The 63,172-nt window shown below is 35.9% G+C and overlaps 2 protein-coding genes across 3 annotated transcripts in view; one reads left to right on the top strand and one right to left on the bottom strand.

The window, feature by feature from the left end:
• Positions 1 to 2,626: 2,626 nt before the first annotated feature.
• Positions 2,627 to 39,249, top strand: SMARCA5 (SNF2 related chromatin remodeling ATPase 5). The gene is made up of 24 exons (XM_019730770.2): positions 2,627 to 3,236; positions 6,759 to 6,833; positions 11,880 to 12,046; positions 14,295 to 14,395; positions 15,506 to 15,606; positions 16,378 to 16,557; positions 17,661 to 17,816; positions 17,911 to 18,042; positions 19,440 to 19,508; positions 21,031 to 21,140; positions 22,977 to 23,203; positions 24,818 to 24,939; positions 25,025 to 25,177; positions 26,601 to 26,733; positions 30,470 to 30,618; positions 30,822 to 30,941; positions 31,761 to 31,871; positions 32,200 to 32,313; positions 32,504 to 32,626; positions 33,389 to 33,521; positions 34,122 to 34,240; positions 34,657 to 34,869; positions 37,099 to 37,206; positions 37,982 to 39,249. The coding sequence occupies exons 1-24, from the start codon at positions 3,066 to 3,068 to the stop codon at positions 38,045 to 38,047; spliced, it is 3,153 nt and encodes a 1,050-aa protein (XP_019586329.1). The 5' UTR covers positions 2,627 to 3,065; the 3' UTR covers positions 38,048 to 39,249.
• A 6,401-nt stretch (positions 39,250 to 45,650) lies between these two features.
• The window catches only part of GYPA (glycophorin A (MNS blood group)), a 19,866-nt gene continuing 2,344 nt past the window's right edge, over positions 45,651 to 63,172 (bottom strand). The window contains exons 2-7 of one of the 2 annotated variants that reach the window (XM_019730725.2): positions 61,760 to 61,828; positions 55,184 to 55,240; positions 53,223 to 53,261; positions 51,616 to 51,701; positions 50,189 to 50,267; positions 45,651 to 46,942 (exon numbers count right to left, since the gene is read on the bottom strand). In XM_019730725.2, the coding sequence (XP_019586284.2) occupies positions 50,214 to 50,267; positions 51,616 to 51,701; positions 53,223 to 53,261; positions 55,184 to 55,240; positions 61,760 to 61,828 (305 nt within the window). In that variant the 3' untranslated portion in view covers positions 45,651 to 46,942; positions 50,189 to 50,213. The remainder of the gene's footprint in view (positions 46,943 to 50,188; positions 50,268 to 51,615; positions 51,702 to 53,222; positions 53,262 to 55,183; positions 55,241 to 61,759; positions 61,829 to 63,172) is intronic. The other variant, XM_019730727.2, reaches the window with a different exon arrangement.

Here is a 63,172-nt window from a genome sequence, read left to right as displayed (position 1 = left end):
TTCTATAGCTCTTCTTTCCACTTCCTGCTTTTAGATCATGCTCAAAATTTATTTCTCTGTTCTTGATGTTAGTTAGATTAGTGGATTCCAACATACTGTCTCCGCTTCCTCCTTTGTTCTAAGTATGTCTCCTGTATAATTTTCCCCATTAAGATTCCTATACAGCTTTCATATGAGAAACCTATGGTGTAAATATACACGTTAAAAGACAATTGCCATTTTGCAAGCAATTTTATTTATTGCTTTTCTTGCTATTTATTGCTTCCCTTAAATACCTGTCATATTTAAGAAGCTTCCATTTATATACTTCAGTATAATTTTAGGGATTCTAAACCAGGACCTACCACTGTAAAGAGTGAAGAAATATTCTGAATACGAAATAAGTGTTATAGTCTTTCTACTTAACAATGTGAATATTAAATATTTATTCAACAACTATTTATTAAATGTCTATACATCAGATACCACCCTAGACACTACCTTTTTACCCTTCCACACAATGTTTTTTTGGTGAAAGTACATTTTTTAAATATTAAAAATAATTTTTCTCAACATGATACACAAATTTATCTTTGAAAAAATATATATAGACAAGCAAAAATCACACATCAGTAACAATCACTTCCAATACTTTTATGAATATCCTCCCAAACTTTTATCTATATTTTTGAACTATTAAACTTCTTTCAGTAAACATTATATAATGAACATTCTTCTACATTAATAATTATTCATTTTGTGGGTGTACAATAGTTTTTGGGTTTTTTTTATTTTTTTTAATTGGGGAATATTGAGGAACAGTGTGTTTTTTCAGGGCCTATCAGCTCCAAGTCAAGTCGTTGTCCTTCAGTATAGTTGAGGAGGGTGCAGCTCAGTTCCAAGTCCAGTTGCTGTTTTCAGTCTTTAGTTGTAGGGGATGCAGCCCACCACCCATGCAGGAATTGAACCAGCAACCTTGTTGTTGAGAGCTCACACTCTAACCAACTGAACCATCTGGCCACTCCGTTGTGCAATAGTTTTAAAATCATACTTTCAATGTTGGATTCATACTGTTATTAGATTTTTGCAATTACAGTGTGAAAACTATTATGAACATGATTGCAGGTACAGTAGTTCCTCGGTTTTCGAACGTCTCCGTTGACGAACATTTTGGTTTATGAACGCCATAAACCCGGAAGAAAATGCTTTGGTTTACAAAGATGACTTGGAAGTCGAACATGTCATGTGGCTTCCACTGAATGCAAGATCCTGAGGCCTACCTGTCAGCTGATTCCCAAAGTTTCAGAACTCGAACGGTCTTCTGGAATGGATTACGTTAAAAAACCGAGGTACCACTGTATTTAACTTTTCATATTCCTTATAATCTCAGAAATAGCATTGCTAGTGGGCTGGAAGACATTTATCCAGACTTCAATTAAAGAATTGTCATTCAATTATTTTAAAAATTTGTAAGCTATATATTCAAAGGAGATCCCTTCTGTTTGAAATTCTACTTAAACAACCAGTTAGCTTAAACCTTAAGTCTCAAAAATGTGTCCTGTTTTTCAATAAACACTGATAAAATACTGGACAAGGGGATACAAAGATGAATAAATACCTGTGCAGGGCAGATGATTTACTGTAATATGCAGCTCTGTAACCAAATTGCATACAACGGACTTAAATTCTATAGCAGTTGGATACAGAAAGCTGGGTTTCAGAGAGCCTCAGACTGTGCAAATAATTAGTACTGATTATCTCTTCACACTTAAGGAGACTGTACTTTTTTTTTCTTTTTTATTGGGGAATATTGGGGAACAGTGTGTTTTTCCAAGACCCATCAGCTCCAAGTTAAACCTTTGTTTTCCATCTTATTGTGGAGTCATTGTTTTCCATCTCATTGTGGAGGGCACTGCTCAGTGGCCCATGTGGGTTTCCAACTGGCAACCTGGGTGTTATGAGCACTGCGCTGTAACCACTGAGCAAACCAGCCGCCTGGAGAATGTACGTTTTCATTTAATACTTGGTGGTTAAGGAAATGACACAACCCAGGGCCTCGCTTCCTTATTTATTAATTACTCATGTTTCTCACTTTACATGGTAGAATACACACAATTTGTTTACTTTTCGCATATAAATTCAGAGGTAATATCTACTTTGTATCGAAGTAGAAGGTATTCAGAAATTGTTATAGCTAAAATGTGAAAATTAAGAGGAAAATAAATCACACTAATGGGCACTTCTCCTTAGACAAAAAACTGAGACGTCACTTGGGATAACGATAACGTCATCAACGCTGTGGCGTCACGTCTGTAACAAAACATGGTACTAAAAATGTTAAAGCCAGCACAGTCCTCCAAGTTTCAGTAGGTAGTGCAAAACCTGGGCAAGTTTTCAGCGAGCGACACAACCCAGGCCAGGCCAAGAAGACACCGCGGCCGCAGGCACTGAGCCGTTACGGACGCGCGCTAAGACTGCGCTCGCGTCAAGCCACTGAGCCGACGCACAAACCTGTCTCTGAGCTCTCGGTCGAGGCCCCGCCCACTCCTCGTTGTACAGGCCGCGATAGGGGCTGGAGGGGGCGTGGCAAGGGGAGGAGAGGAGAATGCGCATGCACACTCGGAACCCAGTCTATTAGCCAACTATCAATCTCGCGAGGGTTGAAAGTCGGTGGCGTAGGCAGTTGTCCTGGATGCTGGAGAAGTAGATGATATTGACCGGGGGAAGGCGGAACCGCGAAGCTATTTCTTCGCCTCGGTCTTTTTTTCGCTTTCTTTTCCCCTTCCCGCAACCCTCCGCCCTCCTGTTAATCAGCCCGCCTTTCCTGACCTCAGTGACCCGGGTGGCTCCGCCCACTCTCGTCAACGTGATTCCCGCCGTGAGGTAAGCGCCGGTCGAACCCGATCCCCGCGGAAGAGGACGACGAAGAGACCGGGAGATTGCTGGTCCCGGTTCAGGCTCGTCCCGGAGCCGCTGTGCAGAAGGCATTGGTTCGGTCCTCCATCAGTTCATTGAGACGTAGCCACCCCGGCCTAGGCCTCCTGATCCCGGCCTCCGGCAGCAGCGGGTGACGCAGACGGAACATCATGTCCGCGGCCGAACCTCCGCCACCCCCGCCTCCCGAGAGCGCGCCTTCCAAGCCCGCAGTCTCGGCCGCCAGCAGCGGGAGCAGCAACAACAAAGGCGGCCCCGAGGGCATCGCGGCCCAGGCAGCTCCCTCAAAGGTCGGCGCTGGTCCCGCTGACTCGGAGATGGAGGTAAGGGTGGCTTTGGGCACAGGGAGAGCGTGCAGTGGGGAGAAGGAGCTAGTTCACTTGCCTGCATTTTAGTGAGCAGACGCAGGGCCGTACTTCAGTCCTCTCTACCCCAGATCCGCCTCAGGCCCTTTGGACCTGCAGTGATGCTGCTCCCTTGCGTCCTGTGCTTAACCTGCCCAAACTGACTATGGGTTTCTGGCACTTAACATTTTTTAGCGAATCTTGCCAAATCTTCGAATGCTCTTATTAAACAGATGTTCTCGATTACTGAGGCCGAGAGCGACCTACCCGTTGTGGTTTTTTTCCCCTTCTAGACTCCCATAATTCCCTCTTCCATCTCTGAAGCAAGGTTTTAGTTTCTACTCAACTTCGGGGACGGGCGAGGGAGATGCCCCTTAGGAGTGAGAGAGAGACGGGCGGGGTGGGAAAGGGATTTAAAAGCAGCGCATCCTAGGACTCGGGCCTCCTTTTCCTCATCCTGGTCCTTGCGGGGGCGGTGTCTGTTCTTGGCAGAAAACAATGGCGAGAGCTGGATGGCCGAGTGCGCAGTGGGGATAAGCTGGGCGCAGCTGCTCCAGTGAAGGGAGTGGAGGCCCCTCCCAGGCACTGTTCCGTGGGGAGGGAGGCGACCAAGGCTGCAGCAGCTGTCTTGGACCCCCATCTGATTTTGAGGGAGGGGGATGGATGAGTGGGTGAATGAATTAGTAAGTCAGGGACAGTTGGTTGGTTGGCATTCAGTCCAACGCAGTTCCTCTTTGGGGGCCTTGGCCTTTCTTTGAAAATCGGTACTGCTCGCCGCCCAGCCTGCCTTCTGGACGGGTTGGCCAGAGGATGGTGACAGTACTGGGGAGGTGGAAAGATTGGGGAGCTGCCCGGTGGGTCTCTTGGGTGTGTTCCAAGGTTTTGTGATGTCGGAATAAAGTGATTGCTTGCTTCTTCCAAATTTTATTCTTGGCCTTCGATCTGTTTTGAGATATTTTATAGTCGCAGCTCAAAGATTTCTGGGATTTTTCCATCCTTGGATAGACAGAATGAAGGTAATACTGCTTTACAAATGAGCCTTGATGCAGAATTAACCCAGTAAGGAATTGTTAGTGTAGTTTACCATTGAAATATTTGGCGCAATAGTTTTGTTTGGTCACCAAAGGTCTAATTGAGGGCGAAGTAACATGTAATATTTTTGAAAGAACTTTTAGTGGTGAGGTAGGTTTTAGTGGAATAGAACATGTGATATTCCGTAGTTTTCAGTGGTTTGAGATTTGTTTAAAATTCCTATCTACCGTTGCCTATTTTTTTCCTCTAAGGCTTTATATGGTTCTTTTAGATTACCAGGGAGGTTTAACTTGGATTCCTGCTCTATGCATGGCTTAAGGGGATTTGCAAACCTGTGACACTGAAATTGTGTCTAAATGCACACAGTTCTTTTACAAAATGATGTTCATAGTTTTCACTTTTAGTTTTCGCATAGTTTCACCCTTTTCGAAAGGGTCTGTCATTAAAATTTTGGAATAACCAATGTCTCCCTAGAGATCTTATTTAAATATCAAAAGCAGAGTAATTTAAAACCTAAACTAAATATTTTGCTATTTTTAAATTAAAGTTGAATGAAAGTTTAAGTATGAGTATTGACGTGATAACAAGTACCGTATGAAGTCAGTGGTATGTTTATTTGCTAGATGAGGAAATTGAGGCTGCTGCTAAGTAGAACCTATGGTAGAACCTGTATCAGGCTCTAAGACTGACACTTTTCCAACATATCTTGTCCTGTCATATTCTTAGAAAAAAGGTGGTTAGCAATTTCATTTATTGAAGAATGACTTAATAAGTTTTTTTTACCTTAATATAGGAATATTAGTAATTTTGTCTTTTATCAATCTCTTTACTAATTTTAGTTTTGATTTTTTGTTTTTTTTAAATAGTGTGATTTGGGGGGGTGATCTTTAAAATAAATGTACCTTCAGTCTGTTATTTTTGTTTGTCTCTTAACTGAATTCAGAAATCGTTGAGGTTTACTGGTAAAAACTAGGTTTGAGCATACATGCGTAATATATCTGGCAATCTGTTTCGCAGTTGGAAAAAAAATATTTTAATGCCATTTTCTTATTTGAAAGTAGAATTTAAGGTAGGTTTTTTCCAAAATCAGAAAATAAGTGAAATCATGCATTCATGATTTTTTCTGACAAAGCTGACCTTCCCAGAAATATTAGCTAGCTTTCCTATATAGTCAGTTAATTTTTCCTTTTTGCTTGGTACTGATAGGTCAGCGAGCAATCTTCTTTTTTTGTTGATTATTATGATCTTTTTGGTAATGTGATGAAGTCTGTCTTCCATCATCCTCATCCCTCACTACCGACTAGACTGGTAGAGAAGTACACTATATGCCAATAGACTAGGCTGACTATATGCCAATAATTGTATGAACTCAAGTCCTGGTCCAAATCTTTCTCTTTTTTTATCAACTATGAAAGAAAGAATGACTACTTTTGGAAAGCACATTTTGTGTTTTTCTAAGTTGTACTTGACCTCTCATGATATTCTACTAACATTTTGTGAAGTAGGCTAGGTAGGTAGCTTTGTCTGTTTTACTTGTGGAGACCAGAGATTTGTGATGAGTTTTAAGGTTACACGGGTGCCTAAAGCTCTTAGCAATGAACTTAGACTTGAATTTAGATAATTTGACCCTTTAATTCTAGTACTGTACCAGCCTCTCCCCCCAACATTTTAATCATGGGTAGCTTTATTATATAGTATGTATTACCATTCACAGATTTGTATGTCATTAATTAAAATTATACTTTTACCAACTTTTTTTTTTAATGGGTGATTGAAACTTTGCAGAGTAGAAGTTATTGATGGTGTGTGTGTGTGTGTGTGTGGTTTGTGGCATTTTTAATGTACAGGTGAATAAGTTTGCAAGAATAGCACATTTATTAACAATTTAGGTATCAGACTGTGTTCAACTTAGGCTACGTGATAAATTTTTTGTAACATCCCAGAAGATGGAACTCAGGGTGATTAATAATACTACTTTCCAGGTATACATTTGTGTTGTAGCACAGTAGATACTGCAATTTTATGATTAAAAGGGAACATGTTTTCTTCACATTTTATATTACTTAATTTGATTCCATAATTTTTATTGATTAGAAAAAGGAACAGATTTACTGAAAGTAATTTTGTTTTAGGATGACATAGATAATAATCTTTGTTTTAACCTTGGCAATAGCCATGCAGTTCACTTATTTGGATTAAATTGGTTCTGTCATTTTGTTATTTCATTTCACAAGGTTTTCTATCAGATTAGGTGATGGCCGTTTAAGTAGGTAGGAAGTTTGGGATAGGAATATATTATTAGGTTGGTGCAAAAGTAATTGCGGTTTTTACAATTATTTTTAACCTTTGAAATAGCAGTTACTTTTGCACCAACCTAATACTTAAAAAAGTGTTTTGGGCAGAAATCAGTCTAATAATGGTGTGTTGACTGTTTTTGAAGAACAATCCACAATTTTTCCCTCCTACCAGGAAGTATTTGATGATGCATCTCCTGGAAAACAAAAAGAAATCCAAGAACCAGATCCCACCTATGAAGAAAAAATGGTATGTTCTAAGTGAATGAATAGAGTCTATAGTGGTAACTATTTATTAGGTGATTAAATGTACCAAATTTCTATGTTTAATTTTTATAGTTGAGGCACAGCTATCTAATTAAAATATGTGTAACATGGGCTACTATAACTTTTATATGTTATATGTGTATATAAAACAAATATGGAAATACTGAAGTCACATAAATCACCTAATATTATGTAATTATGTGGATTATATTAACGTTCTCTTTATTTTAAGATTTAGCATCAGTGAGATGAGTGAAAGACCAGAGAAGAGTTCATTCTTCATGGTGTGTTTATTCTGCATCTGTCCAACATGTACTCCATTAGTTACAAAGAGAATAATATATTCCCCTTGCCTATAGCATTCTTACAGTACGCATGGCATCTTTACAAAAGAGAACATGGTATTATACTTGAATCCTTAAACACAACAGCTCACATTTCATATCTACTTACAAAGAGTTTTTAAGTTAAATTCAGAGTCAGTAATAATAGTGGCTAACAATGAATGCTTACTATGTACCAGGTCCTCTTGTAAGTTCTTTATGTGGAGTAAACTCATTTAATTGTTTAAAAATCTTAAAAAGTTGAAATAATATGTGTTAAATAATAACACCACTATACACCACAACACAGTATGTTCCTTAAGGGTAGGAACACTGTCTTAATCTTCCTGTGTTCAGCACCCAGAACAATATTTGGCACCTAGTAGATTTTAACAAATATTTTTTTTTGAAGCTTACTTTTTCCTTGTCCTTCAACATTCTCTTCAAAATCATTAAATATTTTGACTCTCTTATTAAATAGCTTCAAAATCCTAAAAGTACATAATATGTATTTTATGTACACATACAGAGGGTAGTCAAAAAATGTATACGCTTTAAGAAAAGAAAAAACGGTATTAAAATTGTGATACTCAGTATACACTAATAACAAAAGATGAATATAAGTCACAGTTGACTTCTGCAATTACAAGAGGTGCTCAAAGTGGTTGCCATCGCCGCCCAGACCCTTCTGGTTACGGCGAACATCGTTTGGTAGACTTCTGTGGGGAGCGTGTAAATTGTCCCAACACCACAGCAGAAGCAGCAGGACATGTTGCTGCGCAAGGCCTCCTGGACCTTCCCTGGTGCACATCACACACAGCACCGTGTGTCTCAGACTTACCACGTAGGCGTGAATTGTTAGGCGTGTTGGAGGTTCTGCTGCAGACTCATGCTTCCGTTGTCGTCGTACTGCCACAACATTGTCTGATTTCAGATAACACTTCCAAATGGTCTTGCGCGCCTCAAGACACCCATGCTTCCACTGTTTTCTTTGACTGTTCTGCCTGTTACATGGTGATGCTACCATTCATTTAACGCCATCTTTTGAGTGAAGGTCATACTACATATTGCTACCATAATTCAGTCCAACTTCGAAAAGTAGTATGTAGATAACGTCTCTTAAAATGTGTATACATTTTTTTGGCACTCCTGTATATACTATGCATAATATATAATAACGATATGTAAATTAAATGATTTATTATACATGATTTCTAGTATATTTTATATATGTGTATCTGTAACTGCCCCATCTCCTTTATTTGCTGTCAGACTTAAAGAAAAAGATATATTTGCCAGCTCTACTTTTTCCGTTGATCCCTTTAACCCTTCACTATTTAGATTCTATTAACACTGTGCTAGTGAATCTAATTGCCAATTGTGTGGCTTAATATTAGTTTCATTCTCCTTGATCTCACTTGAGTTTGACATCGTTGACCACTCAAAAATTTTTGCTTGCCTTGAGGGACCCTTTTTTTCCTTGATTATGTCCTATTTACTTGACTATTCCTTTGTCCTCGCCATTCTTTTCTGAACATTTCTTCTTAGACATTTGTAGCTCAGATGCCTCCAACTATTGTGTTTGCTTATTGGACAAGTACCTCCTTTTGTACCTCTTAGTAATACTGAAAACTGAATTTATTATCTCCTACACATCTACTTAGTGTTAGCTCAAGTTCCTCTTATAAATACTCAAGCTGTCCATGACAATACCTCATAACTTCAGTAGTCTTGCAAGTTTAACCTCATAAATATTTCTCTTATCTTTTCCCCGTCACCCTACTTTAGTATTCTTCTATTGCATGGATTATTTTGTTGGTGCCTTTATTTACCTTCTTTCTTATGATCTGGCCTTCTCCAAATCTCTCCATATTTTTGCGAAGTGTTATTTATGACACAAATCTGATTATACATTGGGGATTTTCGGGGTTGTTGTTCTTTTTTTACAGTGCTTTTCTTCTTCATGGTGGCCTTATTGCAGATCTTTTCTCATTTCTTCCAAGTTTTTCAATCTAGTTTTATTTCCTTTTTCAACAGCATGATCTTCCCTTAACGGTTTTCTTCTAAACAAGCTCCCATATCATCTGCTATTAGTTCCTAACTGTAGGATAGGATATCTATCTCTCCTCATTCTTCAACCCAGATGCTAAGTACTATTTGAGAAAACAAAATATTAGTGTGGATTGCACCAGAATAAATTTGTGGTTTTTTACTCTCTTGGGCTTTCAGTGTTTATTACTCAACAATCCCACTTAGCCATTCTAAAACTTTACAACTCTAAGCTTTCTACTCCATTTTTGCCAACCCTCTGTTTCAGTCTTCTTCCTCCACAAAGAATTGCAAGTCTAGCTTCACTTTATTTCCTCTCTATTTCCAAACATATATGGCCTCTGCTTCCTGTTGCTTCCTTTTGTCTCAGAGAAAGAAGCCTGTCCAAGGCTATTTATTTTAATCTTTCATTTGGTTTTATAATCTATTTTTTCCAGATTCCTGAAAGAAATGTACTATTCTGTTTTTCTGCTTTTAGGATCTCTTAGTTTTTCTCCCTTCACCTCTTTTCCTTTAATACCCCAAGTCATTTTTATTTTAACCATCTCATTCTTTCAAGCAACAAGGTCTTTGGCTGTTTTTCCCCTTAACCTTTGCCACAGTTTTACTGAAAGCTTCTTCTGTACATGTTTTGAATTCCTTTGTTCTTCGCAACTAGTTTGGAACCCCACCAGTACTTGAAAGAATGAGCAGTAGGAGATATTTTTGAAATCATACACTATTTTTTTTATTATTAGTTTCAGATGTATAAAACAATGTAATAGTTAAACATTTATGCCCCTCACAAAGTGATAACCCCCTCCCCCAATCTACTGCCCCTCTTGTGTAGAATCCCTTATACTTAATTATATTTAATTCCTTACGGCAGTAATTCCATACTTGACCATGAAGAAGATAGTAAGGATCCTTGCATATTTTTTATCTGGTGGATCACCAATCACTCTTTTAAAAAATATCATCTTAAGACATCTAGAGTCATTAAAGATTTTTGAGCATTAAAGACATGTGCTAAGATCTAAGAGGGGGCGACCCCACCCCTTTCTCTACTGAAACATCACCTCTGTTAGAATTTTCTTGGTTATTCTGGTTAAAATTTCAGTGCCACTCTCACTTCCCATCCCCCCTTACTTTTCCTTATTCTACCTCTGAGCATTTATTACCTTCGAACATCTTACATAACTTACCTATTATGTTTATTTTTAATATTGGACTATAATGAAAACTTCATAATGAGACAAAATGCTTTTCTGATAGACACACAAAAGCATTACATTGAACAGCTATTTAAGAAGATAATATTGTGAAAGAAGTGAAGAATACTTATTCACTGATTTGAATAATGTAGACTAGCTTTTACCTTAAAATGTCTAGGCTCTGAGCTATCTGAATTTATTTCCAGAGGGTATTTATCTTGATTCCGAATAATTAACAATAATCAAGTAGTCTTTTTTTCAGCCTATGCAATATCTTCTAGTTGCGTATTCTTGGCTTTTCTTCCGTATATGAATTAAGAAGCAGAACTGCAAAATATACGCATACGTACACATTTATGTATTTTAGTTCAGTTTGTTAAAACAGTTTATAATATACAAAAACAAACAACTGAAGCTGTCATCTATATAGCACATTACTGGGGAGAACTATGTTAACAGCCTGTTAATGGTGCTTGTTGAGCTGCTTTGATGACTCATTTTTGACCTAACGAAACAGTGTCACCATGTGCCTTCCTGATAGCAAATTGGTCTTCAGTTTTTATATTGGTGTAACATTTAAAAATTATGTTTTCCTTTAAAAAAAATACATAGCTTTTATAGCATGATGATGTTTGGATACCTCTCGTGTTTGCTTCGCTAGGTAAAATGTTTACAATTCATTCTAAAATTGACATTTTATATATTTATAGGCAGAGATGTTGAATAATGGTTTCTCTGTTTAGGGAGCTCTTGAATTGTTTCTCCTTTTTTAAACCAAACTACCAGTGTATCTGAAAAGTCTGGCCTAAAGGCTCTAGATATCATTGTTCATTTTTGTGACAACTTGATTTCAAGGAACTTGCATTTTTTTGTTCAAATTCTTCAGTTCTCTTGGTGGCATAATAGGGAACATTGAACTTGGCAGGTGTTAGATATGAAAGTAAGAAATAATATTAAGAACGGCATTGGCTTAATGAAGAATCCGTAAACTTAAAGATGTTTTCCTAGTATGTTACTTTTTAAAAATTTGCACAGCCTAGCTGATGAATAGCCAATGGATTTTTCCCCACTTCTGGATAAATTTACTTGTATTATATACAATGTCTTTTAATTTTTTATTTGATATTTTTTAGTCAACTCTGTTGAAGTACAATTTATGCACACCAATTTTAAGTTTGTAATTCAGTGAGTCTTGGCACATATGAGTTAGTCATTTAACCATCACCATGGTTATGTTCTGCTTTCTGTCACAGTTAGAATTTCATAAAGTGGAATCATACAGTATGTAGTCTTTTGTGGTTGGCTAACATTATGTAGCAGAATACTTCTGAAGCTCATCTAAGATGTTGCATGTGTCAGTAGTTCCTTTACATTGCTGTGTTCCTTGTGTGCAGGCATGTGGAAACTTTGATTTCTGAAGTAATGTTAATATTCTGATCAAATGGGTCTTAAAATTTTTTGCAGCAAACTGATCGAGCAAATAGATTTGAGTATTTATTAAAGCAGACAGAGCTGTTTGCACATTTCATTCAGCCTGCTGCTCAGAAGACTCCAACCTCGCCTTTGAAGATGAAACCAGGGCGCCCACGAATAAAAAAGGATGAGAAACAGAACTTGCTATCAGTTGGCGAGTGAGTAATAGTTTATACTTTATGGTTGAACCAAATTTATGTTTGATAATCTTTATTAGAAGCATAAAATTATTTCATTATAAATTGTTCTAGAGCTGTTAATTATTTGGCCCCAGTTGGTTTGGGCAGGATGTAGCCATACATATATAAATAAATAAAAATATGTGTAATACCTTATTTTTTTCATAGCACTTACAATTTGTGGATTGCAACCACCATATTGAATAGGAAATTCAGATGTCATGCCATTCCTTGGAGAGGAAACAAATGCAGAGGTTAAGTCGCCTGTTTAACATCACATAGAATTAATTAGAATAATCCAAGTTTGAATTGGGATTTGCTCTATGCTCTAGTCTCCCAAATGACATACTTTCATTGAGGGTATCACTTTTATCTTAAGTCCGTGCTTGTGTGTGGAATGTTGGGATGATTTATGATGCAGAAATTTGTTTAAAATGTTTGTTACACATACTTAGTTGTGTTTATACAGAGGGTACCAAAAAGTTGTATACACATTCTAAGAAAGGAAAAAAACTATTAAAATTGTACTACTCAATGTATACCAATAACAAAAGATGAATACAAGTCACGTTTGACTTCTGCAATTGTAAGAGGTGCTCAAAGTGATTCCCATCAGCGTCCAGACACTTCTGATTATAGCAAACTGTTGCTTGAGCAACGCTGACCAACATGTCCACTTGTACACATTTTTTGGCATCCCCGGTATAAATTAAAGTGTCAAGTTGTGTGCCACTCTTAGGTCGTTGTTCAAGGGGATGAGAAACAGAATTTGCTATCAGTTGGCGAGTGAGTAATAGTTTATACTTCATAGTTTAACCAAATTTATTTTTGATAACCTTTATTAGAAGCATAAAGTTATTTCATTAAAAGTAAAATAACTCTTGCATGTTAAATTTATAAATTCTTTTTTAGAATTTTTGTGCTAGTTGGGTTTAATTAGCAATAGTTAATAGATTTCGGACAATCAGCTCCCTGGAACGGCCATGTGACAAATGAAATGTGATCAGTAATGAAAGTACTCAAAAGTTATCTAAAAAGGAAATTGTTATAAACAATGTTAAATTTACTACGCTGTTTAAAGGTAATTGCGAAGTATGAGCTCTGTTGCAAAGGGATTATCATCAAAAACATAAACAATAATACCTAATTTTATTTGAGTATTCCACTCATCCAGTATATCTTACTCTTTATCCATTGCATATAACCAGAATGCTGTTGTTTTAATAATTAAGAAGCATCCTAAGAGAGAACTTTGCACTTCAGATGTATTTATATTATTTCAGACTTAAATTTGCAGCTATTTAAATGGCATCAGTCCCATGCTCTGGAAAAGTGAATTAACTATAGTGGATATTGTAATGCAGTAATCAATGTGATGTCATGCAAAACATTTCTAGTAAGAGTCTGTGCAATAAAGTAAATAATGAATTGTCTAACTTGATCTACTTTTTAGTGTTATTGGGGAAAAAGAGTCTCAGTTAATAGATTTCTTCTCTACTGTTGCTAGAAATTAAGCTATAAATTAGTTTTAGAGGTCACGAGAGTGACATAATCTGCTGTGATTTAATTTAAATGAAAACGTTTGTTGAAAGTATAAAGATATAAAATCGGATGCTTCCGAATTGGGGAGTAAGTAGTTTTACTAACTGGAGCCAGATTACAAAATCTGGCAATATTATAACTTCAGAAAATTAGTTTTTAAGAGGATGTATCTGACTCTCTTGGGATACAAAATCTGGTCTTGCGTATTTAAAAAGTTTTGAGTAATTCTAATGACTCTGGCTAAGTAAGAATCATTGCTTAAGCTCCTAAGTATCTATTATGCATATTCTGCAGCTTTTGGTGAAAGTTGTCATTTTAGAAATGTGACTTTTGAAACTATGTTTTTTCTGGCCAAAAAACTTAAAAAGGTGACTTTGAAAGATTTTTCTGGCTTCGTATTTCCCTGAAGATAAATTACCATATTTAAGTCTGTCAGGTTCTGGTTAACTTAAGGTACTACTACTCTAACAATTACATATTTTAGAAAACCATGTAAAATATTTCAGATTTAAATATACTAATAATATCTGCTTTTCACTTGTTTCAGTCTTAATTTAGATGCGTGTTAAAAAATTACTATTGTCGGGTGTTGGTCAGCCAACGTGACTATTATGTTGAAATAGTAGCACATAGTTAAAATTAAATCCAAAACTCATACCACTTGATTTTATTTTAAACTTGACAGCTACAGACACCGTAGAACAGAGCAAGAAGAGGATGAAGAACTATTAACAGAAAGCTCCAAAGCAACCAATGTTTGCACTCGATTTGAAGACTCTCCTTCATGTATGTGGTACATACTTACTTGATTTTTAGAAAAATCCCCTTTTGAGACACCCTTTGGTTAATGTATTGGATTTATCTTGGCTGTAATTTATAAAGGGAGTTTTTAGTAATCTGTTGTATTGATTGTAAAATAAACTGCAGCTTTTTTGATAGTATATTAGTGGTAGTGGTGCTGTATTTCAAAGGGGTATAAAATGCCATTGTTTGTGTTTATTGTTGCCTGGATGTATATGTAAAACCAGGAGTAGTTTTTGCCTTATATTTATTCGATAAGAAAATAATGTATAAAAAAAGGCACTTCACGAAGACTTGCTTATTCATTTCCAGATTTTGTATTGATTTGTTTTAAATTTTTTTCTGTATTTGTTATGAATGATTTTCCAAAAGATGAAAATTAACCAGGTTTAAGTTTTATTATATATAATCTTCATTGTCTGGTGGCACAGAAACTTCCATTGATCTTGACTGAAGCCTCGCAGTGGTTTTCAAAAGGGGATAGGGTATAGAAGTACATATTTAAAAAAAAAAAAAAAATCAGATGATTGTGATGTATATTCTTGGTAATTCGGGGGTGGGGGTGGGGAATACATCATAAACCCTGAAAGAGATATTATCTCTCTCTATAGGAGCTATTGGAAAAGTAACTTCTGAAGGGTAAAGGAGAAACAATCTCTATTTCCTATTTCCCCTTAGGAAAATAAAATCCCCAGAGAACCTCTATTTGGGTCATCATGGAAGTTGATAACACTGGTTAGAAACATTTGTGATAATGTTAAAAAAAAGAAATAAAGTACAAAGAGTCTCTAGGACCGGTACATGGGTAACATAGGAACTGAGGGACTGAGGTGGGTATTCTGACGTCTAGAGCCATGTTTCCTGGACTTGGTTATTTCCATACCCATCCAGTCCTCCTCCACCGGAGACCATATCAACTATCTCTGGTGACTTGCAAACTAACACTTGCAAAATTCCCATTCTTAAACCTAGTAAAGAAAGTCAAGTCAGAGTAAACACATGTAGGCCCAAGTTAAACTTTTGAGTATCAGATAAAGGGTACTAGCTGCCTGTATTATTATCTTTAAAATATCTATTGTGTTTTTTTCTTCTTAGATGTAAAATGGGGTAAACTGAGAGACTATCAGGTTCGAGGATTAAATTGGCTCATTTCTTTGTATGAGAATGGCATCAATGGTATCCTTGCAGATGAAATGGTATGTGTTTGGTAGTTGCTTAGAACGCCATATTTTGTTTTTTAAAATATTTTATACCATTACATTTATAAAAGTTAAGACAATATAACATCGTTTTGTTGATTGCAATCTAGAACTGTTAGCAAACAGTCTCTGTCAAACTAATATAAGGAGCTGTGCTTTAGTTGTATAAGTGGGATCCATATTTCAATTGTGAGGAATTATCATCTGTGAAAGTAATACATTTAAAAAATACATTTTGAGAAACATGCTTTTGGTTGACTCTTATAATGATTTGACCATTTCCCCCCACTTCTGTAAAAAACAGATGGGGTCATTGAATCTTGAATTTATCATCAATATTTTTTCCAGGGTGGCAGTTCATATAGTTCTGTCTCATAAAGCATTTTCTCTTGTATTCTGCTTGCTAGTTAGGTAGTGAATGTTTAAAATGTTTCCATATACCTATAGGGCTAAAACATTTACTTACTTAGAGTATGAAGTCAAGAGAAAGGGATTTCAATTCTAGCTCTGCTACTTACTTTGGAAAAGTCTCTTAAACTTCTGAGCCTTATGGGGAGATGGTAAGATAGTACGTCCTTCATAGACTTAAGAAGATTAAATGACATAGTACTCATAAACTTGACACATAATAAGTTGTTGCCATTTGTTAGCTATTAAAAGCACCTAGCTTTTCTTTTAAATGTTCCTATATATGTTGGGAAGTATAAATATGGAAGTCTGCTTTGTTTTTGTTTTTCATTGCTTTGTGGTTTTTCTGAAATCTTTCAGGGCCTGGGAAAGACTCTTCAAACAATTTCTCTTCTTGGGTACATGAAACACTATAGAAACATTCCTGGTCCTCATATGGTTTTGGTTCCTAAGTCTACATTACACAACTGGATGAGTGAATTCAAGAGATGGGTACCAACACTTAGATCTGTTTGTTTGATAGGCGATAAAGAACAAAGAGTAAGTTTCTTATTATTTTTGGTATAAAAGAATTTGAATTTAAGTTTGGTGGGAGGAGATAGCCAGAGGATGGATAAAAGAGTGGAGGTCCAATAATAAAGTTGGTCTTTACAAGTAGTAGTTTAGAAATATATTATCTTGGTGGTTAAGAATCATACTGAGAAAAGGAGTCGTAGACTACAGAGAACTATAAGAATATAGTTTCTCCTGCTTTGGGAAGTGGTTGTATAAAATCAAAGGCTGTGTTCTCACTTTAGAAGCATTTTCTTGGTTTTAAAAGAAATCAAGTGTGTGAGGTGGTTGGAAATTTAAGGAGCCCGATTTTTTAGCTTAGTGTATATACTGGTAATAGTCACGAACAGTTTTTAAAGATGGACTGAGTCGGTTATAGTAATTTGGTAACTTGGTATGATAGGTATCTAAATAAGTTAAAATCTGATCAATTAACATACCCTTTTAGAAGAAGAAATGGAAATACTATTAAGAATATAAAACTCAGATTTAAAAATTAACTCAAACTATATTGAAGATTATGTACTTAATTTTGTTTTTCTTCATTCAGCTATCAGTGAGTCTAGATTCTTTTTTCTCCCTTTATTGATACTTTAAGTTACCAAATTGCCTTTTATGTTTTGAGCCCAATTGTTTAACCACTGTTTGCTTCACTTTCCTCACCTGAAAAATGAAAATAATAATAGCGATATCTCAGTATATCCATAAACATGAAAGGAATGAAAATGCTTACTGCAAACCTATCCTTCAGTTCTCTTCTTTATGTCAGAAGCCCCCTCTCCTTTGCCTAAACCTGTCTCCAAAGAATTTCAGGACCTAGTGTAGTCAAAGAAAAACATTTTAAGAGTTAGTTTGTTGAATTTTGCAGTGATTAATTTTGTCAATTATTTTTTACTGAATGGCTCTGACAAGTGATTAATGAAGTTACTTTAGTGGTAGGAAAGCTGGTTCTAGATGTTTGCAAATAATACTGATAACTAGCCCTTTTTAACATTCTCACCCTTTTTATGTATTAGATTACTTGTCACCAACAAGTTTAATGTACAGTTTATTTCTGCATGATTTTTTTTTTTTTTCCTCTTGCTACACAGGCTGCTTTTGTCAGAGATGTTTTATTACCAGGAGAATGGGATGTATGTGTAACATCTTACGAAATGCTTATTAAAGAGAAGTCTGTTTTCAAAAAATTTAATTGGAGGTACTTAGTTATAGATGAAGCTCACAGGATCAAAAATGAAAAATCTAAGGTAATTTGACATTTAGATGTGCACATTATTTGTACCTTTATTTAGAATTTGGTGAACACGCAGACTATACTAATGATGAATTTGGTTCTTTCAGTTGTCAGAAATAGTAAGGGAATTCAAGACTACAAATCGACTCTTATTAACTGGAACACCCCTTCAGAACAACTTGCATGAGCTCTGGTCACTTCTTAATTTTTTGTTGCCAGATGTCTTTAATTCAGCTGATGTAAGTATTTCTAATTATTCTCTTGGTGGATTAATAATAATGTTTTTTGTTGAATGCTATACATTTTTGTAATAGAATTGGCCTGCTTTTAGCACTGCTTGAGGTAGCTACTAAATTTTCATGCTTTTACATGGTTAGCCTGGTGTAACCTACTAAGTTTTTTATGCATCCTGAGAGTTTGCTTTTGTGCCGTATAATTTAAGTCTCATTTTGTCAATCATTGATTATTGATTCCTCTCTTTGTAATGTCATAGGTTGACATTCCTGTTTGGTAATCATGTTGGCCTGACTTCATTTCAGTGGCTCTAGGTGGACTGCTTATGTTCTTAGGGTGCTGCTCAGGGGATTATTCCCAAAGTGAATTTGCGTACCTCTGATTGTCTGTTTTAGGCCCCAGAGATGGCCTTCAAATTTGATTAAATCTATCTAGCCACTTTTTTTTTTTTTTTTGGTATAGTCTAACAATCTTTATAGATTATTTGCAGTGACAGAAATGGTTAGTTAGCTCTTTGAACTATTGATTGTATCTAGGAACATAACGTGTATGTCAAGAGTCTATGTTATTAATAATTTGTAGATTTTTGCTGAACCAGAGTTCATTTTGAACCTTTGTTCCCATGCCTGCAGGGAGAGAGAGAGGGAGAGTCTGTGTGTGTCTTTGAAGAGCTCTACATTAGTACGTTTATTTAAATAAGTTCTTAGGTGTTCATTTTAATTTGGTATAAGAAGGATCATTTTATAAGAAGAGAGAAATGTGTGTTCTCAAGACATTTAATCAGCCTCAGAAAGTTATAGTACTGCATTTATGTATTTTCATGTTTTTGTTTTTCACATTTTTTCTTCCTCTATTAACACTTTGATTTGTTTAATAATCTTTGTTTTAGGTAACAGAGTGAAATCTAAAATTGTATACTAACAAAGTAAATAGTATATAATAAATATACTCAAGGCGCAAGGAAAACTGTCCTTGTTTAAATTCTACCCAAATGCTAGTAATCTCAATTTCACTTTTAGTAGGTTTAAGTGAAATTGACACTGCTTTGGAAACCCTTGTATTTGAGTACTTGGAATGGTCTTAGAGAATAAACTGTAAAGTGATTTTAATTTATTAATTTTCTAGTTCTTTAAAACTTGCTTTTCAACTATTATCACTGAAAATTACCTTGACATTTTTGAGAAAAATGTTAGGAAGTAATAGGATTCTGAATCTAATTACAAAATTAATTGCTAACAGTGATGCCCGTGTGCAAAATAGGGGATTAACTAAATGACTTTTGTGATTCACGTCCCAAATTTTAAAGAATTCTAGAGATCATCATTCTATCTACCTAACATAATAAAGCATTTGTAGTTAATACTATCTCTGATCTTAATATATTTTTTGTTTGTTAATCTAGGACTTTGATTCCTGGTTTGATACAAACAATTGCCTTGGGGATCAAAAGCTAGTTGAGAGACTTCATATGGTAAGTATTTTGGAGTAGGATTAAAGCATATTTCTAATGGAAATAATGATAGAGAGTAAATTTGTAGATTACTTTTCTTTCAAAGAAAAGCATAGGGGCTTTAGAGTCAGATGTTTTTGAATCCTGCCACAGAACTGTTTGATCTTATAATGCAGGGAGGGAGTGATGATGTATGGCGGTTTTAGTGTTAGAACCCAGGATGCAATCCTGAATTAATGATGGGAACAAGTAATCCCTTAGGGTTAAAAAGAAGTACAGTTGGGGAAAGAAGAGTTGCCTAAGGATTAACATAGACAAGTTTTCAAAGCTTAGTTCCATTTACATTGCGTAGAAGAATCTAACCAGTTCCATTCTGAAAGGCTAACATGCCATCCATTCCTAAATCCATGTGTAATCAATCAGCTGTTAATAGTGCATTGTGAGCAGAGTTGGTACATTTTTGGTGTGATATACATAGATTTGTTCCTTCCTATGAAGATTAATAACTCCAGAATTTATGGGTTGGCTGAGTGGTTTTTGCTAGTTTTTTCTGGGTTCATCCAGCTGCGTTTTACCTGGACAATCCTGGAAGAGGGCCAGTGGGGCTGAAGTCACTCACATGTTTGGCAGTTGGTGCTGGCTGTCAGCTAGGGTTATACTAGCTTCCTTACATGATACTAGAGAAGTCTTGCTGATTATTTTTCTCACCAATTTTTAATTTGTTGTGATAATAGTGTTTCTGTAAGCTTATGAAAATAGAACGAAGGAAGATAAAATAGGGTGTCTTTAGTTTTATATTTTACAGTTTATTTTATGAAAATGAATTACTACATACAACATGGCTATGTCTATAAACATAACATTGAATAAAACAAACCAGATATAAAATGTGTCTTTGTATATAAAGTTAAAAGTAACAGGCAAAACTGATCTACAGTGCTGAAAATTAAGAATATTGCTTACCCTTTGGGACAGAAGCAGAGAGGAGAGTGACTGGGAAGCAAGAAGGATTTCAGGGGTGCTCTCTTTAGGTAATGCTTACATGGGTATGTTTCCCAGATTAAAACTTACTGAACTGCATACTCATGATTTGTATACTTTACAAAAGGTCTACTTCTATAAAAAAAGGATGGTAAATTTAATACCAGTAACTGTAAAGACAACTTAATGTGGACCTTGCCATTTCCTCTGTTAGACAATCTGCATGCAAGTAATTAATGTTAAACCTGAAAGGCAGCGAATGTTGAAAATATCTTTAAAATTTACCATTGTTTTATGGTAAAATTTACCATTGTTTTATGACAGTATAGCAAGATGCACTCATTATATTGAATAAGTAAAGATCTAGTATTACCTTTCAGGAACTCACTAACAAATTATTATGTATTTGGAAGGGAGAAGTCCTAAAAATCACTTGATACTCAAGCAGATAAATTTATTTTCCGTGTATTTAATAGATAGTTATGAGAGTATGAGAGCCTGAAATTAAATACTGTGTTACAGATAAGGTCGTCTTTTTTTGTTTGTTTATTTCTCTGTTAAGGTTTTGCGTCCATTCCTTCTTCGTCGAATTAAGGCTGATGTTGAAAAGAGTTTGCCTCCAAAAAAGGAAGTGAAAATCTATGTGGGTCTCAGCAAAATGCAAAGGGAATGGTATGTGATACCACTATTGATTGATTCTTCACTAACTTTTATTTGTATTTTGTTTTGCTAATTCGTGTCCTCCAGGGTTTCCTGTTTGCTGTATTGAACTCAGCATGAAGAGTTTTCTGGTCGTATAATACAGGGCTTGCTAATCAAATTTATGACACAGTTTTGCAACTGTTAGATGATAGAATTGGGTGGGAGATTTGTGAATCCAAAAATTAAATTTGGGGTTTAATTAAACAAATAAAATATAAAGCCTACTTGAGTCTTTTTAAAAGGAAACTTTGGTTGCACAGACAAGAGACAGGGTTATTTGGTAGGTCATAAAGACTGGGTCATGGATTGCAGCTAGTCTGTGATGAAGGGAGAGACTGTTTGTACAGATAAGAGAAAAATTCCATACTTTCTTTTACCCCACAAATTGAAATTTAATTAAAATTTCTTGTTCCATTCCTTGTTGATTTTTATTTTATTTTAGGCAGATAAAATGTCCTTTAGGGAAATGACGGTGGTGATGCATTGTAGCTATTTTTAAACACTATATAATAGGATAAAAAAAACTTGAAAGCGTTGTAAGTTTTTTCTGTCTTTTTATTTATTTTTTTAATGGAGCTATGAAATCCAAATGGCTAGAAACCTCTGACTTAGTTTTTTGTTTGTTTGTTTGTTTGTTTGGTGGCCATAGAAAGCTCAGCACGAATCAACAATGTGAAGTAGCTGCAGAAAAAGATACTGTAACTAGCACATATTATTAATTTGAATGTAGTGTTTACAAGTAGGAAATAAACAGCCATGCTATTCTTTACTGGTTATAACACATCTCAAGTTTATTCAGTTACGTACTTAATATTGATAAGTATTTGCAAGGGGCTGGAGTTGTTGGGAAACATACTGAAAGAATGTCAGATAAGGAAATGGGTGTGTTTTCTGGGAAAGAGAATCACCATAGAAGGTAGACCATCCTAAATGTCCTCAAAACTTTTGAAAGGCTTTATAGGGTACCAGTGATACTAGGCTTGTCTTGTATAGCTCTAAAATATGGAACTAAGACATGAGTCAGTGCTAAGGGAAGACAAATCTTTTTTAGTTAAACATATTGGTGAACTTCATATCAGAATTATGATGGAAAGGTCTGCCTTGAATAATATTTTGTGCCCCATAATTGGACTCGTTAAGCTAGAGTGCTTAGGTTATTTAAGTTATTTTGTTCAGAGGAGTCAAGGTCCTGAGACTTCGGTATTTAGATAGATTGCTCTTTCTTGGAGGGCAATGTCTAAATTCTTAGTGTGCATTCAAGGATTTTTACAATCTAGCCTGTGGCTGGAGCTTCATTACTCTCATTTCTCCCTCTTTCCGCCATGTATTTTTACTTAAGTCACATTGTATTCATCTTATTCCCATCATCATGCCTTACCTCTCATAATTCCTCCTCAGATTAGTGTTCCTACCCAAATGCTATACTACTAGCTACATTGAATAGTAATTAAATAGTGATAAGTGTTCTATTAGAAAAGACTACAAATTAAAATTATGTTTAAAACTTAAGTTTTAAGTTGTGCTTAATTTATTAAAAATGTGATATACTATTTTGTTTTAATTCATCCCTAGGAGATGAACTTTGAGCATAAGTGTGAACATTAGATCACTGTTGTATATCTGGGGGCAATAAAGAAAAACAGAAGGAGAAAGAGGTTACTGTGGTAGATTCCTGACCACACCTTATGAGTTGATGGGTTGACAGGTGTTTTTGGGTTGAGATGGCGAAGGGGATTGAGTGCATAAAGTGGCAGGGACTAGACAGGAAACATTTGAACCCTCTTGAAATATTTTTCTTCTCAACAGGTATACTAGGATATTAATGAAGGATATAGATATACTAAACTCTGCAGGGAAGATGGACAAAATGAGGTTATTGAACATCCTGATGCAGTTGAGGAAATGCTGTAATCATCCATATCTCTTTGATGGAGCTGAACCTGGTCCACCTTATACAACAGATATGCATCTAGTTACCAACAGTGGCAAAATGGTGGTGTTAGATAAGCTACTTCCTAAATTAAAGGAACAAGGTATCTGTGTTACTGTTATCAAATTGAGAAGTAATAAAAACTTGTTAAAAATTCTAATGTTAAAATAAGGAGCACTGCACTTTGAAAAGATGACTCTGGCATTACTAAAGTTATAAAGTGTGGGATATTTAACTTTTGTCTGAGTTCCACCTCCTCTCCCAATTTTAGGCCTTAAGTCTTTATTAGAAAGTAACCAGTAGTTAGGGCAACCATACTCCCTGGATTTGGGAGGAGAGTTCTCATTTTATATATGCTTTCCCAGAAATACCAACTTTTTCTTAGAAAATGCCAAGAATGCTCCTCCCAGCCACACACAGTTCCCAGCTCCTTTGATGAACAGTGATGTGTTTGTGGTGGCGTTTTTCAGTTATTTAATTAAATTATGTGCATGGATCCAAAGCAGTTTTACTTACAACATGCTAACTTTTTATATGAAAATGAGTATGTCTGGCGTATGTGTACAGGTGTACTTAAGTTGCATGAATGAACTTACTTAGAACAAACTTAGCATGAAGCCAGCTTCAATCATTATAAGCCCATGGTAAAACTTGTTAGCTATGTTGTACCTGCTTGCCTCCTCCCAGATTATTTTGAAGCAAATCCCAGACATCAAGGCATAAATTATTCGTTCTGTAATATGAAGTATACAGTCAGATTCCAAATGTCTCCATTTGTGTTTTTCTATATTTTAATGATGATAATTGTACCAGTAGATGAATCTTCTATAATGACTATCAAAAACATTGTAAAAGTTGTTAGTGAATTGTTTTTCCTTTTTCTTTTTATACCTTTTAGTAGAAATACATTTTCTAGCATGCTTTCTTTGAAAACTAAGTAATTAAAGCAGTTGAATTGGTATTGAGGAGTGAGTGAAGAACTTGGTAGAAATACTCAGATAATAATGAAAACTATGATAAATTCTGCAAGGAAAATGGAAACTATTGAACATCTTTATGCGTTTGGGGTTACGGAAGGTGGGACAGCAGCAAATTATCAGCCTAGCTTCCAAGACATGATAATTTCATAATTACTATTTTTTTAAATGATGCCTTTGTTTTCATTTTGCTGAAGGCATTGTGCAGCTGGCTAAAGAAATGGAAGGCAGTTGAATGATTTGAATCATGTCAGATAAGTTCAGGGATAACCAGTGGAGATGTGAGGCACACATTTACAGTCCTTCAATGTGGATTGGGTCTTCAGAACTAGATTAAGTCTGGGGTATTGGGTATGTGTTGGGAGCTCTGTAGGGCCATGTACATGAAAGAGTTGTGGTAATAGAAGGTTATTTTTAAATGTATGTGCAATTAAAAAAAATAATGATTCTCTTAGCCTTTGGGATGGCAAGACCTCCCAGGCTAGATACAAATCACCCTTTTCTATTTGTTTTAGTGTGTTCTATAGATATTACCCTCCTATACTTGTGCCATCATGGGGAAACTGTCAGGAGTGACTGAGTTGGGTAATAAATAATGTATAGTTTTTTCTTGTTTCCAACTAGGTAATTTGGAATTAAGGAATAATTGGTTAGTGTTAGTTTTGGTTAGCCTCAAATTTTTAAAGAAATTGTTTTGCTTTTGATCCTTCTGATAACATGCTGTTAATATTCACCAACAGGTTCACGAGTACTAATCTTCAGTCAGATGACAAGGGTATTGGACATTTTGGAAGATTATTGCATGTGGAGAAATTATGAGTACTGTAGATTGGATGGGCAGACACCCCATGATGAGAGACAAGTGAGTAAAATCCAAGGAGGGTAGATTAAAAAAAAAATCAGATAAAATGATTGTCTAACGTTTATGTTTTGTTTTGTGTCTATAGGAGTCCATCAATGCATATAATGAACCAAACAGCACGAAGTTTGTGTTCATGTTAAGCACACGGGCTGGTGGTCTTGGCATCAATCTTGCTACTGCCGATGTCGTAATTTTATATGATTCAGATTGGAATCCTCAAGTAGATCTCCAGGCTATGGTAAGAGAAAACAAATAAATATATTCTGTGCTTGTGGGTTTTTTTTAGTTAGAGCAAGCTAATAAGAGTCTACAAATGTCAGTGACTTAACCGAGTAAAATTTTCTTTTTCTCTGACCTAACAGTTCAGTGGTGGTATTTTGTAGGTGATCTTTCATGTAAATCAGTATATGGATGGGTGCTCTTGGACTTACAGTGTGGTTACGTTCGTGAAATGTAACCCCATCATAAGTTTAAAATATCGTAAGTCAAAAATGCGTTTACCAATATTATAGTTTAGCCCATTTCTACTGAATGAATATTGCTTTTGCAATATCATAAAGTAAAAAAAAAAATCTTAAGTCAAACCATCATGAAGTCTGGGGCCATGTGTATTTCCATCTTACAGCTTTTCCTTATCTTAGGATCTTGGAGTCCTGCTATAGCCTCTGCATTCTGGTGACAGCAGGGGGATGAGAGAGAGCTGAGGATTGCCCAGGAAATTTTTTATGGGTTAGACCTGAAAGTGCCTCTCCATTCATTGGCCAGAACTGCTCATATAGCATAACTGACTGTGAGGGAACTGGTAAAGGATAGTAGAGTTGTGTCCTAGGAGGAAAGGTAAATGGTTTGGTGAGCTACTAACCTACCTGCCACATTAGATGATTCAGATTTATGCCCATGTGTGGGAGTACCTTGACCAGATCAGGAAGGTCATTCTTTTTTGAGAAAATTTATGATGTGTAGATGAATACGAGAACTTACAATTGAGTCTCTGGCGTTGGTCACTTTCATTCTGTGCTCTTTATAAGGGTGACGGGGGAAAATGGATCAATTAGAAATAGGGATGCTTTGCAGGAGCGTGCTTTGTGAACTTACCAGAAGTTAAACAGAAAATGGAATTCAAGTTAATTTGACTACTTGTATTTAGTTACTTGGGTAATATTTCAAGGCTGAGATTTTTATATTGTTTGTGAAGTTCATTTATTTATGTTACTTCTTTCCCTAATAGCAGTGGAAATTTAGATTTGATTTACGTAGAAAAACATTTTGAATTTAAACCTAAGAAAAAAGATTGTTTTAAAAAAAACTTTTATCAGATTTAAGAACTATAATTTTTTCATGTCTGGAGATGTTATGTATATTTTATCTCTGTATAATCTAGTAAAATTCATGTGATAGTTTCTCGCAGATTCAGCAGCTATGATGTATTCCACGCCTCCTAAAAGTTTTCCTTGTGACATAACCAATTAATTGAAACTGAGAAACTTTGAGAATTTAAGAAATATTAACATACTATGAATCTGTTTTAAAACAGATAATGTTTTTGTTTTGTTACATATTTTTAAAAAGTTTTGTACTTGAGAATATTTAGGCTTTGTTTCTCAGTGTGCACATTCAAATGTTATTTATGTAACTTTTTAACTTTATGGTAATTTGCCTAGGACCGAGCACATAGAATTGGACAAACCAAGACAGTCAGAGTGTTCCGCTTTATAACTGATAACACTGTAGAAGAAAGAATAGTGGAACGTGCTGAAATGAAACTCAGACTGGATTCAATCGTCATTCAACAAGGTGAGCCTTAGAACCTTAAAAATGTATCAAGTTGGATTGATGCATGTTTTTTTCCTGAATTTTTAAGGAGATTCTTACTATTAAGCATCTATTTAATCAAGGTAGCAGCCAACAATATTTGTATTCCAGAGATTAGTAAGCGTTGGTTTGGTTAAGAGGATGGATTTGGGCTCAGAAAGGTTGACAGTTGAATATTGACTGCCATTTAGCAATTCTATTACACTTACCTGAGCCTGTTTTTTTAACCTATTAAATACCTAGCATTTAATGTGGTACATATTAATTAGAGCTGTGGTGATTATGATTTACTTGTACTAAGCACTGTTGATTACTCTGAGGGATACTAAACAAATAAAAAGGCAACTCAAAGTAACAGATTATAATCTTTTTCTAGTCTGTAACTGTTTATTGAGCACTGAGCACATGCCAGGCATTGTTCTTAGTTCTGAGATAACAGTGGTGAAGGGAACTAAGAAGTGTTCTTACTTTCAATGAGTTTATAAGTTAGTGAGAAGGAGAGATAGAATAAACATTTATGTGACTAGGACTATAAGGTGGAAGTGGAATTTTGTTTTGGATTAGTTGAAGGGAACTTCAGGGTCTCACTCCAGATCAGTTTCTAAGGAAGACATATATGTTTTCATGAAGCTACCAGTAAAGTTGGTGGTAGGATATGTAAAATACCAAAATGGAAAAAATAATCCTCAGTAACTTCAGGACCATATTGGTTTCTTTCCTTCTCATATTGCATCATGAGCATATACTTTCTGTCTACAGAGCTGAGCGGTATACTGTTAACATTGTTCCCTAATTATTTCATGTATGTGTCTCGGTTTTGCCATCTCTAGTTTCCATGTAAGTAAGGGCATGTTACATGTCTTTGGTATCCTGTAATGCCAACCATAGTGTTAGCCACATGCCTGAATACCTGAAGGCAATAAATGATGCTTAGTGTTAGTTGGTTTTTGTTAATAATAGCTTGACATTGAGTGCTTGCTCCGTGCTAAGTAGCATGCTAAATGCTTTACCGCCTTTATCTCCTTTATTCCTCATACCAGTTTGAGGTTGACATCAGCGGTAGAAGCAAGTCACTTGTGCACCATTCATACAGCTGGGAGGTAACTCAGACGGGATCAGGAGCTGTATAAACTATTAGGGTGACGTGTTCTGTTAGGAAAGTCTCTGGGGACTTATAGTGAGGTTTCTCATGGGTGATGTAATGACTAGGTGTTTTCCCCTCACGTTCATCCGTGTATTTACAAAACATCTGCCATGTGGTTCTTGGTCTCAATTATTCTCATCTATAAATGAGAATACAACATTTTTCAAAGATTACAAAAATATTAATTCTTTTATAGTCGCTTAGAAATACGTTTGAGTTTTTCCATTTAATTTTGTAATTTATTTAGTGGGGCAAATTTTGTGCTGATTGCTTTGTTAATCCCATTTGTAGTATTAGTCAAACAGCAAGCCTCAGGTGCTTACCTGTGTGTTACTGTCTTGGGGACTGAGACACATAACTAAAAAGAAGAGAACACAAAGGAGCATTTTATGTCTGAAAAGCACCCTCCCTGTCCAACAGGAAAGTAGTTTCCAGAAACCTAAGAATATTTTGATAGTAATGAGATAGCTTTCAATCCAAAGAAAAATGTTCTGTGGATACAGTAGCCCCTCCTCCATGTTTTTGCTTTCTGCGGTTTCAGTTACCCACGGTCAACCATGGTCTGAAAATATTAATGGAAAATTCTAGAAATAAACAATTTATAACTTCTAAATTGCGTGCTGTGTATGACACAGCATGATGAAATCTTGTGGCATCGCACTCTGTCTCACCTGGAACATGAACTGTCCCTTTGTCCAGTGTATCCACATTGTATATGATACCCATTAAGTCACTTAATAGCTATCGTAGTTATCAGAGAGAGACCACATTCACATAACTTTTATTACACTTTACTGTTACAATTGTTCTATTTTACTATTAGTTATTGTACTTAATTTCTTACTGTGCCTTATTTATAAATTAAACTTTATCATAGGTATATATGTAATGGAAAAAACATAGTGTATATAGGGTTCAGTACTCTCTGGTTTCACACATTCACTGAGGGTCTTGGAAAGTATCCTCCCTGGATAAGGAGGGACTCCTGTATATCTTGATTATAATAACACATTTTTTGCGGGAAACGAGTAAACTCGTCATATTGCCTCTAGTTGGAACCGGCAAAAATTTTGCAAAGTAAATAAATAGAGACCTCTTTTTAAACTAAAACACTGAAAGTTTCATAGAAAAATATCAAATAGATTGAAAGATATGAATATTTTACGGAAAGTCTCATTTTGGCGAGAAAGTGTCAAAAAAGCCCCGCATTACGACGCGATTTGGCGGGAAAATGCCCGCTTACAAAGTGTTTTAAAAGTCACAGAAGTTTGGTTGCGCATTCTATTAGGGATTGAAAACCATGGTATTAGTAGTTAATGAAGTTGTAGAAAACAACTTAGGTCTTTATCAACTCATTAGAAATTGGTTGGAATACAAAAATTAAAGCTTTATGTTCGTATATGTGAATGGCCCTTGAGGGTGAAAACAATTCTATGCAGTATATTTTTTTGTTTTGTTTTGATGCCTTTTATTTTTGATAACACAAATTATAGAGTTGGCGAAATTCCTGCCACTTGAAGATCTTAATTACTTTTTCTATGATCAAATTAAGCTTGCAAGAATTTCAGTCCTTAAGATTAGGAAGTTTCAGAAATTGATGTTGTATATTTCAGTCCTTACATAAAATTGGCAATATGAATGTTTTCCTACTTCACCTTTCTAAATCGAAAAAGCTGATTTGGGAGTATTAGTTTTGATATCTTTCTGCTTATCAGAAACTTCTTGTGTTTGTAATGCTCTCTCATCTGTTAATATTTTTTTTTTTTTTTTAGATTTTATTGGGGAAGGGGAACAGGACTTTATTGGGGAACAGTGTGTACTTCCAGGCCTTTTTTCCAAGTCAAGTTGTCCTTTCAATCCTAGTTGTGGAGGGTGCCGTTCAGCTTCAAGTTGTTGTCATTTCAGTCTTAGTTGTGGAGGGCGCAGCTCAGCTCCAGGTCCAGTTGCCGTTTTCTAGTTGCAGGGGCACAGCCCACCATCCCTTGCGGAATTCGAACTGGCAACCTTGTGGTTGAGAGGATGCGCTCCAACCAACTGAGCCATCCAGGAGCTCAGCAGCAGCTCAGCTCAAGATGCAGTGTTCAATCTTAGTTGCAGGGGGCGGAGCCCACCATCCCTTGTGGGACTTGAGGAGTTGAACTGGCAACCTTGTGGTTGAGAGCTCACTGGCCCATGTGGGAATCGAACCGGCAGCCTTCGGAGTTAGGAGCATGGAGCTCTAACCTCCTGAGCCACCGGGCCGGCCCAATAATATTTTTTTTTAATCTTGCTAATAATTTCGATTTTCACGTATCCGAAATTAGTATTATTCACCCTATACATAAATTTTTGAGACTGTACAACAGACTTTATTACCTAATACGTAATAAGGTTTAGAAACATCTCAGAGCTTACCAACTGACTATTTGTCTTTAAATTTTATGTAAAAATGAAAATTAATCAGATGTAAATAAACAAATGATTGATGTTTGAGGCCAAATGACATGGTATTATTACATCTAACATTTAAAATTCAATGTTTCCAGTAAAATTAAATTTGTTCAGTTAACATTATACAACGTAATCTTTTTTCAGGAAGACTTGTGGATCAGAATCTGAACAAAATTGGCAAAGATGAAATGCTTCAAATGATTAGACATGGGGCGACACATGTTTTTGCTTCAAAGGAAAGTGAGATTACTGATGAGGATATTGATGGTATTTTGGAAAGAGGTGCAAAGAAGGTGAGATGTAGATTAAATGATAATGTTTTTAATATATAAAATACTTTAAACCAAAATCAAGGAAACGCTTGTTATGTGAATTACAGATAGCATGATTTCCATAAAAAGAAGCTTTTGTGTATTGTAAAGCTTAAATCCATTTTGACTGTAGTTCTCATACTTTTTGAATTCTTAACCTAATAGGTGTTTCTTTTGTTCCCTAGACTGCAGAGATGAATGAAAAGCTCTCCAAGATGGGTGAAAGCTCACTTAGAAACTTTACAATGGACACAGAGTCAAGTGTTTATAACTTCGAAGGAGAAGATTATAGAGAAAAACAAAAGGTAATTTAGAGGTTTTGGTTACTTGAGGCTTTATTTTACTTGAAACTTGGAATTTTAAATGTTAGGTGTAATAGGTATTACAATAGTAGTCATTTCTGTTTATTCACATCTAAATTATTTTCATGTTTATGTTCAATTTGATGCCAAATTTTCAGTTCGTAAGCTCTGAAATGTAAGGGTTTATGTAATGAAGCTTACTGTATCCTGTTCAGTATAATATTGTGAAATATATGATAGTGAAGTATTTTGTGGGGGGCAAATATTAGTAATTTTAAGATATTCAAAATTTAAATTATTGGCAAAAAAATTGCCACAACCTTATTAGGATTTTTTTTTTAACTGCAGAATTGGCAAGTAATAAAGAAAAATTTCCTAACTTCATAAGCAGTACTTGGAATTTATATAGAGAGAAATTAGAAAATGCTTCCAGTGTAAAAAAATAATTCTACCTTAGTATTTGCTTTGTTAACATTTAGACATGTATATCCTCTGGATTTTTTCCAGAGTAAATAGATATCTACATATTTCTCCTAATTTGGGTTGTAACATACATTCTATAGCATTTTTTTTCACCCAAGAGTATTATTAACTTGGTCTATTCATATACTATTCTTAGACACTTTCCTATGTGTTAATTGTAATTACAGTATTGAACAAAGTGTAGTCCCTGTCCTCGTACAGCTTATAGTCCAGGATTTTATGAATATCTTTCCATTTACAAACAGTCGTAATGACATAAACAGTACGAGTTACACTCATGTAAGCTTTGCAACTGTATATAATAAAAGTTGGTGATTGGAATTGTTTCCCATATGCTAGATTGCATTCACAGAGTGGATTGAACCGCCTAAACGAGAAAGAAAAGCCAACTATGCTGTTGATGCCTATTTTAGGGAAGCTCTTCGTGTCAGTGAACCTAAAGCACCCAAGGTGAGTTGATAGCACAAAAATTTTGAAAGATACTGTAAATGTAAATTGTTTTTCTTATATTCTTACAATAAAAACAGGTTGAGAATTATATTTTGTGATTTCTTTTTTTATAGTGTAACTTCGGTTTTTAATTGTTGAAAGTTTTCTAAAAATTAATTTTATATATGCATTTAAAATTTTATTGTCATTTCACTTTTATTGAAAGATGCATTCAGTTGCTTAGAGAACTAATTGGCTATCACAGTTTATGGAATAAAGATGATTACAGATAGATTTAAAGCAAAATAGTTTGTTATTTATGGATAATATTATTTTCATTTTTCTTTAGGCTCCTCGGCCTCCAAAACAACCTAACGTTCAGGATTTCCAGTTCTTTCCCCCACGTTTATTTGAATTATTGGAAAAAGAAATTCTATATTACAGAAAAACTATTGGGTACAAGGTAATAGAAATAACACTTTGCTTATACCTAGTCTCGTTTGTTTTTAACTTAATAAATGCAAGATATTGGTATGTTTTCTTTCATGGATGGATTAAAATTTGTGAAATACCATTTAGTTGGTTAAGCATTTAGTGCATCACATATCTTCTAAAATGTATTGATTTAATGACGTAGAAAAATATTTTTTTAGGTACCTCGAAATCCTGACCTACCAAATGCAGCGCAAGCACAGAAAGAAGAACAGCTTAAAATTGATGAAGCTGAACCTCTTAATGATGAAGAGTTAGAAGAAAAAGAGAAGCTTCTAACACAGGTATAGCCTTCAATCAACACAAAATTTATTAACTATTATTTTGTAAGGTACTGTTTTAGGTTGTGTTTGGGTATACAAAGAAGTACAAGTTTTAGCTTTCAAAGTGGAATGATTGGAGATGATAAAGCATGAACATGTGGCTACATGCTATATTTGATTGTCACTACTTTTTAAGGTAGTTGAGAAGATTATAGATTTACACCAGCCTTGATTGGTTGAGTGGGTATCCTTTTTTGATCACCTTTTTTCTAAAGTGTTCCCTTTCCTTCCTGTGAATCTTCCACATTGCTGCTAAGTCATGATTCTCAGTTAGATATCTCTGCTTGGTACTTTTTTAACATCCTTTAGAATTCAGTAAAGGCCTGTCAGAATCTGGCCTCAACCTACCATTAAAGCTTCATTTTCCCACTCTTCAACCTATGTTTATTCTTCCTAGCAAACTCCTACTAATTCTTCAAAGCTCAGCAAAAATGTCACCTTTTCATGCAGCATTCCTTACTCTCTTCCACTCAGTTTATTGGCTAAGCAATATATGATGTAATGCTAAAAGTGTACATCTATGTACATGAAAAGTGGTAACTATGTACATGTACAATTAAGGAACTTAATTGTCCTTCATTTTCAATTAAGGAACTTAATTTTTAAAAGATAACTAAGAGCAACCAAAAATAAGTTTCTGTAATAGAAGCATTGGTAAAGTGTAATAGCATCTCTGTCACCTTCATTGTACTGTGATTAAATATTATTTCTGTTGATTTGAAGGGATTTACCAATTGGAATAAGAGAGATTTTAACCAGTTTATCAAAGCTAATGAGAAGTGGGGTCGTGATGATATTGAAAATATAGCAAGAGAAGTAGAAGGGAAAACTCCAGAAGAAGTTATTGAATACTCAGGTAATTCTTTTATTACATTAATAGATAGATATAAGAACAGTTTCAGGTTTTTGGAGAGCTGTTAGAAATTTCAGGTTTTCTTACTCTGAATTACTATGTTTTGATAACTTAATTTTGTCACAACTTAGTGTCTTGTTTTGTTCTGTTTCTTAAAAACTGAGTTTAAAAAAAGTCCCCTTCTTTAAAATGGCATAATTGTTTGGTTTTCTTAACCTAGCTAAGTAGCTATAGCCAAGAAAATAAGAATAGGTTATTGAATAACTGCTTTCATTTTTATTTTATCTCTCTTTATAACTTCTCGTGTTATGTGCCGATTTTCAATTGACTAGTGTAGTTGTACTTTGATGAGTCTGCTTAGAATTTCAGAAATTGAAGAGTTAGAAAATACTTAAATCATCCAGTTCATCTCATTTTTTTACAGTTAAGGAAACTAAGAAATTATAAGTGACCTATTTATTTTCTAGTATTGGATGTGGGAGAACTGGAAATATTTCTTAATCCTTAGCAAAATAAAATAAGAACATTTATGATAACAAGTTATTTATATTTCTCTCCCTTCCTCCACCCATCCCATCTGTCCCAACTTTTACTCTCTCACAGCTGTGTTCTGGGAAAGATGCAATGAGCTCCAGGACATAGAGAAGATTATGGCTCAGATTGAAAGGGGAGAGGCAAGAATTCAAAGAAGAATTAGCATCAAAAAAGCACTTGACACAAAGGTACTCTGCATATTAATAAATATGGTAGTAAATAAAATAACTCCTACCTGTGAATGTGAGAGTTAAAGTAACTTTTAAAGAGGAAAAGAATTATGGTTTAAAATTAAAAATTTCTTCAAAGAAAACGTAGGTATTAACAGAATTTACCCTTGTATTTCAGTTGATACATCTGGGTCAGAGTCACTAAGATTAGTTCTTTCCTGCACAGTATCAGAAAGTCTGAGTCTGTGATTCCCTTTAGAATAATAAAGAATATAAAGTTGTTTCAGGACAAGGGATATAATGCAATCGAGATGCTATGGATAGGAAATTCTGATTTGAAATACAACATTTTAGCTAATTTTACTAAAATTGAGTTTGAAATACAGATAATACAGGCTTTATGTTTTATATAATATAAAATCTGACTTTGATAGATTGGACGGTACAAAGCACCTTTTCATCAGCTGAGAATATCATACGGTACTAACAAAGGAAAAAACTACACTGAAGAAGAGGATCGTTTTCTGATCTGTATGCTTCACAAACTTGGATTTGACAAAGAAAATGTTTATGATGAATTGAGACAGTGTATTCGCAACTCTCCTCAATTCAGATTTGACTGGTTTCTTAAGTCCAGAACTGCAATGGTGAGTGCTTGGGCCTTTTTGTGTAATGTAGCAAACAGTTCAGAGTAAGTGTATATTCTTCAACTGAGGTAGCTTCTTTTATTATTAACAGAAGATTGTGCTTCCACTGTATCTTTGAAGTAAATTTTTGTTAAATATTGTTAGTGTCATAGGTTAATTCAGTTGCTTAGAAAACAGTTCACCTCCATAGTTAAAAACTTGGCATCATAGGTAGGTTAAGTTTATTGGTCCCATCCATTAATACCACGTGTCTTTTAACATCACTATATATGATAAAATTAGTTTAATTATGTTCTAAATAGGAGGAAATGTCAACCATCAATTTCAACTTCTGAATCGTAATTACGATTTAAAATTTGTACTGTTCAGACTTTGGTTTTGTAAATGACATTTGCCCATAATAATATTGAGTCTAGGTTATTTTTGTTTTAAAGTAAATGTAGTAAAACACTCTTTTTGTACTGATTTAATGCTAGGTTGGTTTTTTTTTATTCCCAATATCTGACTGTTTCTGTTAGAAATTCTAATAACCTAAAATTAGAATTCAGAGAAGGTTGGCTTTGGTGAATTGGTCTTTTTCTTATTTATCTTACTTTCCCCTTTGAACTTTTAACTACATTTTGTGTTCCACAGGATGATGATAATGCTCAAAAGTTCTGTAATCTTAAGTTTGGAATATCCTGGGATAAACAGTTCAATCATCTTTATAATAACGATTTCCTTCAATGTTTTTAAAATACATTGTCACTCTTCAAAATGCAGGATAGTTTGCAGTCTTCACATTTGACCCGGAAGAATTATTTTATCTTTTTTTTCCCCCCCCAGTAAATATTCAGAGAGGTTAGTTTTCTGAAACCCTAGTTTGGGAAATGTTACATTACAAATAACTATAAATATGTAGTCAGAGGAAAGACAGATTCAATTACTAAAAGCTCTACCTTATCTCTTATTAAGTAGGAACAATTGATATCATTAATAAGGAAGAAAGATTTTATACTGAGTAAAACGATGCAGTGTCACATGGATTTTACCAGTATAATATCATGGTCTAAAACTGTTACTTTCTACCATGTTTCATGTTAAGGCACCCATAAAAAAAGATAACACGTGTGGCCCCTTCTGATAAATAATTGAGGCATAATCCTTGCCTAAGAGCCAGGATGATTCGTACTTCACATCTGTAACACATTCTGGCATGTGCGCCTGTGTACCTGAGAAATACAGTGCACTACCTTATATCTCTCTATAGTACTGCAAATATTTCTAAACCTTGTATGGTATATTCTATAAAATAGTATTTTTAAATGATTTTATTGTAATTGTGTAGTAGTATCACTGATTACAAGGAAAAGAAAAACAGTTTTTCTCAGGAATGGAACTGGGAACCAGCAGTGATTCAAATGGACTTCTATTTTCTTCAGGGTTATCTACCACTTCTACACTATACTATAAAGTCTTTTCTGGAGGCTGTTAGATTACTAGAGAGATGAGGTAGAACTCATTGTAGACTTCATGACTTTTTTCAGAATTGGGAAAGGTGACATGTGGCACATTGGTTACGATAAATCTACTGATAATGCTTTTAATGGGAAAGATTATGTACACCTCTTACTGAAGTTAGTTCTGGTTGATTTTGACCCTTAAATATGCACGCTGTTACTTTTCTAAAGTTTGGGTGTAAATGACAGTTCTCAGGCACGGGCACTAAGTAGCAGTATTGCATATACAGAAGATGCCAAAAAAAATAACATTTTAAGAAAGGAAAACAAAATTACAATAATATATACCAATAACAAAAGATGAATACAAGTCATATTTGACTAATGCAATTACAAGAGATGCTCAAAGTGGTTACCATCAGCATTCAGACACTTATGATTATGGCAAACTACTGCTTAAGTGATGTTGACCAAAGTGTCCACTTGTATACATTTTTTTTTTCTTTTGTGGCATCCCGGTATTATGAGATATTTTTATTGTTTTAATTCTTAAGTGAAAGGATTTGTGAAAAATACACAATAATTTGGTTTTAAATAATGAAATAAAAATACTTACAAATATATTTTTTAACCTTATAGCACAGACTGTGTATAAAAATCAATTCCTTTTGCTTTTTAAAATTTTTTTGGGGATGTGTAAGTGATTTTATATTACCCTGTTAAAACATACTTTAAGTTTTTATAGATAGAAAATACAAGTTTACCATGTAAATTTATGTTTACAACTCAGGAGCTCCAAAGAAGGTGTAACACCTTGATTACCTTGATTGAAAGAGAAAACATGGAACTAGAAGAAAAGGAGAAGGCAGAAAAAAAGAAAAGAGGACCAAAGCCTTCAGTAAGTAGTCACAAATATGTAAATATTTTCCTAGATATCTTTTGTCTGTTTATCTTTTTAAGAATTTTAACATTACTTGGCTATCATAGATATGCTAGGGTTTTTGGGTTTTTTTTGTTTTTCGTTTTTGTTTTTGTAAATAATATAGCTTTGTGCCACTTGATTGCATTGTGTGGGGAAAAATCACGATATGATGGTGGGGATTGGTGAAAATCTGGGAAGGTATGTTTTGTGAATGCCAAGGGCCTACACTTTACCTTGGGGAATACAAGTTATAATTGTAGAATATTTAAAGAAATATTAGGAAAGCAATGGCTTTACAACTTTGCTATTAGCTTCTAGCTTTGATCTACTGTCCTCGTGATATCTTAGCAATGTAAAAGCAAAAATTTTAAGATAAAAAAGCCATCTTGTTATTTAATAATAGTTAATTTATAAATTCATGAATAAATGAATATTTCGGGATAATACCTATTATTTGTGTAACCTCACAAATTACTTCTTATTACTACTGCTTTCTTTTGGTAAGAGGGCGTTTATACATTTGTTTAGTGTATTGATTTACTACTGCTAATTGAGAGTTATTAGTTTATTTCATTATTAGCATTAAAATGTTGTGTTAGTAATATGAGTAGATAAGATTGTTCTTGATAAGAAAACCTAATACCTGTTACAATGTAGCAGTTATTAAGTAAAGTGTTGTCATGCGTCTGTCACTGTATTTCACATTACTGCTAGTGCTGTGATGAAAAGTAATCTTTGTGTTTGTTTATAGACACAGAAACGTAAAATGGATGGAGCACCTGATGGTCGAGGAAGAAAAAAGAAGCTGAAACTATGAATCTAAATTTGTTTCATAATCACTAACTTTAAACCAGTAGTTCTTTAATTTACGGGTCTTCATAAGATGTACTGTACAATGCTCAATTGTTATGTCATTCAAAGACATCAGGTTCATCTGTTTACTGAGCTAGAAACATAGTATGTAGTTTCACTTTTTAAAATGCAACAGCTGTGCTGAAATTTTTTTTTATCATTAACACTTGAAATAATAAAATAGGCGTCATATATTAATAAATGTTTCATTTGATTTATTTTTCTATTCTAGTTCCATATGTGAAGAGTGTGATTTTTGTTGTTGTTGTTAGCTATAATTTCTATACCCATAGGCTTAAAAATGCCAGCGAGTAAAAAAACTGCAAATGACATTTGTCCCTTCAGTTTTCAGTTAGTTCTGTAATTGTTTTAATTCACTTTGCCTTTGCAGAAATTTGGGTATCATCTTTGTAGTGCTGTTGAGTCTCATCTGGAAAGATTATGTAAATTGCATTCTCCTTGCTTATTATATGTAGGTAGAATGGGGGGGGAAAGGCAAGAAAAAATTTTAAATTTGTGCATATTTCTGTTATGCTTTCTGTTTCTATAGTTGGTTTTGAGATGAATATGCCCTATTCTGTTGGAAGAATGGCCTTTTAGTTGTATAGCCAAAGACATTTAGTATTTTCTGGTTCTTTAAGGTGTTATTGTACCATTTTGTAAGAGGAATATTATTTTTTTTAATTATTTGGTAAAAATTTTGACAAATTACCTTCTGAAGCAGCCACAATTTAGAAAGATAATGTCAAAACTAAGGTGGTTTTTGTTGTTGTTATTTTGAAAGATCCAGCCAAGATAAGATGTGAATTTATTATACTGTTAAATTGAAATTGGTAACAAAATGTATCCCCTTGCAGTTTACCTTGAGTTTTAGAGTAACTGAAAATTTTACTATATTTTCAAATAATTTCTAAATGTGAGCAGCAAGACTGACAATTATTCCAGTTTTTATTTTCTATGGACAGACTTGATAAACTGGAGACCCTGAAGCAGGATTACCCAAGTTGTAGTGTCAGGATTTTAGCTGTACCAGAGGCCTTTATGTGCTACACATAATTTGTATAAAGTTTTATATGTGGAAATTGGGTACATAAACAGTTCTCCATTTTTCTAAGGGAATGCAATAAATGTAGCATCGTGAATAAATATAACTTTTATAATCCTTAAGTGGTCTTTTCTTTGCATTCCTTTAATTTTCTTTTCTCATTTGATTTTTATTCACTTTTTCCTTAAGGCATTATCTTTTCCCCTTTCTATAAGTTGTCCTGTTCATCTGCCCACACATAACTGAGATTGTTATTTATAGTTCTGATTTCTATAGTAATACTAATACTGCTTATTTTTCCAAAATGTCGGACTGCTGCTATCAATGGCATGCAAATCAGTGTTTATGGCAAGTTGTAGAGTAATTTGAATTTATTTTGTACTTCCCCAACTTGATTTCTATACTACCTTGGATTATTGAAATAACAGTTGTGGGTCTAATGTATGCAAAATTTGAGGAACAGTTACTATTTTTATGAAAGTAGCTATCATTAAGAATGGTGACCTCATTTTGGAAGAAACAATTGGAAAAATGTAAGGCTGAAGAAAACGTTACAAAAGTCACAAAAAGTGATATTATCAAGAGGAAGAGAAGCAGCCTGATGTGTAAGGGGTGTGGGGGTGGGAGGAGGTAGAGAACGCAAAATGAATCAAGTATAATGCCAGCCCTTGAGAGCCAAGCAAGACGCAAATATAAAAGAAATAAAGGGAAGCACTTGAAAAAAGCATGGAAGAAACATCCAAATTTAGCATTGCAGTTTTGCCAATATAAGATACGTGTGTTTTACAGGTCAATTAGGCTATCACTTACTGCAAGATGTCAAGAAAAAAGCCATTTTTCCTTTCTTTAACAGTGTATTACACTGTTAAAGACTCAAACCAACTTTTAAAAAGGAATTACATTGGAGAAGATAGACTAAAAATTGTAACTGAATTTCCAATTGATTTCCTCAATTTCCAGTTGAGGAAGAGGAAGCCTTAATCGGAGAATGGTGTCTGAAGCTGACCTAGAAGAGGCTGTATGTTTACACAGGTGCAGGTTACAGTAGTCTGTTACCCAGAATATTTCATTTAATAATTGAGTAAAGCTTTATATATTTGGAAGATTATATCCTTTTGAGAGGAGGTCCAGGTAAAAAAATCATTTCTTTGAACTTCAATGTTGTTTTAAATATTAACATTAAAACCTTGGAGAGGTTTCCAATAACTAACTTTTTAATTTAGGACACTTCACATTCATATAATAGATTTAAAGTGTTCTTAATTTCATAGCAGTGCTTACATACGCTCATTATAATGTATTAAAATTGTATTAATTAGAAAATCTGAATGAAACAGTCCTAATTTAGGATAGTTGCATTTATAAGGACCTCTAAATGTTGGTCCTACAGGATATTCAGTATTTTGTTAAGTGTGATAGATGATAGCAAAAAAGTAATAAACTGGTTGATATTTTAGTATTTTAACACTTGCACCAATTAGCCTATCAATTTGTTGGTAGGTTTCAAATATTTTTCTCAGAATTATACTTAGGGTTTTTGGTTTTTGTTTATTTTGACAGAACTGCACTCCTTAGAGTGATCGATAGGTTCAGGTGTAGTAACATTTCTGAGAAGCCCTGCAGTCCTTGACACTTGACACCAATTTCCTGTCCGGTATTTCTGTGGGGGTGTTCATTCAGTGGGTGGTCTCAAGCTGAAAAAGCATGAAGAAGTTGAAGCAAGTGCAAAACACTGCACTTGCTTCAGACATAGACACAGTTGTTCCGATTCCTATTGCCATTTTAAAGGAAGGAGCAGCTCTTAAAAATAACAGTGGTGTACCCTATTTCAGTGTATCTATATCCAAAACTAGTTCATAGGCCCTGCATTCAGATTTGTGCGGCCGAGGTTCAGAACCTGCTCAAGGTAAGGCAGCCACTGATCACTGGTGAAATAGGACAGCAGGAGCATTCTCACGTCCTCACCATGGACCCCTCACTCTTTCCTGAAACCACTGTTCTCTGGGTATGTCTCAGGCATCACAGCTCTGCAAGTTTCACTTGAAAAACGTGTCAACCTGAGCCTGATGTATTTTGAAAATTGAGATCACTGTATCTCTGGGCCTTCAGGTATCTGCTCTAAAACCTGGGAGCTTGTTACATGCAGAATTTAAGACCTCATGCCAGACCTGCTGAATTAGAATCTGTATTTTAATAAGATCCTCACAGGTGATTTCATATGCACACAAAAATGTGAAAAGCACTGTTTTAAAAACATTTTGCCAAAGCAAAGCAAAATAAAAGGAAACCTTATTTTGCCAAAGCAAAATAAAATGGCTATTTAGCAGGTATCTTCAGGGTAACTTGGATTTTTCTTTTTTTAGTTTAGATGAAGATGATTAATAGTATTTCAGAGAAAATGTGTTCATCTGGAATTTTAGTTATGCAGATAGTCTGCCAGGGGTTTCCCTACTGAGTTTTAATATACAATAAGTCCTCACTGAATGTCATTGGTAAGTTCTGAGGTTTATACTGAAACCAACTTTTCCATAGGCTAGTTGGTAAAAACGAGTTAAGTTCCTACGGCATCCCATCATTACAAGGAACGAAACAACATTATTCAAGGCTCTACTGTGGTAGCATTTATAGGTGTGATGTACAAATGGTTAAAGGACTAGACTTGGTGACAATGGTTTCGGATGATTGTGTCACCTCTTTCACAGGAAAGAGTTTTTAACATTAAAACGTGCAAGTAATTCTCAGCTCATTTACCCTGCTGTATATTCTCACTTGTAGGACACCGCTGATCTGGAAACAGGTCACACTTGTGTCCATGTTGATGCACAGATGACAATAGCTGCTTCTAGGCTTAGTCAAGTTCTGCTTGGTAGAGAAGGCCCTTCACACTTCAGCAGGTCGTTTAGACTTGTGCGGTCCTGTATAGCGGAGTCACTGCCTGGCTGTGTTAACATTGCTTACACGTGGGTCAGTGTTCTCATCTGAGGCACAGACCTTACGTCTGAGTAGAAGGGAAGTCAGTAATGTGATGCCGCTCAGGAATAAGACCACATGCACTGCCCAAGAGGGACATGGTGCCGCTTTAAGCATCCATACGTATCCTTTCTAGTCCTGTTTGCTCATGAGCCTTGCCACCTGAGAACAAGTCTGGAGTGAAGATGGCTTTTTCAGAAAGTTTCAGGGTGATAACGTTGACTGTTAGTGCCCCTGTTTTTATCAGCACCTGTATCTTGAGATAAGAGTCAGAAATTCAGGATTGGCTCTTGTGCATTTCAAGGTTTGGACCCAGCAAAGCAGTGTGGACTGATGATATTCCAGGCTCCTTTTTCAAACATTGCACTCTCTCTTGATACAAATTGTATGGCTATACCACTCTCTTCCACTTGCCATATTAGGAGGAAAATCTATTTTGAGGATGTTTACAAAGTACGAGAAGTGAGTGGTGTGGGGCGGGTAAGTTAGGGGTTATTAAAATGGGAGTTGGGGGCATACACTTGAGAGAGGGCAGCAGAGGACAGGCTGAAGCCCTCAAATCCTGGCTGTTTCACTAACGAAGTGCTTCCTTGTGGCTCATACTGCCACATTTTTTTGAGTCCTGCGCTGTACTCTATCCTAGAATGACATGGGATATTTGGTATTAACTTTTTTTTTTTTTTAAAGATTTTTATTGGGGAAGGGGAACAGGACTTTATTGGGGAACAGTGTGTAATTCCAGGACTTTTTTTTTTCCCAAGTCAAGTTGTCCTTTCAGTCTTAGTTGTGGAGGTAACAGCTCAGCTCCAGGTCCAGTTGCGGTTGCTAATTGCAGGGGGCACAGCCCACCATCCCTTCCAGGAGTCGAACCGGCAACCTTGTTGTTGAGAGGACGCGCTCCAACCAACTCAGCTATCCGGGAGGCAGCTCAGCTCAAGGTGCTGTGTTCAATCTTCGTTGCAGGGGGTGGAGCCCACCATCCCTTGCGGGACTCGAGGAATTGAACTGGCAACCTTGTAGTTGAGAGCCCACTGGCCCATGTGGGAATTGAACCGGCAGCCTTCAGACTTAGGAGCACAGAGCTCTAACCGCCTGAGCCACCGGGCCGGCCCTGGTATTAACTTTTAAACCCTACTGTTATTAAAAAGTGAATGGCCCATCAGTTTGTTCCTGACTAAAGCATAAAGCTTTGATTTCAAGAATTACCATTAAATAAATTTCATGAAATTGGCCTCAACATATCTCATCGACCAGACACAAATCCCTTGGTAGCGATATTATTCCTTGTTTGTCATCCCCTCTCTCTCTAAGGTAGTATACTACTGCGGATAGTTAACAAAGAACAAGAATCACATACTAAGATTTTGAACCTGTAGAATAGGGAAGGTGAATGAGACAGAGCCACATTCCTTATGTTCTGGGTTATATTTGGGAGTGTATCCGTCTGCTCCTGTACATAAGAACACCTTCTCAATGTTGCAAGAGAAAGATCTAAATTTTGAACTGGGAGCACTATTACATGACAATAGATCATTGAACCTGAAAGAAAGTGTGTAAGTCTGATGTCATGTTGACCATAAGGCAAAAGTCAGATCACATGAGAGTTGTGTGCCAAAGTGTGCTCAGGAGTTTGGCATCTGTACTTTCTTTTTTCAGATGCAAAGCTAGTAATTAGTGATTGCAAATCTTTCAGAAGATTGAAAAAATCATAGACTTAAAGGAGACATTTTCCAGATTTTTACCCAAAGCAGCCAATAGATGAATAGATGCCAAATACAGGGTTTTCCTAGAATTTCCTAATAAAATTATGAAATACTGTACTCGTTATTGAAATATAGATGATGGCATCGCTCTCTCCAGGTTTTATTTTGTTAATTACTTATCCTGCAGAAATGAGGGACTTTCAAAGTCTAGCACCTACGAGATACTCCGGTGTATAATTCATACTGACCTAAATTTTCTTTTACCAATAAATAAAAACAGAAGGTCACATGGCCAATGGAGGCAAACTCATAGATTCTACTTCTATTGTGTTTTAAATCAGAGGTAGTATTGGGTTTCATCTCCCATGACAATTCTGAGGACTAGTGGTAACCACTTGGCGTACGGATTTGGGGAATTCAACAGAAACATCAGTCATTGGTCCATAGCAATGAGAGAATCTGATGGGCAAGAACTGTGATGACGCCTGCCGAGGGTGCAGAAGGGTCCGTTGTACCCTGTACTTGGCTTTGACCTGCGAAAGGGTCTTCCAAAAAACAGAAAAACGAATAGAATTCCAACTGATTTTATCTCATCGCACTTCCTAGTGTAAAAGTCATGACATGTGACTCTGACATAATGTTTTGTGTTTTGTTTTTGTCTCCTCGAGCCTGTGGGACCTGTCAAGTCTGACAATTGCGACAAACAGCCAGGCTCACACAGGGCTGGAGGAGAAAGAGGTGTGTGAGGCTGCAGCAGTCTTAGTGTGTTCGTTTGTGCCTCCCTAGAGCCTGCCCTGCACTTTGGGGATGACTTATCTATTTTCATTAAGAGGTTTTTTGTTCCATTAATTGTTCTGTCAGTATAATGGCTATATTGAGTGAGCAAGACCCAGAGCATACAAAGAAAAATTAGTTATGTCTCCTGTGTCCTTTAAAATGTATTCGGTGGAACTGGTTCTTCCATTGTTCCTGTGTCAAAAGCTGGGTAGACCCCATTACTATTCTGGTCACCGTTAGGTAATAAAAAGGATACAGACCTGTGCATGATACTGGGTAGAATTTTCTATTCATTTTTGCTTAAATGATATTTGGCTCTTAGGAGTTTTTTTTGTGAGAAATTTGCTACATTTGATAAAATAAATGTTTAGAATAAACCAGAAGGCTCTTACTCTAATTGCTATACACTAATCTCACTAAAATACCCTTTTCACCACGCCTTTTCACGCCTCCCCAAATTCTCTCCTCACAATGCCTCTCCCCGTTCTTCCTTCATTTCCTCCCTAGTTTCTAAGACCCTTTGCGCACACACCACACCAGCAAACACCCAGGCTTGAAGGAAAAAATTGTCTAATCAGCTTCACTCCCATCCACCACTCCAGTCCCAAATTTTAAGAAATCCAGCATGAGCTATGCAGGGATCGTGTTGGCTTCACAGGTTGGATTTCTTTACTGTAATCTTATGCCAGTTTAATTATAGAAATATAAAGAGAATAAAGGTCATTATTTTTCCTACAAACATTAAATTTAAATGTGAAAAGTCCATAGATAGAACTACAGAGAAATTAACCGAAAAAGTTCAAGGAAGTTAAAGCAATTCTTACTTTAATTATTCTCTGAATTCTCTTACCTTGGTCTAGATCGCACAATCACTCTACTCTCTTACTGTCTTCGACTTGTAAATTATTTTAGAGACAAGTTTATTTAGTCTCATAGTATCGCTTGGTTCAAGCTTTTATTTTTATTGAAAAAAGTACATTTCAAATTGCCTTGGTGCTTGGATCATTTGTTTGATTAAATTAATCCAATAATACTGTTAAAACTACTTTAAAAAATACATACCAACAGAAATATACCATTTTTATTCTTTATTTTATATAGTCAATTTAGTAGAAGAACATTCTCTGAACATACAAGTAGGTTAAGATTTACATTTTCTAATTTATTAAAAAATAAGTTGCCAGGCCAAAATATGCACATAATATTATTCACTTAACTATCACATAGCAATGCGAAGCCATATGGATTTTTATTAATGTGGAAATAGAATATCACAGGAAGGTGCTTCTTTGTGTTTATACTGCTTCTTAAGTTTCACTGTAAATGAGTGACATTTGTATTGTCACAAAGCCTAATCGCATATCTAGAAATTTCTTTTAGATTATTTAAACCAATTTCCAAAGCTTTATTAATAAGAGAAGCTGGGACTGGGTGGATTAAAGAATTTAATTGACAACTCTAAAAAGAATTTAATGGTGACCTATTAAATAGTAACCTGCATGTTAAATTTGCACATCTTGTTTCATTTACAAAGTTGTTAAGTTTCTTTTGGAAGGGAAAGTCATTAATATTTTTCTTTTTCAGGTTACTCTTGACCATTTCCGTAAATAACTCTTCCAGTGGCCTGAAGAAGTTAATGCTGTACTATAAGACAAATTATTTTAAATGAGCCATTTATACATATGTAACTTCTCACTTTTTAATGGGAAATTTTTTTGTATTGATTTATGCATTAAATGATGAATGTGAGTGTCATTTTATATGCCTATTCTGTGTATATGTACATATGTGTATGTATGTATATATGCAAGGCATTTCCAAGTACAAACTTCATTAGTATAACTAAAATATCATCATTATCAATGTAATACCATACCTTGCTGGTTCATCAGTGAAGGAAATGATAGGATTTCAGTGTCCCCTTAATTTATTTCAAACAATAAAAATAGACTCAGAAGTTTAGGATGAGAAGAACTTAGATTTCATCTATGATGTGACAAGCCTTTCATTTTACAATCATTAAAATACAATAGAATAAAATCAGTTAGTCTTTAAAAACTGCGGATGATGCCTACTAAAGTTTTGGATCAGAATTCCAAATAACTGTAAAAATTATGTTAACACATGAAAGCATAAAAAGAAATATTTGTTCTTCATTTTGAAATATTAATGAGTAGTGATATTTTCCATCATTGAGTCGCTGGACTTGATGATGAAATTTTCATCCTGAAATTGTACAATTTAGGAAGGTATACAATTTATTTGTGTGTCCAATTTACATGTTAATTTTCACTTGATGGAAGTTTTGTGTCTTTTAGTTCTTCCAAAACTTGGTTTGGTAAGCAGATTCTCATTGATTACTTTTCTGTAGAAGGATTATAGAGAGAAAATAAATAACATGAGACATAGTTATATTTAAATACAGCAGGAAATTAATTCATAAAATACATTTTAGAATTTTACATTCTTACAGAGTTGGCCTTGCATGTGATTGTGAGGAAATGAAAGGAATTTCCTTTTAGACTATCTCTATTAGAGTTATGTGTAAAGATACAGAATTACTTAGAAAGTCTATTCCAAAAGCTTTGGATAAGAAACAAACATAATTGCTGTGCTGTTAGTAGCTACAGAAATGAGAAACTAACAAAGAACTTTTGTAGGGGCAGAATATAGTGGGAAGGCAGTAAATGATAAGTGAGTTGAATTACATATGCATGTTTTGAGGTTAAGGCAAGCTCCCTAGTCTATAATCTCTTGGGAATAACCTTTTTCCTTGGGCATAAACAAGGAGAAGTCTGTACGAAAACTCACTGCTAAATTCCCCTCTGATTCTAGCATGAGGAAGGACACAGGACTGGTCTCCATCAAATCTAATGCTCCATCTTTCTTGGTTAGAAAGTTGGATTGATGTTACTCCAGGAGAGTGCGTAAAAGAGATGCGAAGAGTCTTTGCTTTTGTCGAAGTGAGTTTTTCCGTTTTCTTCTATTTGGGTTATCATAAGAACTGTGCACCCCAAGCTTTATCCCATGAGAAATGGACTGGTGGAGTCACACCTGACCACTACCATGGGCAGCTAACTCAGATTCACTTCTTATCGTTTCCCACCAAGCATAAATCATGTGCAAGTTCAAGGAGGTTAAAGCAATTCATCCTTTATCCCCTCACATCTCTAGTTCTTGGTAAGGTGACACGATCACTCTAAATCTCTTACTGCTTTTGGTTTATAAATTACTTTAGAGTAGTATTCTATAAGGACAGGACTGAAGCATTTTTAAATCATCTTACGTGTTTTCTAACATTTCCTGTGAGGTGGGATCAGATTTTATAATTCATTTCACTAATTTACTAAGACACATTTAAAAACTTCATTTGCGCAAATATGGGGAAATGAAATCAGCCTAAAATTTGGTTCATCTGACTTTCCACTGTCTTTACATATATTTGAGACAGGAACAGAAAACCAGAGCATTAACCTTGCTAATGTGGAAATGGTACATTTCTTGGTACACCACATGCTGTTTTCTTCCAGGCCTTGGCTCACGCTGCCCAACTGCCTTGCCCTGAGAACGTCCATTTCTCCTTTAAGGCTGGCCCCAGGTGAGCCTGTCTCCAGAAGCCTTTGCTACCTGCCCCCATCTCCTTCAGATGCTATCACCTCTGCTCCTTCTGGCCTGTTTACTGCAATGGCCACATTCTATCTGTCTGCCCCGCTAGACTCTCAGATTCTAAAGGTCAGAGAGTCATAATGGTATATTTAACGTGAGTGTGGTGCCCAGTCCACAATAAGCATTTGATAAATGTTTGTTGCACTTCAACTTAACATGGATATTTTAATGCACTTTGGTGGATTAAATTGTCCCAAACGTTTATGGGCTAGTCCACAGAGGGGCTCAAGATTGTATTTAAAAAAAAAAAAAAAAAAAAAATAGCAGAGGAAATGCTAAACACTAACATCGTCACCAAAATAAATAAGTAGCTAAAAGGATATATAGAAATTTAAGTAACAAAACATTAGGCTTTGAGTGGTAATGGCTCCATTTTAAAAACAACATCCAAACTTTTTTTGGGAACAATGCAGGCTATAAATAAGTACGTTACAGATATTTGTTCCAGCAGCAAGTCCTATAACAAGGTAACCTTAGTAAATGAAGTGAATCTGGTACATGACTCAAAATTTTTTTGTTTTAAATATCTGCAGATAGGATTTCATTAATCCTTTTAGCCGAGAATTATGTATATGCCATTCACTCTACAGACCTTGAACTTCCTAGGGTTAAGTAATTAGGTAACAATCATCCTTAAGATTTAAGGACCCACAAGATAATGTGATGAGGCAAGTCCTGCATTTGGGTTATGGAGTTTTGAAGGATCTTTAAAAATCTCTATTTTTTTATGATCCCCCAAATCTAGAAAACCTAGCAAGTCCTTTGATGATAAGAGCTTCGTCCAGGATAAAAACTGGAATCTGGAAACTTACAGGACCTCATTTCTGTCATCATTTATGATAATTACGGGGAAACCTTCCATCGATGTTGTAGAAGGCGGAGTCAGATCTCTTTTGCTGGAGCATTAAAGCCACAGAGGCTTGTTCTTGGTGGACTTCTCCCAAAATAGATGTCACTTGAGTTTATGCTTCAGACAAAGGTTAATAGGAACTAGATACTCAATTAGTAAAGTTATACAAGAGGCCATAATGAATGAGATAAACGAAACTGAATAGATACTTAAACAAATATTCAAGGTAGCAACCACTAATCAGCTCTTATGAATTGCTCAGATTCTGGTATGGAGGCTCCAGGATCATTCAAGTTTACATTTTTTTCTGTAAGGAACTACAAATATGTGGGTGTTTTTTAATGTAAAAATCTGCTACATTTTAAGGCTGGAAATGAATGCTCTTTTTAAAAAATACTGCATGGGTCAATACTCTTCTGGATGAACAAAATATACCTACAGTCCTCCAAGATGTTGTGTATTTACTTAGCAGCTGGGAGTGGAAATGAAAACAAGGGGCCAAGTGACTGGCCAGTTGTTCAGGGGAGTTCATTTGGGAGTGGAGCCTGTAGTATAGACACTAGTTAACAGACACGAATACTCACTCACTATGACCAAGAACTGTTTCAGATGCTTTATTTGTAGCTCTTCTAATCCTCAAGGAACTCTATGAGGTTGACACTATCATTACGGCCATATTAAATTACTTCCATGTTAACTATCATTATCCCCATCTGAGTAGCTTGCCCAAGGTTCCAAGTGTTAAAAGTGTAGATTCAAATCCAGGTGTGGCTCCAGGTCTGGGACTATTAAACTATTCCCATTGAAAGGTCTCCTTTACACAACTTTGCAGTTTGGAAAATAAGTACACAACAGAACTTATTTTTGCCTTACTTACAGTATTTGTCTTACTTTTTTATAAAAGATATTTTTAAAAGGAGAATTTCATTATGCTGCAGACATAAACATTTAAAAAAAAAAATCTTAGAGAGCACTGATGGTATATAATATAATGGTATCCTAATTGGACACACCCCTCCCAACTCAGAAAGAAGTAACTCATTAATTGGTTTCCCTTCCCAAAAGGCAAAAGACAATAAGAATATTCACACCAACCTGGATTTCCTGTTTCTATAGAACTTCAAGGACCATCTGTGTCATCTGAGGGTGATGGTTGTATGTCAACTGAACTTTTCTATAAATAAAAATCAGAAAAATATTAATGTCACTATTTTCTAAATTTAGGACACTATAAAGAAAAATGGCTCAGATTAAAAATATTTTTTTTGACTAAAGTTTGTTCTCTTTTGGTTAAAATTTACTTTGTAGAGTTCTTTTTTGGGAGAAGTCATTATTTCATAGATATTTAAAAATTTGATCTAAAATTGTATTTCTAAATAGTATTTGTCATTTCCATAGGTGAATTATTACCCCAAACATGGACTCTGTCATATTTCCCTACTATGATAAAAAGCAAAAATAGAAATTTTTTAAAAAAGAGGTAAGATCTCTTAGTCACACTGATCACAACCCAATTCTTCTACATCCATGCAGATTTTCTCTGAATTTTGTCAACTAAGTATTTCATTGACTTTTTCAGACCAAGAGAGAAGACAACTTAGTTTGTCACATATACACAAAACAAAAGGAGATATTTTCTCCTCAGTATTTATACTGCAGACAAGAGGAGTTATCTTATATTTAAGTCCTTACAGAATCTCTCATATTAGAGCAAACACTCTCCATTACTTTACTTTTATTAAGAAACTATTATTTAGAGAGAATTCATTTACAGAGTCATGATAATCAATTTAGGTTTAGATGATTATATAAGTCACCTAACAGAAGTAAAAGTTAAAGAGTTAAAAACAGAAAAGGGCAAAATAATTTATTATTGATTACCAATCTAACTCAACTATACGGTTCTTTTGTGACTAGACACTTAGTGATCTAGGATTACAGTTCCCATTACAGCATCATAAATACATGTGCAAATGTTATGTCTGAAATAAATGATGGTTATAGGAAAGGTCATGTGCTTTGGCATATGGTTTCGTTTGGACTTAAAATTAGATTTAGTGATAAAAAAATCACTCGTGCTGGAAAATTCATGGGTGAAGTTTGAAAAATTTGTTTCAGGAAATACGAGAATGAAAAAAAGTAAATGTTTTATAAACATATGTAAACATATCATGTTATTTTAAATATTTTTCATACTCAAATAAACTAAATGCTATAATTACAAACTTGAATATGTCATCTGTAGCCATCAAAATATATTAAATCTAGTTAGATAAAAACTTTGGAGGATCTTTCATTGGAAAGTGGGGATAGATCTATATTTGGGGGTTTCTTTATAGGGAAAATGCAAAAAAATAAAAAAATTCTACTAGCGTAACTCAGTAATTTCCCTATGTCCAGTTGAAAAAGATGGAGTCTCATGCAGTTTTGTTTCTCTGTGAGTTTAATTGAACCCAGAGGAATAAACTCTCCAAGTGATGTTCACACCAGTATTTATAGGAAATTAAAAACTGAATTCTCACCGTAATCAGGCGACCAACACAGTAAGCAACAAGGAGTATAATTCCAATGATACCAGCCATCACCCCAAAAATAATGCCTATTATAACTTTAGGAGAAAAGAGAGCAGAAAATTACAAAAGTGTAAAATACATGACCACATATCAATTGATAAAAAACAGTTAAAATCAAGGTAATATAACTTCGCCTTTATAGAAAGAAATTAATATGCTTATATTATATTAATACACTCCAGTATATTTTATCTTTTCAAATATGAAGTATTTTGCAGTAACCATGCTGAAACTGAACCTTTGAGTAGTAAAGTTTTTGGTCCACAGTGACACAACTGACAGAACTAACACCCAAGGGTTCCAACTCCAAGCCAAGTGTTCTTTATAGGCCCTCACAGACATAATTTTGGATGACAGTTCTGTGGACATGTGACCCCAATATGAGAAAAGCCACGAAGTCTTTCATAGTTTCAAAGTGATGACAGAAAATAATGCCTGCATGTAGAAAAAGGTACTGGATGGATAACAGAATGAAACTGGTATAAACAGTTTACTAATGAAGAAAAGAAGTCTGATGAATTTAAGTTACTTATCCTAGACAAGACACCTAGTTAGAAGCAATTGCCACTGTAATTCAGGTCACCGATATTCTAAGCTTCCGTTCCTTCCACAGTATCCTTATGCATACTCTATACTATAATCACTAAAAATGTTTTTCAAATCTTTCACGTGTTGGGAATGAAACAAACTTTAAGTTAGAGGTATATTTGCCTGTCTCCCATAGGCATAGTATATTTGTAGTGCTTCCAAATGAAGTAAATAGAACTGAAGACAAGACATAAAGGTAAAATGGCTTATTTATTTGGCTTATTTCTATTTAGAAGTTGCATTATTGATAAAAACTAAAAGTAACTTTTTCTCCCACTGGTATTGCCCAGCCTTCCTGTCCACTTAGCTTTAATTTATGAGATAGCGATTCAGTTCTACAATCCATTTTTGTTCTTATGGAGTATGGACACAGGCCAAATGTGAAGGGAGGTTTAGAAGGGAGGCAGAACAGTGAATAAGCACATAAATGAACAAAGCCGGGTCTACAGCAGTATCTACGGGGAAAGCTACAGTCTCCGGTTATAACAGGTCGGGAAGGTTGCCCCAAAGTGGTAGCACAGGGGCCAAGGAAAGAATCAGGATTGAGACATGAATGGTCTATATTTATTCTTGATATGATGCCAATTAATAAGAAGATTTTAAGCTCCTTGCGTTCTTTAAAGTACAGATAAGAGAAGTTCAATCATTTTATAAGCCCTTAGACTTTTCAAGGAACCATGGTTGCTGAATAGACTTTTCAAGGAACCATGGTTGGTGAAAAAGTTAAAAAACATCTAAATTAAAAGTAAAATTATTATCAAGTTATGTGTCACTATTTCCAAAACGTTTAAGACAATAAGCAATGCCTATTTTAATTTTTAAAAAGCGTATTTTGTTTGCCTTTATAATTTTGTATGAAAAGAAAGTTATTAACATACACTCTTTCGTTTTTAAAATTTACACTTCTTATTTTCTTAAGCATAATTTATAATGTAATGATTGTCATTTCATGTCAAATATTACCATACCTGGTTCTGAGAAATTGGGGGCAAATTCTGGTGTTTGTCCTAAAAAGACAAAATTTCAAAGTAGGTCAGAATACACGGGGCATGTCTAAAAAAATAAAGACCATTTTGAATTAGATTATATAGTGGGTTTCTTTTTCTTACATAACTGTGTTTGGGGAGCTATTGTTCAACTTTCAACAGTTAGCTAGTCAAAGTCATGAGATAATGTGTCAGTATTAACACTAGTAATCCTGTTATCTACTTTCAACCACCCAACGAATTTGCATGGGTCAGAAATTAGCAAACCATCTCATTAACTAAAGGGAAGGATACGAGAGAATACTGGAAGAAGCCCATGTGACTTCTACAAGAAGAAGTACATTTTTTTCAATGTAGAAATGGTGAGCAGAAAGGAGACACGTGCAGCCATCACCCCACATGAACTTCAGTCCAACCCCCAAAGAAGCAGTGTTGCTATCAACTTTCCAGATTTATGCTACAGCCACCAGCTGAGTCCCAACGCTTACTGCGTCCTACAGGAGCTTTTCTCAACTGTCCCACTAAATTTCCTGTCTGAAGTCTCTAGTAGTTTCCTAATGCTCTGCCAGAGTGAACCTCCCCCGTAGCAGTCCACACTTCACATTTCTTTTGTCGGTGGTCTCCAAATGCCATTTTATGCCCTGAAGCTGTCTTACTACGACGCTGCACAATTTTTCTTGAATTTAATTACTACAAATAAGATATTACACTATACTGCATCACATAGTCAAGGCCTGTTGGTCATTCAGTAGCAGTTGTTTATAAAGGTTAATTAGGGCTTAGCTTCCCTTTGTGACAGTGATTGTTGTGGTTGGTGTATGAGCTCTGGAATAGAACAGATGGGGCTTCAGCTTCGTCCTAGTTGGGTGGCCTTGGACAAGTTACTTAATATCTCTGTGCTTTACTCAACTTACTCAACTTAATATCTCTGTGCTTTAGTATTCTCTTGAGCACAGGAGATTAGAATCCCTATCTCTTTGGATTCCTATGAGGACCAAATTAAATAATGCATGAAAACTCCTAGCACAGCGCCCCTCCATGCTAGCCACCATTTCTAGGATTCATGGCATGTAGCAATCTGTGTGTCTATAGATGGCCCTTAGATGCTTTCTGGCTTGACACCATCATGTTGGCTTCACATGGAAATCACTTTGAAAATTAGAAGCCTAACAATCACCTAGTTTTCCTCCCTTGGTTTCTGTTAAAATTTGTTCCTTCCTTTTATCCCAGTACGTTTTCTTAATATTTCTATTAGCTAATGATTTCAAAGCCACTCTAAGTCTTCTTCGGGGCTTTATTTTAAATCTGGAGTATCCTGCTTACACCCCACCTACAAAGGACTCTCTTTCTTTCTACTTTCAACCATCTCTTGTTAAGTCGTCTCATCCCTAGAGACCACCCTTATCTCAGCACCCAGCTGGCCGCATGGTTCTCATTTATTAGGTACTTATGATGTGTCAGGCTTTGAGCTAAGCAATTTTATATACATCTTCTTAGTTCATCTTTAGAGAAACACTGTGAGGTAAGTATTATGGGGTACATTGGAAAACGGAGGGGACAGAGGCCTGTTGGGGAGATTCACTCGAGGTTAGTGGCTGGGACAGCTGAGCCCCACTCAGGTTCACCACCCCGGGCCCTCCACACCAATGCACTCTTGGCTCCCTTTTTCTGGCCCACCATTTCAGGGTCTCATTCACCCTGTATGTGCTTTGCTAGATTGCTTTAATTTCTTTAACCCACAATATTGTTTCTGTGAGATATTCTAGAGTGAGAATTCCTCTGGAGTAGGGACTGTCTTCTTAGCTTCCATTTCTCAGTCTTTGTCAGTTTCCTCACAGAGACAGGTCCTGTTAAATAGTGTTGCATCATAACAATAACTCCAGAGCAGCTATTTTAAAATATGGACAGACCCATTTTCCCTCCTGAGGGGGTTGTTTCTCTACCTTGTCTCGTTATAGCAGCAATAGAGAGCGCTGAGGGCCACACCGTGGTAAGCACATCTGTATAAAATAGAAGTTAAGAAAGGGATCAAGCATGAGGTGACTGAGTACACACCATAGAGCATATCACAAAAGACAAATTCATTTCACATCTCCCGCAGGGGCAGCTCCAGAAGCTGCATTTGCAGAGCATTTTGCATAATTTGGGGAAATAATCTCTGTCTCATTACTCCATCTCCCAGATATAATCCTACTTCCTCAGTAAAAATTAAAATAAAGATAGTCTTAAATTCAATTTTCTCCTACCCTGATAGAAGGTGAATCTATTCTAAGCTTCCTCACCTACACTTTCTTCTTTATACATCCTCACCTGCTTAAGCTACTGTCGTGCGGAGTGGCCTGCGGGGTCTCTGCTCCCATTCCCCACATAAGAACGCAGGATATGGTGAGGCCAAAAAGGAACACCCACGGAGCCATAGATACGGGAGTCATGCCACTATATTCTCACTGGCGGCATCCGCCTCTCTGCAATCCGCTCTTGCCAGCTCAGCCACCATCTTGCTAGCCCCCATTTGCTGCTAGCGTAGCCACAGCAGTTATATTAGTGGCCAATGGCTCACTGGTTACAGCTGACAGCCAACTAGCCACTGCTGATGGCCATGCAATCACAGTTGATGGCCATTTACTACTGAGCCAGCACCTGTCTATGTGAGGCCGAGAGCCTGGAAACTACTCTTTGGGGCTCTGTCCCCACAGCTACTCTCAAATTTCAAGGTAAGGAAACCAAAATCCGACAACCCGCAACAACCACCAAGAATGTTCTAAGGCTATATTTCACAGCAACAGCCCACACATCTATCTGGGTCTCCCAGGTTTCTCAGGCCCTAATCAGCTAATAGACATCTGTGGACATACTCAGTTATGCAAAGTTGCAAAATTTCTGTGAAGCGGATTTAATATAAACCGGGCTTTTTACAATAGACTCTTGAGTTGGGTCAACGAGGTAGAAAGCAACCAAGTAAATCCGTAACCATTAAACAACAGACGTGGTTTGTCTCAAGCTCTCAGGGGCTGGATTACTGAAGAGTCTCACCTGCTTTTTCTTGTTTTTCTTGCTCTTGTGCTGCTGTGCTCTGAGCCCCTAACTTTCTGTAGCTAAATCAGCTTTGAATAAGTCTGCTTGCGTTGTTTTCAGATTACAGATCAATTTAAATATCATCCTATTTAATTTAGAATGTACTTTTACATTTATGTCACAAGGTCACTTGGAACATCTAATCCAACTTCCTTACTTTACAGGTAATATACTTGGTATCATAAAAATTAAATAATTAGCTCGGATTAACACAGCTGGTAATATGGACAGAAAGTGAGACCTCCTTTTGGTGACTTCCAATGTCATTCTCTCTCCCAGATCTCTGCCTTGTTGAGCTCTTGTCAGCAAGATTTCTTTGATGTGTTAACTTAGTAATTGGTGAACGCTGGGGGATGCACTGAACACAAAAAAGACAAATTTCTTGACATTTCCAGACATCCTAAGGACTAGAATTTGAATAATAATCATGTCGTCTTCATTTTGATGATTGTTTCACACCAATTTATTGCCCTACTGAAATTTCTTAGCCCTCAGTGTCCCCTTGCTATAGCCACCAGGAGAAACTGTTTTCTGCTCTCACAATATTGACACGAGGGTCATTTTCTTACTCTTTTCACCTCTTCTAACAGGAGCACATCCAGATTATTTCTGAAAAATGCCACTTCTGTCTCCAAGAGAAGCACATTGACCGTGGGGTATTGTGGAAATGTGCCCGGCATCTGGCCACCCAGCAGCAGATGGGTTTGGCGCTGCAGTTCCTTCGCTACCCCAGGCTCTGCAAAACTTACTTGGATGTGCTTACCCCAGGCCCACTTGCAATGAAGCACTGGCTGAACCATGCAAGATGGGTAGAGTTTTAGGCAGAAATGTGGAGGAAGGAGAATTAAGGTAAAGGAAGAGCAGGGGCTAAAATACAGAGAAAGGAGAGGACGTCTGCACTCAAGCAGAGGTTAGGGGGGCCGCTCACAGACAAAGGTAGGCAAATTTCAGATTAACAAGGGTTTAATGATCAAGTGGCAAATGAGTGCAAAATAAAATAGGAGGGTGGGTTTAACAAGGCCTCAAACTCCTAGTTTAGAAAATTGTTTTCAGTCCCCAGACACTAAAATGGCGTTTGCTATGGTCCTTTGTACACAGTACATATTTGTGACCTGAACTGAATCCCATACTTTTAGGTTTGGGAAGGGTGGAATGAATGAATGAATATTCCAATATTAAATATCCCAAGTCAGAAATATTCCAAATTTGCTTGCTTTTTGTTCCCTCCTGACTTGCAGCTGATAGAAGTCTCATCTTGCAAAAGCAAACTCTTACAGAGATACACCCTGCATATAAAATGGCTTAAATAGTTTCCAAGTCAGAAATATTCCAAATTTGCATAGTTGTATCATCTCACAATTTACACTTACATAATATCTGAATTGTACCAGAACATTCACCTCTTTTGTCTCTTACCCTCACTGCCCTGTCCTCGCAGTTGCTCAGGAAAACTCTACCAGCCTGAGATGTCTGTGTCGGGGGAAGGGAGCCTGAGAGGGCCTCTGCCACCATTATACCAAGGAGGCAGGGTGACCTGTGAGCTCAGAACACAGTCGGGATACAGTTGGGAGTAGAGCTCCAGCCTCCTAATATTCTGCTCAATCCATGAAACCACACGGCTTTCCCCAACAGTGGACATTTCTCACATAGAATGTTTTTAGAAAGAACAACAGTAAAATGCAATTGTGGACAAAATACCCGGTCTTTTTGCTTTATGCCAAAACTTCCAGGAGCTGAACTCCTGTCATGAATTGATAGTCAGCTCAGGCAGCTGCTGGCTTGGTTTCAATACCCTCCTGTCTTGCAGCTGATAGTCTTGTCTTGCAAAAACAAACTCTTACAAGGGGACACCCTGTGTACAAAATACCTTAAATAGTTTCCAAGTCAGAAAACTACATTTTCTAAATGTTACCGTTTCTTGGCATTGCGATGACCATGAAAACTGATGGATAAATTTATTTGTGGAAGTTCTCCCCGGCTAATTTATGGTAAAACAGGAAAAAAAACTCCCATCCAATGCCTTTTCTACTGAACCTTCCTGTTTAATATGCGATGAACTTATAAATGGGGATCTTGCCTTTCCAAATGGTATTTGGAGAAGGCTATTGCCATGAAGCAATATTTTAAGGGAAATATTCAATTTTGCTTTTGGATCAAAGGCCTGACAAACTCAATCTGAGTCAAGTTGTAATAATATAATCAGATGTCCACCTGTCTATTGTCATCCATTTTTCAATTTTAGAGAGGTTTCATTAAGCCAAAGTAGCCAATTAAAATTCAGAACAATTGAACTTTCTAATGGGTTAAATGCCTGGTGTGATAACATTTGAGCTAGTGTTTTGAATATTTTGTTTGAATTCTCCGGTCAATAGCTGTTAACACAAAGCTACAGCCTGTTAATGCGTGCAGTTAGTGGGCCAGATGTCCAATGCTTTGTTCTTAAGTCACCTTTATCTAGAATTAGAACAGTTTCAGAAAACAATTCAATATGAGCCTGATTTGCTTGCAAAACAGTAACATTCACAATTCGCCATATTCAATCTTGTGGTTTTTGACTTCGAAAACCTCCTCTCCCTCACAATGGATTTCACTCTATGCACTTTCCAAGGGGCAGCTCCCCAGCGGTGAAACACAGTGGAATGGCTCTGGTGGAAGCCAGGGTGACAGCCCCGGGAGCCTTGAACCCTGAGTCCACAGCCATCTGGGAGCAGCTTTAAGGAACTCCACAGGAACTGAGCTTGGAAGCCCTCAGTCTACAAATGAGTTTTCAAACTGCAGGATGGGATCCCTGAGTGCAAAATTTGGTAAGCTTTTTCTACAAAGGGATAAAGAAGACATATTTTTGGCTTTGTGGGCCATGTGGTCGCTGTCTGTTACAACTCTTCAACTCTGTTGTGACAGTGTAAAAGCAACCATGAGCAATAGGTAAACCAAAGCCTAAATGAATCAATATTGCTGTGTTCCAATAATTATTTACAGACATGACATTTTTAATCTCACGTAATATTCACATGTCACAAAATATTATTATTCTTGGGGGTGTCTGGTTGGCTCAATAGTTAGAATGTGGTACTCATAACACTAAGGTCGCTGGTTCAAGTCCCACATGGGCCAGTGAGCTGCACCCTCCACAATTAGATTGAATAAAATGACTTGACTTGGAGCTGATGAGTCCTAGAAAAACACACTGTTCCCCAATATCCCCCAATAACAATTAAAGAAAAAAAAAACCCCAAAACAATAACATAGAGAAATGGTTAATTTTCACTAGTAATCAAGGAAATAAAAATTGAAAAAAAATACACCATATCATTCATTTATCCTATTGGCAAAGATAAAAAGACTTCTGGCACACAATTTAGCAAGAATGGACTGAAGCAGATACTCTCAAAATTTAACGATGGGTGTATACCTTGGTATAACTTTGGGGGAAGGAAATTTGGCAATATTCATCAAAACTTTTAAAATGTGCATACTCTAACATGGAATGATGAGTTACAAGGATGTCCATAATAGCATTGTTTGAAAGAATATAAAGTAGAAACAACCTACATATTCAAAAGCATAGCCTAGGTTAAGAAAACTATGGTTTATGCATTCGATATAATATCATGAAGCCATTAAAGTGTGTTTACTGATATGGAAAAAAAATGCACTTTGAGGAAGAAGCAAATTTCAGACTACTGCATAGAGTAATTTCTTAAGTATATATTTATAGACATATCTAGAAAAATATATGGAAGATTTGCACCAAAATGTCCAGTGTTGATTTCTGGAGAGCAGAGTGGGAAACAAACTGTCCTCTCTTGGGGGAGGAAATGCAGTGTGTTGGTTGAGGATGAAGGCTCTCCAGTCAAACCTCCTGGGTTTGTCTCCAGCTTCACTGTTCACTGGCCGTATGACTTTAGACAAGTTTTTAAAACTTTCTGAACTTCTGTTTTTTCATTTGTGCAATGGGGATAATACCTACTCCATATTGTTGTAGTAAGGATGACATGAAATAATCTAGGTAAAGGGCTTAGCATGGGCGGTATTAATATCAACTTTTCATTTTTCTTTAATGAATATGTAAAAACTTAAAATATACTCCATGACCCCATTAAACAGATACAATAGAAGTCCACCATTCTCCTCTCTTTACGTATGGTTTATGCAAAGTAAAGAACTCATTTTCTCTCACTGGATAAGTTTTCTGTATCACTGGATCGACAGTCCCTAAGGCCAAAGGTGGTACAAAAGTAAAGTGGAAGATCTCTAACTGCTACCTGTGTGGACACTTTTGAGGAATATTAACAAGTGAAGGTCACAGGAGGTTAAGAGCACAAAGGCCTAATGTAACCTATAAGGAGGTCTCATTTTCAAATTGGATTGGAAGAAACATACCTCAGCAGAAAACCTTTAACTTGACTTCTCCAGGAAACTCAGTTTCTCTTCCCTGAGTCAAGTGAGTTTGTTTCTGTTGTTCTACCTCATTAATTGATTCAACTTCAGAACACCTCTGTAGGCTTATTTATCACACTTCGAAGAGAAAGGCTCTTTGCATTGGACCTTCAAAGCATGTTGCTGAAATGGAGTCTGATCTAAATCATCAAAGGGGACCCGGCTCTTGAAGCAGTGAGGGTCAGAACTCGCCTGCACTTTGCACTGGGGTGTGGCATGGTACTAGGGGACTGAGAGAAGAACAACCATCTTTTATGATTTGGGGCTTACAGTTTTTGGAATCATTTCGTTTCCTGAGACAGGGATGAGCCAAAATTCTGCCCGACTCCCACGGTGTGAGAGAAGTCTCTCTGTGAATGAACTGTCTCAGGTTCTATATGCGGCCACTTTTCTGATACCCTTAGCTACTGGAGCAAGGTTATTGGGGGTTTGGGGCATCATAGCAGACACAAGCCATACAAAAAACAGAAAATGGAACCATTATTCATGATGGGTCATTTCATACGTTCACTGTCAATTGTTGCTCTTGTCTCTACCAGATCTCTGAAATCACTTTCAGCATATATCATAACCAAGTTTGTTCAAGTAGTAATAACCCCGATGAAATGAATGCTGGTAGCTTAGTTTTCCTCTGTTAATGTTTGTTAAACATTGAAGACCTCTTCATGAGGTCTTAATTAAGAGGTCTTTAATGATAAAGACCTCTTAGAAAACATAGATTGTGTTTGTTCAGTTTACTTGTAAAACATATTTAAACTGTTGCTGATTACAAATTATGATTCTCTTTGCAGAAAATGTAGAAAATATTAAAAAGCAGGAAAAAAATTACCCACAATCCCCACACCCGGAGATAACACTGGGACGTTTCTTTTCAGTATTTTTGCTTTAGTTTCAATTTAGTTCATTTATCAAAGAAAGCCACACAGATAGGTACTTATTAAATATATGGATATGATAATAATGGCTGGAAATCTATTACCCACTTGTTTCTGTTAGTAAATTACCTGCTGGGTTAGGAGTGACCATACTTTCCGTGGTATCTGTGTGGTTGGCAGATGATGTAGAAATATAACCTAAAAAGACAAATTATTTAAAATGTGCTTCCCAAATTGGTTCATAGATGTTTTCATCAATACTCTAGAAACCAAAGTAAAAATAAATTTACCAAAAGGATGTTAAATTCAATTTTGCAATTTAGAATCAGTATAAATTGATGTTGAGATATTGTCCACTCGTTTCCCTCTCTTAGGACTCTTTCTTCAAAGGAATTCATAGTGGAGTGTCTACTTCTTTCTAAAAACCCAATTTCACACCAAACTGAAGAGATTTATAGGTTTGAGAACTAGGCTCAAGTTCATCTCAGGCTGACCTTTGAGGACTCATTGAAGTTTAGAGATGAAAGGGATTTTAGATACCGTCTATTCAGTGCTTTTTTTAATAGGCACAAGGAAACTGAGTCCCACGGGGGCTAATTGATTTTGCACAGTTAAACGAGTCGGCAGCAAAGCTCTGGTTATTTGTCATTTCTACAACTATTAAATATGTATTGACTGCCCACTATCTGCCTAGTTATGTGTGAGATACAGAAATGAAGACCAGTTTTACTTTTAAGAAATATACATAGTCTTGTGGTCCCTGAAACTCAACTCAGAGTCCTTTCCTGTAACAATTAAATGGACAGAAAGGCTCTCTTCTTGGGTCACTGAAGAAGAAGGAAATACCGTTTTGGGAACGTACGGGGGGATGGTGGATGGGGGGAGGGGGGTTCACACAGTGTGAGGGATGTAAATGATAAACGTCTAAGTTTTGCTTTGTCTTGTGCACCTGAAACTAATAAAAAAAAAAAAAAAAAAAAGAAGGAAATACCTTGCTTCGTTAGGTCATTCTAGGCACGTGCTTTTCAAACTGGTGTACCTGCAGGGTTATGTAGTTAAGATGCAAATGAAATTATGGCCTACCTACACTGAGCTCTCATTTTGCCTGAACAAATGAAAACAATATTCTTTTCTTTTCCTTCTCTTCCCTCCCTTCCTCCCTCCATTCCTGTCTTCCTCACTTGCTGATTCAACCAATATTCTACTATGTATCAAGAGTTGTGCTAGATTCTGGGGATAAAACAGGCATGAGAATACCTGTCCCTTTGGAAACTCCAATTAAATCAATATATTATGACCTAGAATGCAAATTTTGCATGATTTTTTAAAGTAAAATCAGGAAACTTTAGAGGGTCCTGGTTTGTGACATAATTTCCTAGTTGAAGTGATATAATACTGGATTCTCCAATTCTTAGCATCGGAATCTTGTTTTCAGATAACAGCTTTCGTTATTCCTTGAACGCACTATGTTCTCTCCTGTCTCAGAGCTTTTGTTCCTTTCTTCCATTCACCTTCAGTCCTCTTTTCCCAGATTTTGTAAGG

The sequence above is a fragment of the Rhinolophus sinicus genome, linkage group LG07, assembly GCF_036562045.2.
Source record: "Rhinolophus sinicus isolate RSC01 linkage group LG07, ASM3656204v1, whole genome shotgun sequence".
NCBI lineage: Eukaryota > Metazoa > Chordata > Mammalia > Chiroptera > Rhinolophidae > Rhinolophus > Rhinolophus sinicus.
Note: the sequence above shows the minus strand (reverse complement) of the source record. Positions and strands in the feature narration are given on the sequence as shown.

Excerpts from the sequence above, each read along its gene's own strand:
- SMARCA5 (XM_019730770.2), top strand. The coding sequence starts at position 3,066 with ATGTCCGCGGCCGAACCTCCGCCACCCCCGCCTCCCGAGAGCGCGCCT. Across the intron at positions 26,734-30,469 it reads TTCAATCGTCATTCAACAAG|GAAGACTTGTGGATCAGAAT; the intron begins GTGAGCCTTAGA and ends ATCTTTTTTCAG. Across the intron at positions 34,241-34,656 it reads AAAAAGCACTTGACACAAAG|ATTGGACGGTACAAAGCACC; the intron begins GTACTCTGCATA and ends TGACTTTGATAG.